At 46.2% G+C, this 70,398-nt stretch overlaps 4 protein-coding genes and 1 long non-coding RNA gene across 8 annotated transcripts; 4 read left to right on the top strand and 1 right to left on the bottom strand.

Annotated features, from left to right (window-relative positions):
* The first annotated feature begins 19,845 nt into the window (after positions 1-19,845).
* Positions 19,846-21,976, top strand: LOC120699517 (GTPase activating protein 1-like). Its single transcript, XM_039983524.1, has 3 exons — positions 19,846-20,171; positions 20,467-20,562; positions 21,430-21,976. Exons 1-3 carry the CDS (start codon positions 20,058-20,060, stop codon positions 21,715-21,717), a joined length of 498 nt encoding a protein of 165 aa, XP_039839458.1. The 5' UTR covers positions 19,846-20,057; the 3' UTR covers positions 21,718-21,976.
* A 4,850-nt stretch (positions 21,977-26,826) lies between these two features.
* Positions 26,827-35,818, bottom strand: LOC120699502 (dnaJ homolog subfamily B member 4-like). Of its 2 annotated transcripts, XM_039983517.1 has the most exons (4): positions 35,441-35,818; positions 34,420-34,865; positions 27,273-27,747; positions 26,827-27,146 (listed from the first exon to the last, which is right to left on the bottom strand). In XM_039983517.1, the coding sequence occupies exons 1-3, from the start codon at positions 35,603-35,605 to the stop codon at positions 27,309-27,311; spliced, it is 1,050 nt and encodes a 349-aa protein (XP_039839451.1). In that variant the 5' UTR covers positions 35,606-35,818; the 3' UTR covers positions 26,827-27,146; positions 27,273-27,308. The 2 variants fall into 2 exon arrangements, with proteins under 2 accessions (XP_039839451.1, XP_039839442.1); XM_039983508.1 differs by having other exon boundaries at positions 26,864-27,747; positions 35,441-35,817.
* A 3,424-nt stretch (positions 35,819-39,242) lies between these two features.
* LOC120651772 lies at positions 39,243-40,246 on the top strand. Its single transcript, XR_005666311.1, has 3 exons — positions 39,243-39,379; positions 39,460-40,065; positions 40,148-40,246. It is a non-coding gene; the product is annotated as an uncharacterized LOC120651772 (long non-coding RNA).
* Positions 40,247-46,404: 6,158 nt separating this feature from the next.
* LOC120699485 lies at positions 46,405-51,259 on the top strand. Of its 3 annotated transcripts, none has more exons than XM_039983493.1 (7): positions 46,405-46,764; positions 47,033-47,196; positions 47,681-47,740; positions 48,318-48,431; positions 49,628-49,741; positions 50,193-50,300; positions 50,942-51,259. In XM_039983493.1, the coding sequence occupies exons 1-7, from the start codon at positions 46,482-46,484 to the stop codon at positions 50,966-50,968; spliced, it is 870 nt and encodes a 289-aa protein (XP_039839427.1). In that variant the 5' UTR covers positions 46,405-46,481; the 3' UTR covers positions 50,969-51,259. The 3 variants fall into 3 exon arrangements, with proteins under 3 accessions (XP_039839427.1, XP_039839422.1, XP_039839434.1); XM_039983488.1 differs by having other exon boundaries at positions 50,930-51,259; XM_039983500.1 differs by lacking the exon at positions 50,193-50,300 and having other exon boundaries at positions 50,930-51,259.
* Positions 51,260-53,905: 2,646 nt separating this feature from the next.
* On the top strand, positions 53,906-57,613 carry LOC120699474 (nicotianamine aminotransferase 1-like). Its single transcript, XM_039983480.1, has 7 exons — positions 53,906-54,390; positions 55,290-55,629; positions 55,751-55,969; positions 56,065-56,124; positions 56,526-56,681; positions 56,945-57,038; positions 57,365-57,613. Exons 1-7 carry the CDS (start codon positions 54,032-54,034, stop codon positions 57,496-57,498), a joined length of 1,362 nt encoding a protein of 453 aa, XP_039839414.1. The 5' UTR covers positions 53,906-54,031; the 3' UTR covers positions 57,499-57,613.
* Positions 57,614-70,398: the final 12,785 nt, after the last annotated feature.

The raw sequence follows: 70,398 nt of genomic DNA, 5'->3' as shown, positions 1-70,398 counted from the left end.
CCAGAAGCCGCCGTCAAAAGGAGGATCGCAGAGAGATCAGAGAGAGGAAGCATCCAGAGACGAGTTTCAGAGATCCATTCAAGTTAGACACACGAGAAAGGTGACACCGGAGGCCTCATCGTCTCTCGGCGCCGCTGCAAGTTGGAGGACAGCAAGGGATCCATCCCTTGCCGGAGATTTCGTCACCATGATCAACTACGCTTCGCTTAGCTTCATGGGGTAAAGTCCTCGTTTGTTCATGGGGTTGTAAGGAGATCTTGAGTTGTAATTTCCGAATCCTTTATGAGATTGATCTATCACGATTCTTGTTGATGATGCTTTGATGCCTAATAGTTCGCGACTTGGCTTTGGGTTTGCTTTGCTCTTGCATGGTTTACTTAGATTACATCAACTATCGTGTTCTTGTTGATTCTTTACCGATTATCCTCGTGTAGTGACAGTATGCGGGAGGGAAAGGTTTTGATCTTGGAACACACCTTTGGTAGATTAGATCCGTTCTTCGTTGCTTGGCGATTACATCTCTAGTGATCCTAGACCCTATGGACAAATGCTCTTCATATCTTGTGCACACACTTATCATTGCTCACTAGTCTAGATTGGATTAGATTGGTTAGATTAGATCTATTTCACACTCAATCACTCAATATAGATCTTTTACCAACATCATTAGTGCTTAGTTAAGCATAGTAATACACTTGTTCCGTGGATTGATAAACCTTGGGAAATACTCTAAGGGAAAAGCTACACGATACGTGTGCTTGCGGTACGTAAATTGGTGCTCTAAGGAGCGTCAACAAGCTTTTCTGGTGCCGTTGACGGGGAACAAGCGATTTTGCTACGTTTAACTTTGTATTAATTTTGTTGGTTACTAACACCTAACTTTTTCCCTAGAAAATTTTTGTTTTCTTGTTTTTGTTTTGATTATCTAGATGGCCCATCTCATTCAACACATGGAGGGAGGAGAAAAATCAATAAGGGATTATGCAAGCCCGCGATCGTAGGACTTCTATATGCAAAAATCAGATTCGGTGTTGCGAGCCACCGAGTACGAGATCAAGCCTCAAATCATCAAGATGGCGGCGGCAAACCCCTTTAGAGGAGATGAGACGGACAACCCATATAGACATATCAAGTGGTTCACAATGCTATGCAACACGGTACAACAAAGACGGAGTTCCGCTAGCTTGGTTTAGATGGAATCTTTTCCCATACTCACTTGCGGAAGAAGCGAGAAGATGGTTTGCACTTGCATCCTTCGAGGTAAAAGGAAATTGGGATGACTTGATGAAGAAATTTTGCGAGCGGTTCTTTCCGTTAAGCAAGGTTCAACATATTCGGAAGCAAGTGATCAACTTCGCGCAAGGAGAAGAAGAAGGGATAGATCAAGCATGGGATAGATTCAATGGATTGATTGAACAAGGACCGAAGCTCGGATTTTCCGGTGAAGTACTCTTGCATACCTTTTACTTTTCCCTAACCCCCGAGTGCATGCAGTTTGTTCAAATGTGTGCAGGAGGAGATCTCATGGAGAAAACACTCACGGAAGCCGCCCAACTCCTACAAAAAATAAGCAAGGGTGCGGCCATGCGAAGAGATTGGGAGAAACGATGTTCGGCAAGCTCCGAGGAAGAGTCTCAAGTGCGGGTGCTTGCTGGAATTTTCAGAAAAGAGACATCGGAAGTGAGGGAAGAACAACCGAAGCATGGGAAAGTCATAGAGACAAACCATGATGAAGAAGCATCGATCCGGTGTGCAACGAAAGACGACCCGAAAAAGAAAAGGAAGAACCTTGGGCACCGCCAAATCGCTAAGGGAATTCGAGCAAATGGATTGGATACCAATTGACTTTGGAAGATTGTTCGATAAAGCAAGACCGCATCCAAATCAGTGAGGAATGGCGAAGGTGATAGCGGAAGACTTCCCGCCGGTTAATCACACGGGATATACATTTGGCAAGGAATCGGCCGGTGATATTATTCGGAAACTTTTTGAAGAAAAAGAAGAAGAGATTGACTTGGACGAAGTGCTGGAGGTCAAAAGGATCATGGGAGTAAAATCGGAATCATCACCCTACGCGCACATAGCCCAAGTATATGCGATTGGAAGCGATCAAGGCGAAGGTAATCCATCACCCACACCTCGTGTTGATTGCATGATAGATGGAACAAAATGTTGCAATGTTTTATGTGACGTTGGCGCCCATGTTAGTGTGATGAGTTCCAAGGTTTATGTTGAGCTTTTTAACGAAACACCGAACCTAGATGCTACAATCATTAAATTGATCATGGGAGATGGTAGATTAATCAAACCGCTAGGAGTGCTTAGAAATCTAAATGTTGCCATAGCGGGTAAAGATATTCCTACTGACTTTTTCGTGATTAATGCTAGTGATGATGAACATGAAAGCATAATCCTTGGAAAACCCTTTCTCAAATTAGTAAATGCTATTCTAGATGTTGGAAAAGGGACTTTCACTTTTGATCTAGATGGAGAGAAGCGCACTTTCGAATTTCATTCAAAACCGTCTCGTGCTTCAACTCTACCTCTTGATAACGAAGGGGTAGAGAGCATTCGTTTCATTGATTCTTTCAGGGATTCTCTCCAACGAGCTTTGGAGAATGGGTACGCTCAAGATGATCAAGACGGAGAACTAGTGGAAACAATGAAAGAGTTGAAGCCGTAACACGGGAATTTTAAGGAAGAAAAATTTGAAGACATTGGAGAGTTAGATCAAGAAGAGGATGGTGCGCCCGATGTTGAGATGAAGCCACTCCCCAAGGGATTGAAATATGAATTTTTGGGAGATGGCAAGACTTTTCCGTTGATTATTAGCGACGAATTGAGCCGGGAAGAGACGGAAAAGTTGCTGAATTTATTGAAGAAGCACAAAAAGGTGATCGACTACTCGATTAATGACTTGAAAGGTATTAGCCCCGCTTTTTGCACACATCGTATACAACTCGAGGAGCAATACAAGCCGGTCATAGAGCATCAAAGAAGGTTGAGCCATGCTATGCGTGATGTGGTGAAGAAGGAGGTTATCAAATTGTTGAATGCCGGAATAATATACCCCGTGCCACATAGTGAATGGGTAAGCCCCGTGCATTGCGTTCCGAAGAAAGGATGACTCACAGTTGTGAAAAAATAAGAAGGAGCAATTGATACCGCAAAGAACCATTACGGGATGGAGGATGCGCATCGATTATAGAAAATTGAATAAGGCGACGAGGAAGGATCATTTTCCACTACCATTCATTGACGAGATGCTAGAAAGGTTGGCAAAGCATTCACACTTTTGTTACCTTGATGGATACTCGGGATTCTTCCAAATACCTATTCATCCGGATGATCAACATAAGAGCACATTTACTTGCCCGCATGGAACTTTTGCATATCGGAGGATGCCTTTTGGGTTGTGCAATGCGCCTGCTTCTTTTCAAAGGTGCATGATGGCTATATTTTCAGATTTCATAGAAGAGATTATGGAGGTATTCATGGATGATTTCTCGGTGCATGGTACTAGCTTTGATAATTGCTTGGCAAATTTGGAAAAAGTTCTTAGAAGATGTGGAGAGGTTGATCTTGTGCTCAATTGGGAGAAGTGTCATTTCATGGTGAAAGAAGGAATTGTCCTCGGTCATGTTATCTCCGAGAGAGGGATAGAGGTGGACAAAGCAAAGATAGAAACCGTGGAAAAATTGCCACCACCTACGGATATCAAATCTTTGAGGAGCTTCCTCGGTCATGCCGGATTCTATAGAAGGTTCCTAAAGGATTTTTCAAAAATCACCAAGCCATTGACACAACTTCTCCAAAAAGATGTGGTATACACCTTCGATAGTGATTGTCTTCACGCCTTTCGAACACTCAAGCAATCTCTCATAAGTGCTCCTATCATGCAACCTCCAGATTGGAATCTACCTTTTGAAATCATGTGTGATGCAAAGCGACTACGCCGTAGGAGCCGTTCTTGGACAAAGGAAAGAGGGGAAGGTAAATGCTATCTACTACGCAAGCAAGACTCTCAATGAAGCCCAAGTTAATTATGCAACAACGGAGAAAGAATTGCTTGCCGTGGTATTCGCCTTCGAAAAATTCAGATCATACATAGTAAATTCAAAGGTGATATTTTATACCGATCATGCGGCAATCAAGTATCTCTTGTCCAAGAAAGATGCTAAGCCACGCTTGATTCGATGGATCCTATTGCTACAAGAATTCGATGTGGAGATAAGGGACAAGAAAGGGGCAGAAAATGTTGTGGCCGACCACCTATCAAGGATGAACCATGGAGATGATGGAAAAGAACCTATCGAGGATCAAATGAGAGATGATCACCTATATAGAATTCTCGACAAAGATAGTTGGATGAATGAAATAATAAGGGCAATAAAAGGGATGCCCTTGGATCACTTGGACAAGAATGCAAAGAAAAGAGTGATCGCGGAAAGAAGAAAATACTATTGGGATCAACCATACTTATATAGATATGGAGAAGATGGAGTCCTAAGAAGATGCATACCAAGGGAGGAACGTGAAGAAGTTCTAAGAAAGTGTCACTCGTCGGGATATGGAGGACATTATGGGTACTTTAGAACTCAAGCTAAGGTATGGGCTAGTGGATTCTATTGGCCCGAGATGCATGATGATGCGAAAAGATTTGTTTCGACTTGTCCGGAATGCCAAAGGACGGGGAATATCTCGCAAAGGAATGCCATGCCGTTGAACTACAACTTGCAAATAGATCTATTTGATGTCTGGGGAATCGATTTCATGGGACCATTCGTGAACTCACATGGATTTGAGCATATATTGGTGATGGTGGACTATGTTTCTAAGTGGGTTGAAGCTATGCCATGTCGGAAGGCATCAATGGAGGAGTCCATACACATGATTAAATCGGTTATCTTCCCTCGATATGGCATCCCGAGAATCTTGATAAGCGATGGAGGAACACACTTCACGGGCAAAGACTTTGGTAAATGCTTGAAGAAATTGGGAATTGAACATAGAGTGTCCACGGCTTATCACCCCCAAACAAACAGACAAGCAAAAACTTCGAACAATCAATTGAAGGACATTTTAAAGAAGACCGTGATAAAAGGAGAAAAAGATTGGTCGAAGAGACTAGATGATGCACTATGGGCATATCATACGGCACACAAAACTCCGATTGGTATGACTCCTTATCAATTTGTTTATGGAAGAACATGCCACTTGCCGGTTGAGCTAGAACATAAGGCGTATTGGGCGATGAAGGAGATGAACTTTGATGCAGAAGCTGCTGGAATTAAAAGGAGAATCCAAATAAGCGAATTGAAGGAGTTAAGATTGAAAGCGTACAATAGTGCATCAATTTACAAAGAAAGGATGAAGAGGTGGTACGAATTCAAAGAAGGAGACAAGGTCCTACTCTACAATTCAAGATTCAAACTTTTTGGCAAAGAAAAATTACAAAGCAAATGGGATGGACCATACGTCGTACACTCGATTTCACCCACGGGAGCGGTGACAATCATGGATGTGAAATGTGACCACTATGTGGTGAACGGACAGCGACTAAAGGTATTCTTGGAGCCTGACGTCGTGTGCCTTCATTACATCGACATATACACCATGGAGGAGGAACCGGAATGTCAAGCCTAACGACGTTAAGCAAGGTAAGTTTGTAAATATTCTCTTTTAGATTTTATTTTTGTAGTTTTATTTTTATTTTCGACGAACTTCGAGTAAAACATAGGCTCATAATTTGTTGGTGGGACCTCGGAAAAATTTGGAGCCCTGGGGGCCAAAAAATCCCCTGAGCCGGCCGGCCCAACACCCCTAGGCCGGCCGTCTGAGGCTCCTCGTGTGCGAATCGGTCTCGATTTTTGGTTGGCACGAGATAAGGAAATTCCAAACCTGTGCCTTATAGATTTCGCATGCCAAAACCGAAGAGATATTGGACTTCTCGTCCAAGTCTTTTCGGGACTTAAATAGAGGCGCGAGTTAGATCTATTATCTCATACTTCTCAATCTACACCACCACCTCGTGAGAGACGTCGACAATGGCCGGTCCAGCGAGCGCAAGAGCTATGATTGAAGCAATGGAGATCAAGGAGAGGGGCATGGCACCCGACACCCCCACGCCAAGGACGCCTAGCCCCATCTCGGCAACCGGTGCGCAGCCCCTCCTTGTCGAAGCAAAGCGATGTGAAGCGAAGGCCCCTCCGAAGAAATTAAATACTCAAGCAAGGATGAGCGTCGGAGGGAAGGGCCTTCCATGGTGCAATGAGAAGTTAGCTCAAGCCCAAAGGGTGGTCATCATCATCAGCAGCGACGAAGACGAAGGCGAGAAGCGACAAGACAAAAAGCCACCCGCACCTAGGCGTTCCTTGCGCCTTCTCGGAGTTAAAAGGAAAAACTACGTCGAGCACACCCCGGAGCCGAAGGATTATGCGGGGGACAGCGATTGGGAGAGCATCATGAGCCCTAGTTCATGGGGCGCCACCGGTCGTGACTACGACGATAATTGGCCGGGGTGGGCCGAAGAGGAGAGAAGGGAGGAAGACGACCCCTCCGAAGGTGACAGCGGCAAGAAGAAGAAGAAGGACGACGACGAGCCCGAGGACGACAGCCCCAACCGCAGCGGGCATCACTCCGGGTGAGTACAAAAGTACTCAACAAGTCTAACCCCATCCACGGAGGGGGGCAACACAGATATGCACAGGATAAATCAAGGATAAGGCTGAGGTCTGTTTGCAGTAAAGCTAGATATTACACATGCAGGGGTGTATTTTTGAAAAGAGTTTTCTTAAAGTAGTTTTTTACTTATTCGAATAAAGAGTGGGGTTGATCCTACACAAAGGATCCAGGTTTTAATGCTGCCGGACTTCTCATCTGCGGTACCTCACGGCACAACTGCCGGACACCTTCCAAAAACAACTCACACCACGGAAACATCCCTCCCAAAAATCTAGTTGTGTGACTGTTGGCGCTCCTTAAGTACCCATTTTATTATATGATTAGGAGTGGTTTTGGTAAATTCTTCGGGATGATTCATGTACTAACCCGCCACTTGGCACCCGAACTTGACCGTTTTCGATTTTGTCCTGGATTTTGGAGCATGTTGTGTTTTGGCAGGAAATTGGACATTTTTGGAGATGTTTTGACGCATGGTCACAACTGGGCTAAGATGAGGAATAAGGAGAAGAGGCCGCACGCGAAAGATGGGACCGAAAGGGGCAAGAAAGGGCCCAGGCCGGCTGGCCTGGGGCCCTCTGAGCCGGCCGGCCTAGCCCATTCCAGGGCCCAATCGGCCTTAATTTTCTTCAGCGCGAAGTATGCGTCAACCCTAATCTGTGTTTTACCAAAACTGCCGACCAGAACCGCCTATATATACCCAGAAGCCGCCGTCAAAAGGAGGATCGCAGAGAGATCAGAGAGAGGAAGCATCCAGAGACGAGTTTCAGAGATCCATTCAAGTTAGACACACGAGAAAGGTGACACCGGAGGCCTCATCGTCTCTCGGCGCCGCTGCAAGTTGGAGGACAGCAAGGGATCCATCCCTTGCCGGAGATTTCGTCACCATGATCAACTACGCTTCGCTTAGCTTCATGGGGTAAAGTCCTCGTTTGTTCATGGGGTTGTAAGGAGATCTTGAGTTGTAATTGCCGAATCCTTTATGAGATTGATCTATCACGATTCTTGTTGATGATGCTTTGATGCCTAATAGTTCGCGACTTGGCTTTGGGTTTACTATGCTCTTGCATGGTTTACTTAGATTACATCAACTATCGTGTTCTTGTTGATTCGTTACCGATTATCCTCGTGTAGTGACAGTATGCGGGAGGGAAAGGTTTTGATCTTGGAACACACCTTTGGTAGATTAGATCCGTTCTTCGTTGCTTGGCGATTACATCTCTAGTGATCGTAGACCCTATGGACAAATGCTCTTCATATCTTGTGCACACACTTATCATTGCTCACTAGTCTAGATTGGATTAGATTGGTTAGATTAGATCTATTTCACACTCAATCACTCAATATAGATCTTTTACCAACATCATTAGTGCTTAGTTAAGCATAGTAATACACTTATTCTGTGGATTGATAAACCATGGGGGAATACTCTAAGGGAAAAGCTACACGATCCGTGCGCTTGCGGTATGTAAATTGGAGCTCTAAGGAGCGTCAACAAGCTTTTCTGGCGTCGTTGCTGGGGAACAAGCGATTTTGCTATGTTTAACTTTGTATTAATTTTGTTGGTTACTAACACCTAACCTTTTCCCTAGAAAATTTTTGTTTTCTTGTTTTTGTTTTGATTGTCTAGATGGCCCATCTCATTCAACACATGGAGGGAGGAGAAAAATCACTAAGGGATTATGCAAGCCTGTGATCGGAGGACTTCGACATGCAAAAATAAGATTCGGTCTTGCGAGCCACCGAGTACGAGATCAAGCCTCAAATCATCAAGAAGGCGGCGGCAAACCCCTTTAGAGGAGATGAGACGGACAACCCATATAGACATATCAAGTGGTTCACAATGCTATGCAACACGGTACAACAAGACGGAGTTCCGCTAGCTTGGTTTAGATGGAATCTTTTCCCATACTCACTTGCGGAAGAAGCGAGAAGATGGTTTGCACTTGCATCCTTGGAGGTAAAAGGAAATTGGGATGACTTGATGAAGAAATTTTGCGAGCGGTTCTTTCCGTTAAGCAAGGTTCAACATATTCGGAAGCAAGTGATCAACTTCGCGCAAGGAGAAGAAGAAGGGATAGATCAAGCATGGGATAGATTCAATGGATTGATTGAACAAGGACCGAAGCTCGGATTTTCCGGTGAAGTACTCTTGCATACCTTTTACTTTTCCCTAACTCCCGAGTGCATGCAGTTTGTTCAAATGTGTGCAGGAGGAGATCTCATGGAGAAAATACTCACGGAAGCCGCTCAACTCCTACAAAAAAATAAGCAAGGGTGCGGCCATGCGAAGAGATTGGGAGAAACGATGTTCGGCAAGCTCTGAGGAAGAGTCTCAAGTGCGGGTGCTTGCTGGAATTTTCAGAAAAGAGACATCGGAAGTGAGGGAAGAATAACCGAAGCATGGGAAAGTCATAGAGACAAACCACGATGAAGAAGCATCGATCCGGAGTGCAACGAAAGACGACCCGGAAAAGAAAGGAAGAACCTTGGGCACCGCCAAATCGCTAAGGGAATTCCAGCAAATGGATTGGATACCAATTGACTTCGGAAGATTGTTCGATAAAGCAAGACCGCATCCAAATTAGCGAGGAATGGCGAAGGTGATAGCGGAAGACTTGATTATAATATTTGAAAATGTTCTGGCTATTCTAGAAAGGGCGGGGGCCTATGTGTAATTATTTTCGTATGGTGGAGGGGTCATTTCTTAATTAGGGAGAACAGGGGGGCTTATTTGGAAAAGGTCATAAAAGGGGGGCTCTTAAATAAAAAGGAAGGAAGGGAGGGGCCTAAAGGGCAAAACGCCCTCTCTTCTTCCTCCTCCCTCCTGTGAAGCAGAGGAGGGGGAGCAGGGCGCCGGTGGCCTTGGGGCACGGAGGCTGGCGGGAGCAGGGGAAAAGGGGGAGGGCGACAAGGGGATTCCATCCCCCTCCTCGATTTGGGCCGGAGCGCGGCGAGGCGGCGGCGCCACGGAGGCCGGCGGGCGGCGGTGTCATGGCGGCGGCGCTGTGGGGCACGGCGGCAGCTAGGAAATGGGGGGAAAGGGATAGGGAACCATGGGGATTCTATACCCCTCACTACCTCGGGTTGAGGCGGCTTGTGGAGGCGGCTCGACGGTGGTGGGCGGACGGCGGGCGGTGGTGGGCGGACGGCGGGCGGTGGTGTCGTGGCGGCGGCACAGCGAGCTAGGAGAGGCGGCTAGCGGTGGCAAGGTGAGTGGTGGTGGTGGTGGTGGGCGACGTCGAGGGCACTTTTATAGGCGGGGTAAGGCGGTGGGGAGGTCGGGGCGCGTCGGGCGGCCGGCGGGGCAGCTCGCGGCTATTAATGGCGTTCGGAGCGTCGCGGAGCGGCGGCGCGAGCGGCGAGGTGGCACAGGGTGACGGGACGGCTCGAGCAGGCGGCGCTGTGCTGGACGACGGGCGGCGCGGCGAGCACTGCAGGCGCGTGGGGCGCGTTGGTGCTGTGCGAGCACAGGAGCGGCCAGCGGTGAAGGCGGGGCACACACGTGATTCTGCTCGCTGGCGTACGCGGGAGCTCGGGCGTCGAGGCAGGCAAGCGGCATGGCGGTGCAGGGGATGGGATGCCGTGGTGGAGCCCTGGTGGGGAGTGGGGCGCCGTCGTCGAGCTCGGGCGCGCGGCGTGCTGCGGGTGGCCGTGAGGAGGCAGAGGAAGGAAGGGAGGAGAAGGAAAAAAGGAGGAAAAAGAAAGAAAGGAGAAAAAGAGAAAGAGAGGGAAAAGGAAAAGAGAAGAGAGAGATGTGTCAGCGCGATTCGCGGCGGCGGTCGGCCACGCGCGCGCTGCGGTGTCTGGCCGGTCAGCGACGGTCGCGAGCGGCTTCGGCGGGAGGCGACGCGCACTCATAACGATGAAAGGTGAAACAATGAGGGGACGGTGATTGATTCCGGTGTCAGAACGGTGGATCGCCGGGAACGATTTCGGGGAAAAAGGATCTCAGACAGAAAAGGACTCTGAAACGATTCGAGCTCAACGACGAAAAGTTTTGAAAGTTATTTTTAGCGGGTGATTTAATGGGGTAAATTTTCGGGATGTTACACTCAGCTTTCTTATTTTTGCTTCTCTCCACTCTTTAATTCCCCTGCCATATCAGATTTTTGCTGAGTTGACATTTTCATTAATTCTATGGGCATCAGCTAACTACTCCCTCTATTCCATTTTATAAGTCGTTCTGGCCATTTTCAGTCGAATTAGTAAAACTAGAAAAAAGTCCATCATACCCCTCATTTACACACAGCTGTACCCGCACATGGTCCACCCTCCCACCCAGCTGTATACGCACATGCTACACCCAGTTTTCCTCCCACACACGCCAAGCCATTCGAAATTTGAATTTTGAACCCGTCGCCCGCCGGCTCCCACCCGCTGTGATCCACGCACCCTCGCGGTGATTCTCCTACCGATCGCTCCTTCGGCTGGCGGCCGGCCGGGCACCTCGACCAGCACCTCCGGCAAGCACTCCAGCGCGTGCTACTTCCAGCAGGCAAGCAAGCTCTTGGACTTGCGATCTCTGGGAAGCAAGCAGGCTCCTGGACTTGCGATCTCTGGGAAGCAAGCAGCTCCTGGACGTGTGATCTTTGGTAAGCATGCAGTTCCACCACTTTGATCCCCAGCAAGCAGTACTCGCGGCCATATTTTACCCTCATTTTCAATGTATCTGCAGAAACAAGTGGAAAAAGTACATAGGCATACATGGCACCAAGTTTGCTGGACCTCAATTATGTTGTTCCAGATAAGTTGGATGGTGAAATCATGATACCTGTAGGTCAGGCCACACCGACGAGGACGCTGATCCTCCTGCTGAAGCTGCAGGTACTTCACACTTGAAAGGATCGGCACTAGGCCTAGAGGGGGGTGAATAGGCCTGGTAAAAAATTTCCTGAAAAACTTGGCAGTAAAAACGTCAGGCCCGGATGATCCGGCCTTATGTCGGATCTTCCGGACTTCCTAGGTCCGGATTATCCTACGTAGGGTCGGATGATCCGGCAGGAGAAAGGAATCTTGTACGAGATTTGAAATCTACTTAGCTTTTGATGATTCCCTTTGAATACAAAGTTGACAAATGAAGTAAACAAGCCTAGGAACAAGTTCTACACAAGAGATATGCTACTAAAAAGTAGATTGGGTCAAAATGAGCTCAAGAACAATATGAAGAACAAAAGTAAAGGAGACACAAGATTTATCCCGAAGTTAACTCCACGAAGGAGCTACGTCTCCGTTGAGGTGCTCACAAAGAGCAGGGTTGCCCTATAACCCTTTTTACTCGCCCAATCAACCACGTAGGAGGATTGAGTCACTTACTATTGTTCTCACGAAGAGAGGGGGAAATACAAACTTCCGGAGGCTCAACCACAAAGGAATGGGAGCTCACCGGCACCTCTAACCGTCTAGGAGCAAAGCTCCAAGAGTAAAGAACGCGAATCGACGAATCGAGGTTGCTTCAAGTGCTTCTTGAGATGAACAAGTGCTAGCTCGCAAAATGCTCACAAACCAACTCCCAAATCTCACTTCCTCTCAATCTCTAGATAAATCCTTGCAAGAATCAAGCTTTTGGATAGAGGAGAGTGGAGGAATGAATGCTTTTGGAGCTGGGTTGGTCGGGAGAGAAGAGAGGAGTAAATGAGGGAGGTGAAGGGGTATTTATAGCCCCACCCCCACAGGCGACCGTTATGTGTGTTTTCTGTGAGTTCCGGATCATCCGGGGTACCCTTGGATCATCCGGATGGGTAACAGAATAGACTAAAACACACTCGAAAACTCCCAGGCCCGGATCATCCGGAGTAGTGTCGGATCATCCGGAGTCACTCAAAATTCTTTTATTTTTTGGCAAAAGAAAAGTCCAGAAAGTTCTAGGTCCGGATCATCCGGACATAGACAGTGTGTTTCGGGCATAGGGGCCGGATCATCTGGCTGTGTCCAGTGAGATTTGGCTGTGCAGGCCGGTTCATCCGGCCAGTGTAGAAAACTTCTATGCACAAGTGTATTTGAGTGAAACATGTGTCTCTCAAGTGTAAAATCCATCTCAAATGAAGCACTTTAACGACCTAGATTAATCAAACGCATCCCCCTTGATAGTACGGTGGTCCTATACTCAATTTCAAACCGAAAATTAAAATTAAAACTCCGATAAGATCCACCATATATTGAATTTGAATTGGGGCCTTCCTTTCATCTTCTTCTTGATTATTTTCATTTATTCCTGCACACATCTTATTGAAAGCATTATATCCCAAATTGTGATTGTCAAGAATCACCAAGATCAATTTAGGGGCCTAGATGCACTTTCAACACTTCAAAACTAAAACAAACAAATTAAGTGTCATTTTAATCAAGGTTAATAAAACTTGTTAATTTGATTCAATCAAATTGTCTTATCCCATTATTATCCTTGTAGGTGTAGTAAGCTTTGTTCTGGACATTAACTCTACCCCTCCAGAAGAATTGGTAGGTGAAATCATGCACAGAGAAGGTGTGGTTGCAGCTAAAGAGGAAATTGATGCTATGGTTCAAGATCAACAAGGCATTGCTCCTGCTCAAGATGAAGGAACCAATGCACGCGCTGAAGCTACAGGTACAACATGCACATTGAGAATTGTACATACAACCACTAATAGTTCATACAGATTTAATCACGGTGGAACTGACTAGAACAAATACTTGTTGATTTGATTCAATCTTATTATCTTGTCTCATTACTGTCCTTTTAGGTGTTCATGTGGTAGCTACTCTACTCCTGGATATCAACTCTACTCCTCCAGCTGAATCAGATGGTGTAATCTTACCTAGAGGTGTGGTTGTAGATGACGAGAAAATCGATGCTTGTTGACGCTCCTTAGTGCCCCAATTTATATACCGCAAGCGCACGGGATCATGTAGCTTTTCCCTTAGAGTATTCCCCCAAGGTTTATCAATCCGTGGATCGACAAAGAACTACCCAAGGTTTTCCATCTAATCTAACGGATCTATCCTAACATGAAGCATGAATTGCACATATAGAGTTCCGCCATGAATCTCTAGCCACCACCATGACTAAAAGATCATGCTAAGCGATCTATCTCGATAATAAATCTAGGATGAAGCAAACCCAAAGAAAAGAACGAAATCGAAAGAGAGAACATGGTCGCTAAAAGATTCGGAAGACATGATTATCATTACTCACATAATAGATTCGTTTGGATCGTCACCACCGAGTACATACCATTGACGACTCCAACTAGCTCATGAACTCCACCATGGCACAACTACGCAGGGAGGCCATGGCGGCTAGGGGCGGCCTAAGCCATCTCCTAGACAATTTTGAAGACTTGCGGCGGCTGTCGTCTCCCACTGGTCTTGGTCCTAGGTTTTCGTCGAGTTCTGGGTGGATGGATGCCCCGAGTTGAATAAGGTGCGAGCTATTTATAAGCCGAGGAAGCCACCGGTCGAAGGGGAGGCCGAACCGCCTCGGAAACGGGCTAGGCCGGCCGGCTCATGGGCCTAGGCCGGCCGGCCTACCCTCTTTCGGGCCCGCCTCGGTCTCATCTTTCGCGTGTAGACTCCTCACATCTTCTAGAGTTTATGTCCTTCACGATTGCACCTCTTTGGACGTCATTATCTTGGAGATATCTTCGAGGAAAGGATAGGATAGAGAATCCTTCCTTAAATCTTCATTTGCTTTGCTTAATCCCGAAGTATCTTGATCTCATCTTCGTGGGCTTGGTCCTTTGGGCTCTCTTAGAGGATGGATGTGCATGATTGGGCTTCGAATCAACATGGGCTTTGGTCCTTCCTTTGGGCTTTGGCCTTCGTCTTTCTCCATGTTAGCGCTCGACACGGGCCTTGTCATTTCATGCTCCAAAATAGGCCAAAAACCTGTAAAAATGAAGTTCCTCAAAAATATATGTGCAAGTGTGAAAATGACCAATAATTAGGCCGGGGTTAGGACGGTTAGTGATTTTGGTATTAAATTCATGCCATTATCAAGGATAAACAAGGGATAAAGTGGGTACTTAAGGAGCGCCAACAATGCTATGGCTCAGGATGAAGAAGCCAATGGCCACACTGAGGCTGCAGGTACAACAAGAACTTATAAGATTCATGAGATTTTTGAATTACCTTATTGTTACTCATAAATGCAACATATACATTTGTTATATTTTTAGTTTGATGTGCATACAGAAACTTGCTGGTTTATAACTGTATTACTCCTCATTGTTTTCCTTTGAGGTGTAGAACAACCACAGAGGTTAAGGAACTGGCTAACAGATGCCAGAGATATGCTGCTTACAAATCATTGCATGCAAAGAGTAAAAGGGGAAAATTACCAAAGACTGCAACTAAGGAAGTTGCCGCATTCTTTCATACACACATTCGAGTTATTCAAAAGATTTGGAAGATTGCAAGAGAGAAGATTGCACTTGGGCTGGAAGTTGATGTGTCTAGCAAGAAAACTGGCCGATGTGGTCGCAAGCCAGCCGAAATTCATGTCTCCTAGATCACCGCAATTCCACTAAGGCTCCGTTTGGATTTAGATATTGAGAGGGTTGGAATTGAATTGGGTTCAATACCAAAGCAGCCGTGGTATTGAAATGGCTATAATGCCAATATCATTGTTTGGATGCTCATTGAATTGCCTTTTGGAATCATAGCAAGTAGCTCAAATCTGATTCATGTTTGGATGCAAAAGAAAGGAATTGAAATATGGTACGAGATTGACCAAAGGCAGAGCTTCGACCTTGGGTGGAAGTTCGACGGCGGCGTCCATGGCGGGCGAAGCTCGACCAAGGGGGAGCTCGACAGCGGCGTCCATGGAAAGGGCCGAGCCCCGTCCTCCTCCATGCCGAACTCCAGCCGGCGTCCATGGCGGGCGAGCTCCGTCCTCCTCTGTCCTGGACTCGCGCCGCCACCGCCGAGCCCCGTCTTCCTCCGCACCGAACTCTAGCTAGCGTCCATGGCGGGCGAGCTCCGTCCTCGGCGGCGGCCTCGCGCGCGCGGGGGAGGGGTGCTTCCAGACCCGGCAGAGGGATGGCGCGGACGGCGGACCCAGCCTCGTCCGGCGGCCTCGACGGCGGCCTCGCACGCAGGGGAAGGGGGCTGCTAGTCCCAGCAGAGTGACTCTCTCCACGCGCCGCGCTCCGGGCACCACCTCTTCGATGGCGATGGGATGCTGCAGGCGGTGCGGCTCCGCGGAGGCCCTGCAAGATGTGCGCGAGAGAGAGGAGAGGGGAGCGGGGAGAGGGAGAAGGGAGTGAGGAGAGGGAGAGAGGGATGCGGGGAGGAAGAGGGAGCAGAGGCGGAGCTCAGGGATAGGGGGAGGAAGAGAGGAGACGCGGGGAGGATGATTCCAGACAATACGGAGGTGGAGAGCTCGGTATTGCGGGAGGGGGTGCGGTGGTATGCCGAATTCTATTCGGTATTGGTGAGAGTTTCCAATGCCGATTTCTGGAACATCCAAACAGCTGGTATTGGATGCCCTCAATACCAATTCCGAATTCCAAGCTTCAATGTCTACATCCAAACGGGGCCTAAATAGAAGATCCACCTTAAGAGCACTGGCTAAGTCACTAGATGTCGGTATTTCGACATTGCACATAAAATTCAAGTTAGGTTTGTTAAGGCACCACTCCATTACATTGAAGCCACATTTGAAAGAGAGGAACAAGAGAGAAAGGCTCCAATTTTGCATTTCAATGTTAGATCAGACAAGTCTTGGGGATGCAGAACCTAGATTCATTGACATGCAAAATATAATTCACATGGATGAGAAATGGTATTACATGACCAAAAAGGCAAGGAAGTACTACTTGCTACAAGAAGAAGATGACCCTGAACAGACTATTCAGAACAAGAACAACATCGGCAAACTCATGCTTCTAACAGTTGTAGGGAGGCCCAAACGTAATGCACAAGGGATTGTGACGTTTTCTGGTAATATTGGTGTGTGGGCATTTGTAAAAGAGGTGCCTGCAGCCAGAAGGAGCAAGAAGAGAGAAAGAGGGACCCTAGAAACAAAATCTGTCATAGTCAACAGGGAGGTGATGAGGCAATTTCTGATTGAAAATGTCATTCCCGCTATCAAGTCTTTGTGGCCGCAAGATGCTTCTCATGAGACCATTTTCATCTAACAGGACAACGCTAGAACTCATGTTAGTCCAAATGACTCAGCCATTCTTCAAGCTGTGGCGGCTACAGGGCTAGACATCCGGCTGATGCAATAGCCTCCTAACTCCCCAGACATGAATGTTCTAGACCTTGGGGTTTTCAGATCCATCTAGTCCTTAACTGATTGCAGAAGCCCTACAACTATTGAATATTTAATACATGATGTGGAGGAGTTTGAAGCATATGATGAGGAAAAACTGAATAGAGTATTCTTGAGTCTCCATATGTGTATGAGAAAAGTAATAAAAATAGGAGGAGGAAATAGGTACACATGACAGCCGATGAGGTAGTCTCCCTTCTCTTTCTAGCCTATCTAGCCCAAAATGGTTAAGTTTGGTATTGTAAACAAGTCATGTTATACAAGTTAGATGCGTTGTAATGTTATTATTTTGTACTTGTTTCAATTACCAACATTTACCCTATTCAGGTAGGAAAAGGCACTGAGTTATTGGGTTGGACATGCTTTAAGGCATGCTGAAAATATAAGCATTCATTCAATACTTGTGTGCCATATTCTCATGCTGAAAATAAAAATGCATTCATAAAGAACAGGATGTCATATTCTCATGGAAACTTGTGTGCCATTGGAAATTTGTTGCTTTGTTCATGCTGTATCCACAACTCACTACTTGTGTGTATGCCACTGGAATATGTGTGTGTGAGTCAATTGCCTCTACTAGAACTTTTGTGCTTACAGTGATGAGAGTAACCACCGAAAAACAACAGTATGTCCAATGAAGAAAACCACATATCCTGTACTAGTAGAACCTTTGTGCAGACAGTGATGAGAGTAACCATATATAGAGCAGTTGCTGAGTTCCAGTAAGTCCTAAAGCAGCAGATAGAGCAGGACTACAGGAGAAGAGGGACAAGCATACCTGCATGGTCCTGGAAACCAGCATCATGTCAGTGTTGTGCATGCTGGACACTGATGAGGTATTGATGCCATACCATTTTTTGTTCGAGAACAGGTCCAAGCTGCAAACACACACATGCACCAAGAAACGGATCAACGCTAGCTGGAGGACACCAAAAGACCAACGATTTTGGATCTATAGAAAGAAAGATAAATTCTTTTCTTGCCAAGAACAGATCGAGATGCGATGGAGCACCTTGTAGAGCTCAGGGATGCCGCCGCCGTACATCGCCTCGCCATACGTGTTGTTGCTGCTACTGCTCTCCATCCCGACAGTCTTCCTCCTCGCGCCGCGCCTCATCCTGCCACAGACGCTCCCGGCCATCGCAGACACCGACGAGACTGTGGACCTCGCACTCTTCCGCCACGCTGTCCCCTCTTCGCCGCGCTCGCGTCCATGGCCTCAGCCACCCGCCTTGCCAAGAACAGATTGAGAGGAGGAAGAAAGCATCTTTGCTTGCCGCCATCCATGTGCTTCTCCTCACTATGCCTCCGCCCCCACTACCGTCGCGTCGGGCACTGCGCAGCTGCAAGAGGAGAGGGGAACCCAGAGGGGTGCTGTGCGGGCAGGCGGGCCGATGGACATCGCACCTGCGCAGCCCCTGCCGGCAGAGAGTGCTACGCGGTGACGGCGGCGATATGAGAGCGAAGATTGTCTGGGAGGGTATTTTACGGAAACATAAAAGCCAAATGAATCGGCTCTGCCCAAGACGATTTATAAATCGCCAATGTTACGGGTCTCAGGACGACTTATAAAACAGAACAGATGGAGTAGTAACCAGCAGTATTGGGACTCCCCTTACGTTGACATTTGACTAGCGGTGTCAGTACCTGAAGTTGGGGTGTGGGTACGTACGTACAACAATGATTTCCTCTCTCTCTCTCCTGTGCAAGCACGACCAACGGACGCCATCTAGAGAGTTCCAAGGGGTGTGGTCTTTTCCTTGGTGGCTCCGACATGTTTGGTGGGGGCCAGCGGCCGGCCCCTTGACGTGTGGGGCCCTTCCCATACCCACCCGAACGGCCAAGCAGCCTCGGGCCTCGGCACGCCGGCGCCGGCCGGGAGCCCATGTGCGTGCGAACGACGCTCTCACCCGGAAGCAAATCCTCTGCAGTACTGCAGAGGGACTCACCCTCACTGATGTGTGGGCCCCACATCACTCGAGCCCACATGTCAGGGGGTGAGTCCCTCTGCAGTACTGCAGAGGAGACTCATCCCTCTCACCCACATCCGTCCAAGCCAAGTAAAAGGCGCAGGGCGCGTTCATGATGGTCTGCCCGCGTTCATCTATCCCCTGCCCTCCGTCAACAGACGAGTACTACTGCTAGTGCGCTGACCACGGGCCGGGCGCGGGCACACGGGACGGGACTGGAGCGAAACTGAAGCAGGGGAACCGGGTCAGCGCCGGCCGGAGCCGCGCCTCACCCAACCCAAGCCGGCCGCCCGCGGCCGTCCCTCTCTCTACGATGATTTGTCTACGTGCGCGTTCGTAATCGTCCGTGCCCTGCCGCGCTTCTGCTGCGGGCGTGCCTGCCTGCATCTAGAGAGTTGTGGACTTTGGGTACACGCGGCCGGAGAGCGGGGTGCGACCGGATCAACGAACTCAGCCAGCAGTACAGCCGCCGGGCCGGTCGCCGGCCCTCCTGAGTCGAGTCCTGACGAGCCGACGACGACGACACCCAATCACCTGTTTTTGTTTTGTTGGTGAAAAATTATTAATTTTGATATTGTAGTACATTTCGTTATTACTTAATAAATAATATTTAATTATAAACTAATTAGATTTAAAAGATTTATCTCATACTAATTAGTTAGACTGTATAATTAATTATTTTTTAACTATATTTAATATTTTGTATATGGATTCGAATATTTGATGTGACAGATATTATAAAAAAAAAATTAGAAACTAAACAGGTCCCAGTCCACAGCCGCCGCTGGCCGGGTCGGTCAACACCCGGGACTTGCCAGGCAGCAGCCGCGGAGGAACGACGAAGGATGAGCCAAGGAACTGCGTCCACCACCAGGAGTTGCCATCCGGGGGCACCGCCGCCTGGGGGCGTCAGTATTAATAGAGGAGGGAGTCCACCGCTCCACCTCCACCTCCACCATCGTAGTAGCAAAGCTAGCCCACTTTTCCTTGACTTGACCCGCGCGCGCGGCGTCAGCTCCCGCCTCTCCGCCGAGAAGCCGGACGGAGCTCTTTTTTTAAAGGCAGCAGCCCAACCAAACCCTTCTCCTTCGAGAGGTCGCCGAGGAGAGCTGCGCCTGCGAGGGAGGAGGAGGAGCTTCGGAGGGGAAGCCATGCTGGACCATCTCGTCGGGCTTGTGAGGGTGCGCGTGCTCAGGGGGGTGAACCTCGCCATCCGCGACCTCCGATCTAGCGACCCCTACGTCGTCGTCCGCATCGGCAAGCAGGTCCGTCCCACCCTCCTCTACCCTTCTCTTCCTCCTGCCTGCTTTGCTTCCGTGTTCTTTTCCAAGACAAGTTTCCGGAATTCCCTCTGATTCCCCGGTCGATTTTGCCTGGCCAAGAGATCTGTCGAATTTCGCTCCAGTCAATCCCCAGCCCCCGCAGCGGAGGGGACGACTAAATTGCCAGTTACTCGAATTCATTTTCCCTGATTAGGAGTTACCCTGTTTTTAGTTGCCCCTCTCTTTTCACGGATGCGTGTGCGCCTGCTAACTGGGCCTATTCTTTCAAATTCCGCAGAGGCTGAGGACGAAGGTGGTCAAGAAGAACACCAACCCGGAATGGAACGAGGAACTCACCCTCTCGATTGAAGACCCTGCACATCCTGTCAGACTGGTATGCATGCATCCCCTTCCGTCTCATTTCCCCCTTTCTTTCCTGAATCCGTTATCTTGTTTTTTTTCTTTTTACCCCTACTCCTCCTTCGAACTCTTAAGAAAGAAATTCAGAACCATGCATGAGTAGCACAAGGAATTAGTTTACTGCTCCACCTTGCACACATGACATTTTTATTATAAGTTATACATTATTACCGGGCTTTCTCGATATTTTCAGTTTGTACTTGTAGTTGTACGAAGCATTCCATAGCCTTCTTTGCTATGTGGTAAACAAAAACATGTCTCTCCAGATATAGTGATTTCATATGCTAGCTCAGGACTAATCCTGCAGTCATTACTTCGAGAGGAGTAAATGTTTCCCCTTTTTATTTTCTTATTAATTTCTGAATCTTACTGAATAACTTCCATATTTATGGAATTCAATTAATTTTGTGTATTCTTACATGTGCCTGACCGATCGAATTTATGCACACACCTGTGATTTGCCCATTCCAGCCAAATAAATTTCAAATTACGCCATATGTAGGATCTTTTAAGCTTCTTAATTAGGTTGAATGTTTAGTTTCCTGAAGCTTGCTGTTTTTTTAATATTTCAATTGAAAGGAAAAAAATATAAATACTTGGTCGAGGCAAACTTGGTTAAGGGGCCTGACAAGTTGTAAACTTGAGCTAGAAAATAGCCATCCCTGAACTTTCATAGTTGAAACACAGATTTCATATCCTTTCAGAAGATGTGCGCACGCGCGCTCACACACACCCCGTGATTGTAATTGTATTAACCAGCTCTCTCTCTTAAAGAGAGAAATGGATGCTCATATTCTCGGTTATCATGCATTGACAGTGATGCTTCTTTCTCAATCTCCAGGAAGTGTTTGACAAGGACACATTCGTCGATGATTCGATGGGTACCGCAGAGCTGGACATCCGCCCGTTGGTTGAGGTCGTGAAGATGAAGCTCCAGGATGTTGCCGATGGAACTGTGGTAAAGAAACTGGTGCCCAACAGACAGAACTGCCTGGCCGAGGAGAGCTCCATTTACATCTCCGAGGGGAAGGTGAAGCAGGACCTGGTTATCAGGCTGAAGAACGTGGAGTGCGGGGAGATAGAGCTCCAGCTTCAGTGGGTCGACCTCCCTGGTTCCAAGGGTGTATGAGCTCCGCTCTGCCCTGCTGATCTCAGGGGTTCTCGAGTGAAAGTAAAGTTCATGTGACGAATGTAAATGTAATCTAAGGATGGTTATGGTACAGCAAGTGCTGAACTGCTGATTAGGATTTTTTATGTTCTTTTATGATTGTATATAAGGGGTTGTTTGGATCTGTGTTTTGTGAAAACCAGATTTCATAAAACCGTGTTTAGCCTAACAACCTTTAAAACAATGTTTGGATACTCCAAACTAACTTGGGCTGTGTTTAGTTCCATTTTCTAAATTTTTTGGAAATGGAATCTTGGCATTTAGAAGTACTAAATGAAGTCTATTTACAAAATTTTTTGCACGGATGGGTTCTAAATCGCGAGACGAATCTAATGAGTCTAATTAATCTATCATTAGAGATTATTTACTGTAGCACGATATTGTCTAATCATGGCTTAATTAGGCTTAAAAGATTCGTCTCAAAATTACACCCGGGGTTATGGAATGGGTTTTGTCGATTATCCACATTTAAGACTTTTAATTAGTGATTAAACATTCGAAATTATTGTAGTGCTGGAAATTTTTTGAAACTTTAAGGGGGAACTAAACAGCCTTGGGTTTGTCTATAAAACAAGCTACTCGGAAATCAAGAAAAGTGAATTCGGTGGCTTTTCATAGACCCAGAGCTGGTAATTTCGTGCCACAAGTTGCCTCCACCGCCACCACCACCAGCGCGAGCCACCACTGGAAGGTGCTCACGCGCCACCGCCGCACTGACGACGGCGAGGCCTACTTCTTCGAGAGGGTCTCCAGCAGCGACGACGCCAAGGGCGGCGCTCGTCAGTGCCGCAGCCGTTGGAAGTGGGTGGGGCAGGCAGAGGCGCTGGCCGGACGAGGCGCTCCCCCCGCGCGGCGGCGAGCAGGAGCAGGTCTCGTGGCGCAAGTGCGCGTTCAACCTGCACGAGGACCGCCGCAAGAGCGGCAGCACAAGCTGGGTCCAGCACGAGTACACCGTCGCCTCGCCGCAATGCCCGTTCCCGGTCAAGCTCTACCACGTCGCCTTCACCGGCCACTGCCAGAAGCGCCAGCACGTGCCCGACGACGGCGGCGGCGGCGGCGGCGAGGGCGAGGCCCAAGAGCTAGGCAGACCGCAAGCCAAGCCGCCTCCGCGCAAGCGCGCTGCTGCCGCCGCGTCTTCCGTGATAACAATAGCGAGGCCGGATCAAGAAGACCTCGGCGAGGCGCGCCGCCGCGCGCAGGATCAAGAACAGCAGTTCCTCGCCTACGGGACATCATCCGTTGGGGATTTCTGTGGCTCAGACGCCGGATTCAGCCAAGAATCACCCGTCCTGGATCCTTGGTGCCCTGACGCAGGACCAAGCCAGGAACAACCCTTGGCGCTGGATCAAGGGCTCGCTCAGAATCAGGAATGTTTCACATATCTTTTTTTTAGAAACAAGGAATGTTTCACATATCAGAAGCAAGACCAGTTCGGGAACCACGAGGAGTCATCCATTGAGGTTTATTGCGCGCTGCTACGGCATCAGATCTCGGATCAAGCCAAGAACCTCCTGCGGGGCCATTTTTAGGGCGTCCGCAATGACCGGCTATTTAGTTACCTAGATCTGATGTGACAATGAAAAAATAAAAGAGAGTAGTCAGCAAATAGCTAGTCTATTTCACGTAGCCCAAAAACATGTGAGATGAGCGTGTGGATCCAATAGTATAAAATATATTTTTTTATCTCTTACCTCCACATCAGCAAACTACGTAGGTAGTACTAGATATTACCATTGTAGACGCCCTTACCGAAGAGCAACTGCTGCGGCTGTAGCCTGTAGCTGGCTTAGCTTCTTGACGGCATCACCTCGCCTACCCACAGCGCCGGCCGGTGGCGAGGCCGGCTACCATGAGACTATATGTACTCGTCATACTCTAAATTCATCACCTAAAAAGAATATTTTGTCTTAGTTATCGAGATTCTCTCCTCTATCCACATTTCTCCCGCAATCGTCGTACCCTATATCTTATACTCTGGCCGTGTTTGGTTGCAGTCTGTAAAAAATTTGAAAAAACATCTTTCTATATTTGAAGTACTAAATATAGACTAATCACAAAAATAATTACAGAACTCGTTTGTAAATCACGAGACGAATCTAATGAATTTAATTAATCTGTCATTAGAGGTTATTTACTGTAGCATTACTGTAGCAATTTAGCATCTAATTACAGCCTAATTAGGTTCATTAGATTCGTCTCGCCATTTACAGACAGCAGTCGCAATGCTTTTTTTATTTCGTCTAGATTTAAGTCTCCATGCAGGTACCGGAAAATTTTTTTGGAATTTGGAATTTGGGAACCAAACACGGCCTCTATATCCTAGTCATCTACATTTTCTACTCAAATCTACCCTACCCACCCCTTTTACCGTCAGTGATGAGTGGGACCCACCCAACCTTATCTCTCACCCGACCCATTCCCCTCTCTCTCCTCCCCTGTTTCTCCTCCGCAGCGAGCGGCGGCGCCGGCCTTCCTCCTCCCCGCGTCTGTCCTTCCCCGGCGGCGCCGGTCTTCCTCCTCTCCCTCGCGGGCGGTAGCGCGCGCGGCCCGGCGGGGAGGCCCGGCGGCGCGGCTCCCATGGCGGCCTCGAGCTCCCTCCCACTCCCTCGCCGCGCCGACGCCCTCCCTCCTCGCTTGCCGCGCCGTCCCGGCGGCCCTCCTCCCTCGCTGCGCCTTCCCTCCCTCTCCGCAGTGCTGGTGGACGCCTCCGGGGGGCCATGGCGCCGGCGACTGGACCCGCCGCCCCCTCCCTCCCTCTCCCATGGTGGCGTCGGCGGCGGCGGCTGCGGCCTGTGGGGCGCGGCGGATGGGCCCTCCCTCTCTCTCTCTCTCCGGTCACCTCCGCTGCCTGCTCGCCCTCCTCCGCTCGCCCCAGATCCCGGCGTGCGGCGGCCGGAGGTTGCGGGCTCGCGACGGTGGCGGCCGTGGTCGTTGGGATGGCGCACATGCGGCCAGACGTTGCGAGCTCGCGGCGTGGCGGACGCGGCGCGTCGAGGAGGTGCGAGGCCGGGGCGCCGCGGCGGGGCAGACGCGGCGCGGCAGCGGGTGGACGCAGCACGGCGGCCACAGTCAGGTCGGGGTGCGGCGGCGGGGCGGGGTAACCGCGGTGCGGTGGCGAGACGGGCCGCCGCGCTCCCTGCCGCCCCTAGAGCCCGCGCCCTCCGCGGCCGGCACGAGCTCGCGGCGAGGCGAGACGGCGCGAGGCCCCATCCCCGCCGGGCTCCCCTCTCCTGGAGCGGCGCGACGCGAGGCGGCGGCGTGGCGGGACGACGACCCGGGGCGTGGCGTGGTGGCGCGGCGCGGCGGCGGCCCGGAGCGTGGCGTGGTGGGGCGGCTCGGAGAGGCGGCGGCGGGCGCGCGCGCAGGGGAGGCGTCGGAGCGGTAGCGGCGACCACGTGCTCGAACTCGGAGGTGCCGGCGGCGGCGGAGGCCCTGGCGCGGGGTGGAAGGTGCAGCAGCGCACGGAGGCCATGGGGCAGAGCAGCGGCGCCTGGCCTGGACGGGCGGGCCCCACGCTACGTCGCCGCCGTAGCGTTTTCCTGGACGTCCCCTGGGAATAGGTGATGGAGCGCCGTCCGGAACGATACCGAACACCACCCAGTACCCCGCTGCAGCAGATTCATACGCCAAATGCTACTGCAGGGGGGTGGGGTTCCGGATGGGATTGCATTCCCATTGCGGACAGCTTGAGGGGCACATTCAGGCGACGGGTGATCTCCCGCTACCGACGGATCAAGAATCCTGCACCACGGAGCAGCCGGATGGAAACATGGGCCAAGATGATTTCATCGAGGGGTGGGGCGATCTCGGCAGCTTCTGTGACCAGGGTTTTTTTTTTACCCACCGGTTCGACGAAACCGCCGCCCTCCGGTTACCGGAAAAAACCAGTCAAATTCAAATTTCAAACAAAAAACGGCAGTTCAACCGGTTTCCACTGGTTAGCCGGCCAGTTTACCGGTCCGGTTTGACCGGTTACCGGTCAGTTTGAGTGGTAACCGGCGAAATACATTTTTTTTTTGTTTAAATTCAAATGTCCGCAAAGTATACTAAATGAATGTGTTGTATAATATGTTTTAGCCTAAATGAACTCTCCAACCCTCTTTTGTACTATTTTTATATTAATACAATGCATAACATGTTTTACATTGTGTTTGTATACTTTTCTATGCATGTTTTTTTTTGTTTAACTTCAAATGCTCGCAAAGTATACTAAATGAACGAATATTTGAAAAAATTTGACACCATTAGATTCGTCGCAACTTGAAATATTTTTAGGAATTTTTTATTTTTTTAAATTTAAATTTAAAATTTGAATTTGGGCCGATTTGAAACCGGTCGGAACCGGAACCGGTCCGGACTGATTTGACCGGTAACCGCGGTAACCGGATCGATTCCGGTCGGGATTTAAAACCCTGTCTGTCACACGACAGGCGTGCAAACCGACAACGACGACGTGGCTGCTGTTAGCCCGGAACGCGTGCCGGCCATGGTCGAGGAGGCGCAGCCTGTTGCTGGTGCCACGAGGTGAAAATGTGATCTCGTGTTTGGATGGCCTCTGGAAAAGTTTTTGTGAAATTTTTTTGGTGTTTTGATCACTAATTAGATATATTAAATAAAGTCTAATTACAAAATCATCTCCACAACTATGGTACTGTATCAGTTACTATAGCTAATGAGGCTTTGACCGTACAATTAGAAGATGATTAGGCGCAATTACAGTAGCATCACTGTAGTCAATCACGATGGAGCCTGGCTCATTAGATTCATCTCGAAAAATTATACCCATCCGTGAAAAAAATTTACAAATAAATTTTATTTAGTACTCCATGTATACATTCGTCTTTTTAAAAAAAAATTATGGTGTCATCCAAACACGGCCGAGCCATCAGCATTTCTTGGATCAGCAAACAGATTTTCAGTTACGATTTGCGAGCTCCCCTACCAGTTCTGATTCTTTACACCGCACTTATTACTACTGTAGCGTAACAGGCTAACAGCAACCTTAGCATACTCTGTTTTCTATCTAACACTGCTCTGTTTGTAACCCCTGAATGGAAAAAGGCCTTTTGCAATGTAGACGTCATGCTACCTCTCCAACTTGATCAAGGACTAGAAACACTTAACAGTCCATTAAATTCAAAAGATTACAAAATTTAGGCAACAGAGGTTTATGTGAACAGTAATCTGAAGAAATGTTGTTGCTGTTGGTCATCCATGTAAGTTGTGAATTGTCTGATCCCACGATCCCTTTTAATCACATGGGACATTTTTTTTAGTATGGATGGGACCATTGATAGTGTCAGAACCAAGGCACTGATAGATACTCGCATAGACCCAGCCACATCACCCCAGCGTGATCACACTGAAACATCTATATCCATGCAATTATTCTGCCAAAAATTAACATTTTAGCATTCAGGCTCAAAACATCAAAATGCCAGAACCGGTACAGCTCAAGGAAACCGAAACTTCTGCATGGTATTCACAGCTAACATCTGAATGTACACTGGACTCACCAATGCAATGCCCAAAAACCAGGTGTACCCCACTCCTCAAGAACCTAGTAGCCTTTTGATTTCCGCTTTCTGCTCTGAGGTCAGCCTCGAGGGGAATTTGATGCTGAATTTGATCCTAAGATTTCCCTTCTTGGAAGGATCCTTCGGAATCGGCATGCCCTCTCGGGGAACAACCTCCTCATAGCCAGGGTAGATGACATTGTTTATTGGTACTGTCAGGTTCCGACCATCCAATGTTGTTACACTAACAGTACATTCAGTTAAGGCTTCGGCCAAGGAAATCTTCTGAGTCATGACCAGATCATTCCCATCTCTTGTGAATATATCATGTGGTTTCTCGTCAATTATGAATACAATATCTGCAGGAATTATGTGTGGAGCCTCATTACCCTTTTCAGGAAATGTTATTTTTGTCCCTTTCTTCCATCCAGGTTTTATGTCGATTGTTAGGATCTCCTCAACAACCATAGTTCTCCTGCCAAATGAATAAAGAGTCGCTAAGAATGGCCTAACCAAAATTAGCAAATGCTCATAGAAAACAACACAAATATACCAAGTCAGATAAGAAGACAATTCAAGGAAAACATGTGGCAAAAAAAAACAGAAAGGTCAAGCTTATTGCCGGAACAATCTTATGTCTAACATGCCTATCACCAAATCAAGATGGAAACTAGTGAAAGATAATCAAAAATACTAAATCAACTCCTAAGATGGGTCATGCTCAGGCAAGAGAAGGCTGCCAAGGCATCATTTTGTTCAACTTGTCAAAGAATATAATTGAAAGAAAGAAATGATGTGATACATTAGCTTCATAAGTTTGTCAAGCCATGACAGTTGATAAAAGGATTGACAGTCCCAGAAAACAGATAAGGCACAAGTGCAGGATAATGAGCTTATTCCTCAAGGCTAATGCATGACTGTCTCGGCGAAGATCACAGTATCAACACCCGAGGAGTCGTACGGTAAACTTAAGGACTTGATCAAAGAGTGAAATTATAGCTCGAGTTTCTGTCAAACAAATGCACCAAAGAATTTACAGTTTTCTGCTAAGGGAAAAAATGATTAATGTGGTGGGTTCAAAACCTGAAATGCAGACCAACTAAGCAGCATGTGAATTTTTTACTACGGCCCATTAACAAGCCCTTGAGTTTATGTAGCTCGAGATATTATACTATATATGTTTCTAATCGAATAAACTTTGGAAACTTCAACTTTCCAAATATTGTTCAATGTTATCAAAACAGGAAACAATTCAGCTTTCCTAATACTATTGAACGTTATCAAACTACAAAACAATATGAATGTGTCAAAGATAGTCATCTTAATAATGACTACATATCTAATTATCTATATAAAATTCTGAAAATATGGGCACATAATGTCATCCATAATCAGCACAATGGTGGGAGTATGTGTGCTAGATATTGTATATCCCAGACTGCCATATGTATCACAGGGGCATCCAATGACTCTGTATACTCTATATATACCACTGGGGAGGCTCATGCAAACAATTTCACGCAAATATATCCTTCCTACATGGTATCACGAGTTTAGGTTTAGATCCTGAACCCTAAGGTTTGCGCTACCCACAACCACGGCACCCCCAGGGAGATCGATCTCCGCCGGAGCTGGGCCTAGCAGTTAGGTTTCGTGTGTCATGTAGCACAGGAGAGCTCTGTCTGCCGAGGCTGTTGCTCACCAATTCGTCCACATGTGGGGGCTGTAGGACTGCACTGCGTGTGGTAGAAGCATATTGGTGTATACTGCAGGTAGTGGCGGACCCAGGCAGTTTTTGAATAGTCCTAGGACTACCTAGATTTTGTGCAATCTTTTGTTTACTAGTTAGATATCAACGGCTAATAGCCAGCTCCCGTACTACTGCTTTGCAATCCTGCTTCAAATCTCTCTGCCAGGCATACCTTAGGTTCAAGTTCTAGGTCTGCAGGAAACAATGATTTTGCAATTTTGCAATTAGTTTTCGTGTTTGTTATTTCCCTTTAACTCCGCCTATGCTGACTGGAAGACTCTCCTGAGTCGTCTCAACATAGCCGGTCCCAAGCCCGGGTAAAGGAGGAGGGTTGCGTTAGGTTTTGGCAAACCAGCATAAAAAATGCCACTCTAATGGATTTGAAACTCACAAGAAACTCGTTGGGGCGTAACCCTCTTAGCGACGCGCTACATCGGAACCCGGGTGTGGTGATAAATGGGCAAGGGCCGGGTCGCCATCCCCCCAAGGGCGCGTCGTATCATGACCTGGGTACGATGATAAGTGAGCAAGGGTCGGGTCGTCACCTGAATGGCGCGCTACATCTACGCCCGGGTGTAGTGAAAAATGAGCAAGGGTCTTCGCACTTCCCTCGACGGGTGCGAAGGGTAAGGAAGCTAGCCGAGCCAACTAGGATTCGTATAGGTAGCTGGAACGTAGGGTCCCTAACGGGTAAGTTGCGAGAGGTAGTTGATGTAGCAATTAGGAGGCGTGTAAATATTCTATTCGTTCAGGAGACTAAATGGAAGGGCCAGAAGGCGAAGGAGGTTGAGGATACTGGCTTCAAGCTTTGGTACACGGGAGCAACTCCGGGTAGGAATGGTGTAGGCATCTTGATTGATAGGAGCCTTAAGGATGGAGTCGTAGAGGTTAGAAGGCAAGGCGACCGGATTATCCTAATCCGGTTGGTAGTTGGAGATTCGATTTTGAATGTGATCAGTGCCTATGCCCCTCAGGTAGGCCTTAGTGAGAGCACCAAGATGTAGTTCTGGGAAGATCTAGATAGCATGGTTAGTACCGTGCCTACCAGCGAGAAACTCTTCATAGGAGGAGATCTCAACGGCCATGTGGGTGCGACTAATGTAGGGTTCGAGCGAGTGCACGGGGGTTTTGGGTATGGTAGCAGGAGTCAAGAGGGGGAGGATGTGTTGAACTTCGCGTTAGCCTACGACTTGTTGATAGCGAATACCGTGTTTAAGAAGAGGGAATCCCATCTTGTGACGTTTCGTAGTGGACAACACTCGAGCCAGATCGACTTTATCCTTACTAGGAGGGAGGATAGACGTGATTGCTTAGATTGTAAGGTGATACCTGGGGAGTGTGTTGTCCCTCAACACAAGCTTGTGGTGGCGGATTTTCGTCTTCGGGTACGTGTCCACCGGGACAAATGTGCCAAGATCGCGAGAACAAAGTGGTGGAAGCTTAGAGGGGAAGCGGCACAAGCGTTTAAGGAAAGGATGCTAGGTGAGGGGCATTGGGAAGAAGGAGAAGACGCAGATGACATGTGGCTAAAGATGGCAACATGTGTTCGGAAGGTGGCCTCAGAGGTGTTTGGCGTGAGTAGGGGAGGCAAACAGGAGGGGAAAGACACCTGGTGGTGGAACGACGAGGTGCAAAGGGCTATTAAGGAGAAGAAGGAGTGTTTCAAGCGCCTCCATCTTGACAAGAGTGCAACCAACATCGAGGGCTATAAATTAGCGAAGAGGGTTGCAAAGCGAGCTGTGAGTGTAGCAAAGGGTAAGGCGTATGATGACCTGTATCAGCGGCTAGGCACGAAAGAAGGGGAGAAGGATATTTATAGGATGGCTAGGATCCGCGAGCGAAAGACAAGGGACATCAACCAAATCAAATGCATTAAGGATGGGACAGATCGACTGCTAGTGAAGGATGAGGAGATCATGGATAGATGGAGAGAGTACTTCGACAAGTTGTTTAATGGAGAGAGTGAGAGCCCTACCCTTGAGTTAGATGACTCTTTTGACGATACCAACAGACGTTTTGTGAGGAGAATTCAGGAGGCAGAGATCGGGGAGGCTTTGAAGAGGATGAAGAGAGGTAAAGCGATGGGCCCTGATGGTATTCCCATTGAGGTGTGGAGATGCCTAGGAGATAGAGCAATAGTATGGTTAACTAAGCTTTTTAATCTCATTTTTCGGTCAAACAAGATGCCTGAAGAATGGAGGAGAAGTATATTAGTACCTATCTTCAAAAACAAGGGCGATGTTCAAAGTTGTACTAACTACCGTGGAATTAAGCTGATGAGCCATACGATGAAGCTTTGGGAGAGGGTTATCGAGCATCGCCTAAGAAGAGTGACAAGTGTGACCCAAAATCAATTTGGGTTCATGCCTGGAAGGTCAACCATGGAGGCGATTTTCTTAATACGACAATTGATGGAGAGATATAGGGAGCAGAAGAAAGACTTGCACATGGTCTTCATTGACCTTGAGAAGGCATATGACAAGGTACCGAGAAATGTCATGTGGTGGGCTTTGGAGAAGCACAAAGTCCCAACTAAGTACATTACCCTCATTAAGGATATGTACAAGGATGCGACGACGTTTGTCCAAACATGTGATGGCAACACCACTGACTTTCCTATTAACATAGGCCTACACCAGGGGTCAGCATTGAGCCCTTATTTATTTGCTTTAGTGATGGATGAGGTCACAAGGGATATACAAGGTGAGATCCCTTGGTGTATGCTCTTTGCTGATGATGTGGTGCTAGTTGACGAGAGTAGGGCAGGGGTTAATAGGAAGTTAGAGCTGTGGAGACGCACGTTAGAGTCGAAAGGATTCAGACTTAGTAGGACCAAGACCGAGTACATGATGTGCGATTTCAGCGCGACTAGGCATGAGGGGGGAGACGTTAGTCTAGATGGGCAATTGGTGGTCCAGAAGGATACTTTTCGGTATTTAGGATCGGTGCTACAAAAGGATGGCGACATTGATGAAGATGTTAGGCATAGAATTTCAGCTGGTTGGTTGAAATGGCGGCAAGCTTCTGGCATCCTTTGTGACAAGAGGGTGCCACAAAAGCTAAAAGGCAAATTCTATAGGACAGCAATTCGTCCGGCGATGTTATACGGTGCTGAATGTTGGCCTACAAAAAGGCGACATGTGCAGCAACTGAGTGTAGCAGAGATGCGGATGTTGCGGTGGTTTTGCGGGCACACAAGGAGAGATAGAGTCCGGAACGAAGTTATTCGGGATAGGGTCGGGGTGGCACCAATTGAGGAGAAACTTACTCAGTATCGGCTGAGATGGTTTGGACATGTCCAACGAAGGCCTCCTGAGGCGCCGGTGCGTAATGGGGTTCTTGAGCGGGTCGATAATGTTAAGAGGGGTAGAGGTAGACCTAAACTGACGTGGGATGAGTTGGTTAAAAGAGACCTTAAGGATTGGAATATCTCTAAAGAGATAGCTTTGGATAGAAGCGCTTGGAGACTAGCTATCAATGTGCCTGAACCTTGAACTTATTTCTTTCGGGTTTCATCTCTAGCCTACCCCAACTTGCTTGGGAAAAAAGGCTATGTTGTTGTTGTTGTTTGTTATTTCCCTTTAGTTATCCTTTTGTTTTGAATAGTAGCAAGACAAGTGAAACACCTTTGGTTTAATGCTGGATTTTTGAGTGCACGACTCCACCCACCGGGGCTCAAATATTAGTGCTCAATTTCATTGAGAAAAATGGTTGTGTGCATCCCTGGTTGGTGCTGAGGCTGGAGATTACCTGTGTTATCTAACAAAATACTCTACAATCTCTTCTCTCTCTTAAAATCTGCCCGCCTTAAACCCTCTTAATTATCTACAATAACTATGACGTAGGGGTTACAACTGCATAATAATCTATCCCTAAGAAAAAGAGTTTTTGGTGTGCTAGTAATCTCATTATGCCGCAGTGCAGAGTTTTGAAAGTAAGCAAAGTGTACATAAGACTTGATCAAGATTTATCTATTAAACTGACACCTAGGAACCACAATTGAGTACTATATTCACAATTGACAATATTTGTTTTTAACATACGGTGCTAATTCAGTTAATCCATAGACCATGCCTGAAATGGTAATATGTCTCTTCCACATAAATAAAAGTAGTCTGCATATTCACTTAATAAAAGCAGTCTGCATATTCACTTAATAAAAGCAGTTATGAGAATAATTGAATCCATGGTGACAACTAACAAACAAAATTCGACCATGGAAGGAAACTCCCCCAGGGCTTGGTTCTAAGAAGGTGCCTTGCATCAAACCCAGGTCGGGACGGGAAATTCAACGACTTTCAGAGTTCAACGCTCTAACCAGTCCATCGCCAGAGCTTGGCCACATGGTGTCAAATTATCTGATTAAAAAAACTTATAACATGGCCCTAAAGGTTGTTTGTCTGTCTCACTTGGTCCCTACTTTGTTCGTAAGCTTACGTTTGTCACTTAGATGCATTAGCTAGGCTATGGGAAAACAATGGTGTCGCAACTCGCAACACCTAGTGACACAATCAGAGAAGTTTCCAAATGCAACTGACTATTTACTGTTGACATCACTAGAGTAAGATGGATCCAAGACAGTAGGGGTCCCCCCACCCACCCACCCTTTCTTTTCTGTCCTAACAAAGGTGATTACAACTGGCAGTTGTACCAAACTCGAGTGTTGATTTCAGTTATCATTATTTCACTCTCTTTCAGAATGAATAATATTTCCATTTTCTCTCAAATAAAAGTAAATACTAAAATATGTAAGCTTACGTTTGTCACTTAGATGCATTAGCTAGGCTATGGGAAAACAATGGTGTCGCAACTCGCAACACCTAGTGACACAATCAGAGAAGTTTCCAAATGCAACTGACTATTTACTGTTGACATCACTAGAGTAAGATGGATCCAAGACAGTAGGGGTCCCCCCACCCACCCACCCTTTCTTTTCTGTCCTAACAAAGGTGATTACAACTGGCAGTTGTACCAAACTCGAGTGTTGATTTCAGTTATCATTATTTCACTCTCTTTCAGAATGAATAATATTTCCATTTTCTCTCAAATAAAAGTAAATACTAAAATATGTAAGCTCAGTGACCAGACAACAGAATTAACATTTGAGTTTTATTGGCCAAGGTTTGGAAATCATAAATTGTTAAAGAAACTCTGGTTCAATTTAAAAGCTTACATGGTGCAAAAGGGCAATGGGTTCCAATTTTGGCTGTTCTCAGTGATATCCTAAAAATATCTAATGTCACTACAGAGTAGTGTGAAAATTTCGGGTTCTGTACGTTTAGCTATGTAGAAATCACACACTGTCAATAAAATAAGTTCAAGTTCTGCTATCGATAGTTTAATGTGACAATGGAAGAACAATATATAATTTTAAAGCACATAATAATATTCACTCACCCGCCAGCATCTAAAATCTCTCGTGAGATCTTCATCTTCTTGGAGGTACCTTTGTACAAATCAGCAAGGTTGCATGGCAACCGGTTCTCAATTGGAGGAGCCTTCGAAGGCCGTTGTGGAACATGCATTGATGCCTCACCAGGGAACGGAGGATAGGACCCAAATATGTCATCGCCGAACATCCCAAACCTTGAGCCCCTCGTGCCCCTCTCAGCACTTCCACCCATGCCTCCCATGCCACCCATGCTTGAGAACGGGCTTGAGAACCCAAAGAACTCGGCAAAAATATCGTCTGCATTGCGAGGGTTGAACTGGAATGTAGACGGATTCCCACCATAGTAGGAAGACCCACTGGGACCACCTGCTCCAGGAGGTGGAACCTGACCCTTGAGCCCTTCTTCCCCGTACTGGTCATAGACTGCCCGCTTTTGTGAATCACTCAGCACCTTCAAGCAAAACACGCAAGATCAAGTGTAAAGACTTCACTGCTGAGTCATATGCAGCAATTAGCTCACTGGTGTCACAGTGATCAGCGCAGAAATTGATCCCAATCCATAGCATGACAAAATCAAAGCACATAAACTAAAAGCAGGGAAAACAAGTCACATGGGGAGGTTGAATAATAAGTGGCAACATTCTAGAGAAATGGCACTAACTTACAGGCTCTGGAAATGGCCTACGAATGTCAGCATCAAAATGATGTCATTGTATCCAAACTAGAGTGCTGTTGTCTGATTCCACAAACAACGCAAAACGCGAATCTTTGCATCAGATCGAAAGGCACGAGAGGCCAGAGCTCACTCGGGATGCGGAAATTAGATCCTTCTGGCACAAAAGAGCCTTGGTTGCCCCAATGGCGAGCACACCGTCATAAACTACAGCTATCCGATCCGTATTAAGAGGAAATGGGGAAGCGCATCCTCAACCCTCAATCGAACACCATTCTCTTCCGCGGCGAGCAGCTACGAGCACCGGCACAGATCATAGGCGCAATGGGGGCCAGGAGAGAGAGCGGGCGAACCTCGTAGGCCTCTGAGATCTGCTTGAACTTGGCCTCGGCTTCCTTCTTGTTGTTGGGGTTCTTGTCCGGGTGCCACTTCATGGCGAGCTTCCGGTACGCCTTCTTGAGCTCGTCATCGGAGGCGCCGCGCTCCACCTGCAGCACCTTGTAGTAGTCCACCCCCATCCTGCCGCCGCAGCAGCCGCCGTCCCGGTCTGGCGGGGGCCGCGGGCGGCGGCGTCTGGGCGCCTCGCGGAGCGGGGGCGAGGGTCGGGGCGGCGAGGTGGGATGGGCTGCGCGTGTGAGGGTCGGGGAATTTTCGTGCGGGGCAGATTCAGGAACAGGCAGGGGGATTCCCGATGTCGCGGCGTCACAGCGGACGGGGGTGGCCACGTCGGTGGACGGTGGCTGCCCAGCGCCGACTCGACAGACATGCCAGGCCCTGCTGAGGCTATGGTTTGGAAACAGACGCCATGTTTTGATGGGGTCAAAAAAAATTAACGAAAACTTTTTATAATTTTGACCACTAATTATAGATATTAAATGAAATCTTATTATAAAAGTGGTACAACAGTATTTAACGAGGTTTTTGACCACATAATTGGAGGATAATTAGATCATGATACTGTAACATTACTGTATCTAATTATGAATTAATTAGACTCATTAGATTTGGCTCACAAAGTTGCATCTATTTGTGAAAATATTTTGCAAATAGACTTCATTTAATATTTCATACATACAAGATTTTCTTTTCGCGAATTTTTTTCACCCCTAACCAAACACAACTAGAAATCTAGTGCACCTATAGTACTAAACTGCAGGTGCCGTATCTCACTAGGAATTTGAATTTCTCCTAAGAAATATTAGATTATCCGCACTCGTCGTACTCTAAAATTTATTATAAAAAAATATTTCGTTATGATCATCGAGATTCTCTTCTCTATCCTGGTTTCTTCCGCACTCGTCGTACTCTAAATTCATCCTCTATACCAACCACCATCTAGCGGGGTCCACATGCCATTTTTCTCTTTTTCATCCCTCCCTCCTCTCTCTCTCCTTGTGCAGGGTGATCGTCGGCCTCACCCGCCCGTCGAGGCGGACGCCGGGCGTAGGGTGCGGGGCACGCGGCCAGGCGGGGTGGGGGGGGTGCGCGCCCAGACTGGGAGGAGGCGCAGCGGTTCCCCTTCCTCTCCCACTGCGACGAGCATGTGGCGGTGGCGGCGAGCAGTGGCGGCTGGATCAACCCCCTCCCGCCCCTCCCTCTCGGGCCGGATCTGCGAGCGGCGGAGGCCCCCGGCCATCCTCCTGCAATGGGCGCAAGCAGGTGCTCCCGACGGCGAGGACGCGGCCCTGCTCCTCCTCGCTAGCGAGTCCCCGCGTTGCGCGCTGCCGGATGGTTGCCCTGCCGCCTCCGGCCTCCGATGCCGCCTCTTCCGGCCTCCGGCGCTGCCTCCGCCTCGCTTTGTGTAGGGTGCTCGTCGGCCTTGGGGTCCCCCGAGCAGGCGCCGCGGGCAGCCACCGCCTCCGCTGAAACGGGCGCCGCTTGCAGCCCCAGCAGCGGCAGGGACTCGGGCCGGTCGAGGCAGCGGGGGCGGTGCGAGCAGTCCGAGGCGGAGCTTGGAGGCGGCGGCTCGATGGCGTTCGAGGCCCATACTACGCACTGGTGGCGTTCGAGGCCGATGGCCCCCACGTCGTGCCACTCCCACGCCGCCTCCTGGGCGCCGGTGAGCCGCAAGATCCGCACGCCTGCGCCTCCTCTGGCGTGGATCCACCGTCGAGTCGAGCTCTACCGCAGCACATTCTCCCCTCCTCCCTCCATCGTGAGCTTGGCCTCCTCTTCCTCCTCTCTAGCGTAGGTGCTCACCGGTGGCCGCCGGTCGGGGGTGGTTGGGCTAGCGTGCGGATGCGCAGGCCTCGCGCCAATTTTTTTATTTTTAACCTTTTTTAATAATATTTTAATTTTAACCTGCTATGGATTTTATTTGCGCGGTATAGCCCGTTTGGTCGCGCCAGCTGTAGTGGCGCGACAAGTAGCCTCTGTTGCGCCACCCCGCCTGGCGCGACAAGGCTGCCACGCTGGCGGCGGTGGCGCACCCCGCGCCACACAGGCTGGTGACGTGTACTGTCGCGACAGGCGCTACGTCCTGGGCCCGCGCCGGCCCCCTCCTCCCCCGCCCTCCCTTTCTCCTTCCTCAAGATCGAGCCCGAGCGGCTTCTTCCTACCGCCGCCGGCAACCCCCCCCCCCCCGATCCCCCCCCCAAATCCGTCGTTTTAGGGGGGAGTGGGGGAAACGTTCCGGCCCATCCCCCGAAGGTATTGCCCTCATTCTCCCTTCGATTTTCCTTGTGCATTATTAGATTTTAGTGGTTTTTGTTGATTAGGGTTAGCTTTTTGATTTGAAGATATATGTTGTATATGGTAGTATGCTCATAAATGGATGTTTAGGTGATACTCAGATGCTTCTCTGCTCCCGAATTTAACGAGAGGAATGACTTGCATGTCTCAAATATTACATTTGTTAGGGTTAGGTAGTGGCAATGAGAGTATTAGTTGGAGTAATGCAAGGCAAAAAATAAGAGAACTAGTGAAAGAAATGGGGTGTGACATCCTTGGGCTCCATTGTAGTTATGACGGAGTTGCACTAATGATTTTTGTGTATGGAATGACTTTAAAATCATAATGTTTTTTTGGAGTAATGGATAATAGGCTCCATACTATTATGGAATGAATTTAGAATCACAATGCCATAAATAGTTGTGTAGTTGATAAGATTTAATTCCATTAGTTCGAGAATATGCTTGAGGACATGCAATTGTTGGTACTAATGAAGCTTCGTTTCGTCTATGCAGGATGGCTCATCCAATGTTCCCCCTACTGGAGACGTTCTACGACTCCAAACACCGCGCACACATAATAGCTGACGAAGGGGAAGTAAGTGTTCTTTTGTAAAATATATGTGCATGAAGTTAACATGGCTTACACCGATACTGACCCTATTGTATGTTCCCATTTCAGGTGTTGCAACCCCTCCGTGCACGTACTCACTCGCCTCTCCAATGGGATGAGTGGTACGTGCAGTACCTGCGCCGGGCTGGGTTGCTGCCTTTGGCTCGAGTTGTGTGCGCGGGTCTGCCAGTGATGGATGCACCCCTTCTTAACTGCTTTTGTTGACCGTTGGAGGCCGGAAACACATAGCTTCCACCTGCCTTGCGGTGAAGTGTCCATAACTCTACAAGATGTGGCAATGATTCTTGGACTACCTCTGGAGGGAAATGCAGTCACTGGCATGATACAGAGTGATGGATGGAGGGATATGGTTCAGACGCAGGTTGGGATTCGTCCACCAGAACCGCCAGAGGGAGTGAAGGATAGAAAGACCTCAGGGGTGAGCTCGGCTTGGCTAAAGGAAAATTTCAACCATTGCCCCCAAGGAGCACCTCAAGAACTTGTAGAGCGCCATGCACGTGTTTGGGTGTGGCACCTCTTTGGAGGCTTCTTGTTTCCGGATGGTCCGGGCAACACTATATCATGGATGGTACTACCTATTCTTGGTCAGCAGTGGGAAAACATTGCACTGTATAGCTGGGGGTCGGCAACACTTGCTTGGTTGTACCGACAACTTTGTGATGCATGTTGGCGGGTTGCAAGCGACTCAAACCTAGGAGGGTGTGCCTATTTATTGCAAATTTGGATTTGGGAAAGGTTTCCAGTAGGTCGGCCGTACCGTGGTGAATTAGAGGTACGTACGACGACGTTAAGCAAGGTTTGATTAATATTACTATAACTTGTGTTTGTAACCCATTTGTGGTTATTTTTTGTAGCCTTGGCCGCACCATGACCCAGAATCGAGGCTGACAGTTGCTTATTGCTGGAAGAATGTGGGAGTAGTTAGAGGGGACCCTGCGTGCCGCTACATGCACTACATGGATGACCTTGACTGCCTCACGCAAAATCAGGTACTCACTCCTGAGGTATCTCCTAACATGTAGCTGCATTGTTTTGTGCAAATTAGTTGTCATGATCACTATTGTTGTAGATCTTTTGGACACCCTACGATAGAGACGAGCTCGAGAACTTGGGCCTCAGCGACATGTGCACACGAGATGAGGAACTATGGATGAGTGTTGTTCCTTTGATTTACTTCTTCGCCGTCGAGCTCCACCTGCCCCATTGTGTGAAAAGACAATTCGGTCGTCTACAAGACTTCCCTCCAGAAGCTATTTCGACCTCCCAAGCTTTGCACAGGTGCAACAACAATTTTTGACAAATTCACTTTGAATTATTACTGATTCCTCACTCGCGGCAACTCCTTATATTTCAACTACATATTTGTTGCAGAATTGACAGGAAGAAAAGATACACTGAAAATGACTGGCATGTGAAACACGCGGTTCCTCTTGGACAGTGGGAGCAAAGGCATAGGATGAACCCTGATTCCGGTCCAGCACATAGGCACAACCATTACAAGGACTATCTTCGGTGGCTACATTCAGTGTCAAGAGTTTCAATCAAACCTCCACGCTCCACTGAGCCTATAGAGTATCGCGAGGACACCGACGATGATGATGACATCGTCGACGAGTACGATGATATCACTCGCTCAGGAGTTTAGCCGGAGAGGGCCCCTTTGCAAAACTACATGGTATGTCATGCACTAAGTTCTTGTAAGACTTCTTTTATACATTGTTGTTCCATTTCATGTTGTACTAAATTAGTCGTTTCAGGCACAACAACTCGGCCGGCTAGCTAACGAGGCCGGTGTCGCAATGGCACATGCTAGCCAAGGAGGAAACGGTGGGGGACACCTACGGGCATTTGCCGAGGTTAGTAAGCCATCCTTTGGTTAACTCTATAACATGTCTCTCAAAATACATTAGGAGTAACGTATCCGTCTATCTTGCAGAGAGTCCGCCGTAGTTGCAAGCGGATGGCCGCAAAGCTCAACTGCATTGCTAGGCCGGACGAGGCATTCGCCCCTGGCCCACAAGCTGCAGGAACTTCAAGTACACGTGCCGCTTCTTCGAGCAGGCGGACGCCTATTCACTACGGTCAAGAGACCGCCAGAACCCCTTCTCGTTCGACCACTAGAACGGGTTCCCGTACTGCTTCGAGGGGGGAAGGTATTCGATCACCCCAAGAATCTGAGGAGTCCGACGCACAACATGACTCAGGAGAGGAGGACCCACACTTTGAGGTCATTGGGATGTCACAGATGTTTGATGCTCCTCCAGGCACGCAGACACAGGGGGAATCTAGCCAGGTAACTAAACTTAGTCTCAATTTGTTTGGAAAAACAATACGATAATGATCCCTGCGGCATGCTAAGTTCAATAATCCCGTGCAGGCTGTGCAGACTCCAGCTCCTCCACGTCAGCAACGTCGTGGTCGTGACCAGACCAACGTTGGTAGCGCCAATGTTGTGCCCACGGAGCCTGGACGCGCACGACGCCGCAATGAACCGTTCAGCCCTCCAGAGCAACGCCGTCGCCGCCGCTAGAAGGCCGCCGTCAACCTATTCGTATTTGTAATGACCCTCGACATTAGAATTTGTGATGGACTATTTGTGCATGTGATGGTCTAGTAGTGCTTGTGAAGGACCATTTGTGCTTGTGAAGGACTATTTGTGCTTGTGTTAAACTTATTGTGCTTCTAGTTTTGTGACAAACTATGTGTGCTTGTGTAAAAGATATATCATCTTGCCAGCTATCTAAGCCAATCAAGGGTGGTGAGGCACATGAACTGGGTTTGGTTGATGCCTTAGCTTCTCCTAATGATTTGGTGAATACTGCTCGTCAATGGGCTTTGGATATATATGAACTTAGGAGGCCATGGATCAAAAGCCTTTCTGGGCTGCGAGAGAGGTTTAGGGATATTAAGTAGTTCTACACATATCTTAGCAGGATTGAAATAGTAAGTAGTTTTCAGACTTGTTATGTCTTAGAGGGAGTCAGTCTGTCAATACAACATCTGGCCTGTTAAAAGAACTCGTCAGTTAGCCTGGTTGCGGGTAGTCTTATGGGTGATAGTTGCTGTGGTAAGATGATTCTGCAATCGACTATAAAGCGGTTCGGAAGGACTATTGACTTTTGTTCAGGCAGTACATCGGTGCCTGATGCTGGTGGTTATGATGTGCTCTCTTTGTACCTAGATGGTTTAGAAGGCATCCTCAAAATCTGAGTTGATTTCAAGGAAATATTCCGTAGTACATTCATTGCTGCTGCTATGAAGCTACTCAATGAAGTCTTGAATTATCAATTGATGCCCCATTTTCTGCATATACTCACTGCAACGAACATGGATAGATGGATCATGTGAAGTTGAGTGAATCCGGATGGCTTTGGATGATTGATCCTATCTGGATTTCTACTTTTGCTGGTGAGGCACTTGTCGCGCCATCCTGAGTGGCGCGACAAACCTCTTCTCTCGCGCCACGATGGCTAAAATGCAGCCCAGAGAGGCTAGCGCGGCAGAGCATCCTTGTCGCGCCACCCGACCTAGCGCGACAATGAGTCGCGCTACTACCTGTGGCACGACAGGCTCGCCCACGTCAGCGCCCCGCTAGCGCAACGCCGGGTTGGTCCGCCAGCGTGGTAGCCCTGTCACGCCTCTACAGATGGCGCAACCAAACGGTCTATACCGCGCAAATAAAATCTAAAATTAAAATATTATTAAAAAAGATTAAAAATAAAAAAATTCCCTCGCGCCACATCCGCTCGTACCGGACGTTCACTACATCCCTTAGATTTGGCGTGGAGGAGGCCATCCACAAGCATACCAGATGCTTTAGCGTACCCCGCTGGGATTTTTATGGTATCTGCTTGCTACTGGAGTAAGTTTTACCTAACAGCCGTGCGGATAGCCTTATTGTTAGGAATGTCCAATTTCTACTTTCTACCCCAATTATGTTGTAGAACTACTTCGTTGATCACATGCTTAGCCAGTGATTTACAGTTGTTATTCGTTTTATCCAAATTTAAATTTACTAGGCAATTATGCCCGTGCGTTACTACAGACAAGGTTGGTATAAATATCGAATACGTATTGATGCTCGTATATTAATTTGTAGGGATCTATGTGATCGAGTCGTAGATGGAGATGGGTTGGTCCGACTCACATACGGAATGGACTAAGGCCCACCTGTCAATAACATAGGCGGACCAAATCAAACAACCAAATTAAAAAATTGGGTGGAAATCTTACTCGCTTTAGTAATATGTATAGAAATTGTTTCAGTATCTTTGTAAGACGAATTATGGACAGAAATTCAAACCGTGTTTTCTTAGGATGAATCTTGGAGGGAAATTCAAATCATGACTGGCCACGTCACTTTCAAACTCTCAACCTATAACGGTTGGATTGTTTCTAATTTTTTTAAGCGCCTAGGAGCACCGAGAAATAATATAAGAATTCATATGGGCATCCGCATTGACAGTACGCTCAAACGCGGATGGGTTGCCAAGAAGTCTGGGGACGCGCCTATAGAGCCTACACACGCATATACACAACTCCGTGCGCGCACACCCGAGCCCTGCTACCCCTACGGGGAAAATCCCCTGTGCGACACCCACGCTCGTTCTAGACGGGAATCGAGCGCGGGCTGGTAGCGCTCCAACGAGCGAAGCTATTGGCTCTTTCGAACCGTTGGATCTCTACCGGGTTAAATTGAACCATCGGTCAAGTCCTCCAGCCCAAGTACTCTCACGACGTTTCCCAAGCATGCAGCCCACGCCGGAGCGACCACGGCAGCAACGCGGGGCTAATGGAGGCCTCCTTGCAGAAAGACCTCCCTACAATGAGCTACTCTGTTGCGCTTACCATGGGGACCAGATAAACCCTTGCATGTGCAGCTGTGCCCCGACACCTTGCTTAACACCTTGGTTATTGGCTGCGTTGTCAGCCACTCGGCAACACCATACTATGGCGCCAAGGAGGAAGAGGAGCAAGGAGAAGACGGTTCCACAACCTGATGCAAGAGCACAAGAAGCTCGATCCCCTCTGTGAGCGCCACTGGCGATGGCGATGGGGACGTGATGCCGCATCGACAAGCTCAGAAGGGTACGTTGTTGGCTTCCCACGGCACTAGGATGTGCATCCATGGGAGGAAGAAGGGAACGAGAGGCAGCCAACCATGATGGCATTACGGAAATACATAACAGGGCTCCTCCCAACTACTATTTCCGTTTCAATTTGTAGTTCGTTTGACTTTTTTATCTTAAATTTGACCACTCGTCTTATTCAAAAAATTTATATCGAAATTTCAATAACATTCTAAACTTTCAAATAACAATTTTAATATTTTTTACCAAAATCTAAGAAAATTGAAATTATAGTTCGAAACTTTGTGTATCATATCTTTCAAATTGTTGGTTAGTGTACTTCGTTGCAACCTGTGTACTGATGAGCATTTTGTCAGATGATTTTAAGCAATTGTACATGCTGATTTCTATATATATGTATCATTGTTGTTTCCATGCAAATGGATGGCATCATCTAAAACACTATATGATTCCCCACGCGTTGCTGGGGATTTAAGAGAATCTTTCGATAAAATATTCTTTAAATAAAACGCTATGGAGAGTATACAGTAAGACAAATAAGCACTTAGATCGAGTTTGCTAAAAAACAAAAAAGATAGATTTTTCTAATAAAGAAAAACTCGTATAATTTTGGTTAAATTTGGAAATTTATAGTGTAAAATCACCTTGATTAGGGGGGCATGCCCCTGCCCGCCTCGTGTCTCCGCCCCGGCAGAGGGAGGGCATAGCTATGCCGAAGAAGAGCAAAACAATGGAGAAGGTGAAGAAGGCCGCAAAAGCCACCAACAACATCTCGTAGGTGAGTGCTGCCATGGCGAGGCGCAATGTAAGGAAATTGGAGGCGGAGTAGAATGGTTCGGGTGCGGATGATTTCCGATCCTCCTTCACCTATGCAGATGTTTTATAGAGAGCTGGAAAGGTGGATGGTTCTCGATCTCGACAGCCCATTTTCTTGCCTTTGTGATCATTTATTGTGAGTGGAGCACTTGATGTAGGGCAAAGAGAAAGAAAAACATGAAAATCAATTTATTTTGAGTGGAGCATTTGCTGTAGGGGAAGGAGATAAGAAAGACGTGAGAACTAAATCAAAATTATTATTTATTTTGAGTGTAGCACAGAAGATGTGTGTACTACGCACACAAACAAAATTAGTATAAGGATAGTGTGACATGATGTTCTTGTGTCAGCTAATTAAGGTTTTGTTTCAGATGCTTTGCTTCCTGGATGCATGCATGACGATACATGCGTGACTGTGAATAATCGACGTTCAACTTTCAAGCTTGATTATATATTTTGATTGATGTGAGCTGGTGGAAAAAGTACATGGATTTTGTGATCATTTATTTTGAGTGGAGCACTTGCTGTAGGGGAAGGAATAGACATAAGAATTAAAGCAAAGTGAACATTTATTTTGAGTGGAGAACAGAAGATGAAAAGACATGTTAGAATAATGAATCAACAGTCATGATTGAACTTGGGCTTAAGATCCAATGGACACAATTTTGAAGATGATGTGGTGCAATGTGAGTTGAGAGAAATAGAGATTAATAATTTTATAATGGAGACCAACTATATAGATTTTATAGATATGCGATGTGGTCTGATGTACCACTAATTTTGGTCTACACATAGTCTGTTTAGTTCCCAAAAAAATTTCTACAGTACCCGTCACATCGAATATTTGGACAAATGCATGGAGCATTAAATGCAGTTGAAAAAATAACTAATTACACAGTCTAACTGATTAGCACGAGATGAATCTTTTAAGTCTAATTAGTCTATAATTGAATATTATTTGTCAAATAACAACGAAAGTGCTACAGTGTCAAAACCCAAACATTTTCGCGAACTAAACAGGGCCTCTGATTTTGATATACATGCGTGCTGTAGCTCCGAGCTCCACAAAAGCCGTCAGATTTAGTAATTGTGTTAAAATTAAGTTTAAATATATGTTTCCTAACTTTTTTTGTAGTAACCTTACCTTCAGTTCCAACGCTACATGTTTGAGAATGTCATGATGTTTTTATTTCCATTAAAAAATATTTTTAGGAGCGCATGGGCAATGCTCGTTCCTAATAAACAAAAGAAAGATAAATTCAGGCGAGAGGGACTCATTCAATTTCAAAATTCAAATAAAGAACTTTCAAATATATAGATAATTGTTGAAAATATCAAATAATAAAGATCTTAATTATAAGCAAATTCAAAATTTTATACATGGATATGGATATAAAGAACTTTCAAACCATATATGAAACTCTATATATTTGTAACTCTCAATCACCTAAGCAAAAATTTGTATCGAAATTTCAATAACATTCTAAACTTTCAAATAGCAATTTTAATATTTTTACCAAAAATCTAAGAAAATATAATTATAGTTTGAAACTTTCTGCATCATATCTTTCAAATCACACCCACTATATATATCAGATGCCACATCACCATCCACTAGGGCCATCTATTTATGTCTTCACCGATTTTATGTGACTAATAGCATCTATGCAAAAAAAATGTTGCAATGCAATCACTTTACCGTTTTTACCTTTAAATTTCATCTTAAAATTGTTTAAGAAATCCCGCAGCAACACGTGGGATATCATCTAGTTTTTTTAGAGGCTGTCACCATATAAATACACCCGAGACCGACACTCTAGGAATGCTGGCCAAAATAATAATAATAATAATAATAATAATTTTCTAAATGGTCTAGTACAAGCCTGAATGTCTCATTCAACTTGGACCCACTTTTGTGGGCTCAATTCAAAGGGCAAACAATCCATACACTCTATTTGGCAGCTAATAATATTTTTTCTCACACCAAATTAGCACCAGTCATCATATGCAATTCGCATTCATCTTAAAAACCCTAGAAATCCACGGTGCTTTGTGAGTAGGTAAATTTTGGAAGTTTATAAAGAAGTACAACTCCCTTGGGGGAAAAATATTTGTGCCAGGATATACATGAGCTGCGGTGCGCCCTGAAAACGCATCTGCAGTTGTAACTTGCAGCAGGACGGCCATGACGGTCGACGCCGCGCTCCTAGCCGCCGTCGTGGCCTTCCTCCTCCCGCTCCGCCTCATCTCCCTCGCCCTCCGCCTGGCCTCCAAGGGCCGCGGCGCCAGCGGGCCACAACTCCGCCGGTCCTGCGCCGTCTTGGCCGTCGCGGGCGCGCTCCTCGCCGTCATCTTCGCACTCCCGCACGACCGGGCCGGCCAGTGCGCCGTCCCCGTCACCGCTGTAGTAGATGGCGAGGGGCTACGCTCGGAGGTTGAGCAGCTCAAGCTCCAGCTCGCCCGGCTTGGTATGTTTAGGGATTAACTTCTCTGTCCTGTTGGGGCTAATCCTTTTCCCACCAGGGCATGCGCTTGTTTACCGACCTCTAGTGTTGTTGTTTGCGTTCGAGGGTCTTGTGATTTTCGATTCATTGTATTGTGATCGCAATTTTTTAGTCTCGGTTTACTGTTTCCTTTTGTAATCTACCTTTTTCCTATTGTACTACGCTTGTGAAGTTAACTGAAGTTTAGTAGTATTTTTGTTTTATGTTTACAACACTCGAATTCTCCATGCAGAATCTCTGTGGGATAACAAATTGAAAGCCTTTGATGAGAAGGGTGATTCTTTGGAGAAGGCGATAGATAAGAAAGGTGATCCTTTAGAGGAGGAGGATGGCCGTGTTATGAGAGCTATGGGGCTTGACATCCAGTCTCTGATAAATGAGCAAGAAAACATCAAGGTATGCCCCATGTGTCTTTTCCCCTGGTTCCTTTATATTGAAGTTTTAATTCCAGCCTGGTTGGATTGCAGAATTTTAATGCAAACATGTACGTGTTTAGGTGAAATATACAGTAGCATGATCATCCTCCAAGTTTCAGTGTTCATATTTGGGCCAATTATGAATGCCTAAAATCTTATTTTTATTCATTAGTTTAACTTGTTCTTTGTTGTAGTCCTTGAACTATTTGTTCCATTAATGGACATAAAGTTGAATATGGTCCTTAACTTGTCGCTCAGTTCAGCGAATGGATCTGAAGTTAAACTTGGTTCTTAAACTTTTCGTTCAACTAATGGACCATGAAGTTGAATCTGATCGATCTAGTTTTCTGTTGTTCATCATATCTAGAATGTAACTATCCATCTTATTTACGTGCACAATTTGTGTTGTAAAAAAAGGTTTTTACACAGCATCTAATTATGCTGTCTACCTTTTTGTCATTCAGATGCAAGAATCATTGTGCAGCTCATGTTTTGGTGACAATATCAAGGCAATGGAAGATGAGGTATCTCTATCACTCAGAAAGACTTTGACTAGCTTTACATATTTTTGGATTTTCCTGCTAATATGACTAGCTAATTTGGACTAAGAGATAGAAAATTGGTTTATTCATTTTGTCACTGTTTCTTAAATGGCACTGATTGCATTCCAATAGGCACCTAATATATTCACATATTATCTGTGAAAACTTTGTCAGTCTGTTCATCTTGTCTATAGAATTGTAACTCTTCAGTCTTTACTGCCTTATAATCTTTGCAGAATATAATGAATGGTGTTTTGATTTTTCATTTATTCATTGATGCAACTATACAAAAATCATAATGTGACAATTAGGAGGGATAATTTTCTTATGTGTTATTTACAAAACCAGCAAATGACTTTACTTGTCTATAGTTTGTCTTCTGTCAGGCAGCTTTTGTATCAATAATTTGCTTGGTTTTAGATTGCGCATAAGATGGCAAAGCAAATACTATTTCAGTTGAACGGCCTTCTCCTATGTTTAGCTTGTGTGCCATATTAGGATTCTTTTCTGAAAACATTTTATTAGCTCATCTCATGAAATTTATGACCTTTTGAAATAGGTTCGTCTCATAAAGGATGAATCAAGGAAGATGAACTCTGATATAAACAGTGTATGGTCATTAGCAAAAGATGCAACGGAAAAGGTTGAAGCTCTACATTCTGATGTCAAGAAGGTATATTTCTCTAGGTTATCTTGATCATGTAAGCAATAAAGAACCTAACCATGCCCTTAAGCTTCCTATGAGTACCATCTGAGATCCAATTAACCCTCAGTATACACACCGCACCTGACATATACTGGGTTGAGGACCATGCCATGGCTACGATGTGATCATGCTTTGCTTCTTCTCTTTTACATTTGACATTGGCCTTGGTATCGCTTAGGTGTACTGCCTTGCACACCAATTAACCTTGGTACCCATGCGACTGCTTCACACAGCGCCATATAATAATCTTGTTTCTTTGTGCTCTGGGTATACTCTCCATGCCATGTTGGCCATGGCACCATGCCACATCTCAGCCCCATTACTGACATGTGACACATCCTCATAGCAGCACAGCTTGCTGGTGGAGGCAGCAATTGCTAGCCTCAACAACCAACAGGCCAGCAAGCAGGGCCCAAAAGCAAGATTAGTAAAATGATGAGTGGAAAAATATTGATAAATAGAAGGAACAAGATATTGATAAATTGAAGGAACAAAGAGGTTAGGGTATTTTAGGCACTACTAAAAGTTGTTGTCAGCAGTGATGTATATATTGTCTTCTCCATTGGAATGCAAGCAATTAGGTAGATTGGAGGCAGACTACCCATTGCACACATTTGCATTGATGCACATCTATGCTTCTTTTCCTATCCCGGATCAATACAATAAGTTTTTCATGAAAGTTCTCTTAAGGGGAAAGCCAGAGTGGGAAAAGTAGCAGCTTGCATTCCACCTTAATGAAAGGAACTTGCATTCCAAGAGAGAGTGGAAATGTTTATGCATGTTGTACCTCAAGGCCTAGTATTTAGAGCAATCTTCATATAGTAGCCATAAAAACTTGTTAAGCATAAACTGAGACAAATAAAGCAAGTCTGACATTATAATTGTTATGCCCGTATAGTGAGAATGTTGAACTTATTTCCTTTATGTTCATACAGACCATTTTAGAAGCTTCATTTCTTTTTACTTAAAAGCAATTTAAGGTTCATGTGAACATAAATGTGTATGCTTGTACTAGTCTGTAGTTATAGTCATGGTTTCCTTGGTACTTTGAGCTTTGCTTCGCTACTTTGTTGGGCAATTTTTAATTGTCATGTGCAGTAAATATGGTTGTAGTTGTAGGTTCTTGTACTTTTAGTTGCTCATCTATGTTCATACAACTGCAGAGTCAAGTTATAACTGATGACTGGGGGAGGATGAACTCTAGTATCAACAGATTATGGTCATTCGTAAGGAATACAGATAAAAAGGTTGAAGGCCTATGTTCAGATATAAAAAAGGTATGGTTATATGAATTTTCATTTATTTCTTTATCTGAAATGTTTTGCAAGGCTCACTAGCTGTAGAAGTCACTAGAACCTGATGAAAATTATTATCTTCATAACACAATCCTTCAAAATTCAATATGCAAGAACTGAAACTTAACGCGAAGCTTGCATTTTTAACGAACTGTGTATAGTGTTGAAAACGTTAATCTTATTTGCAGCATGTTCATCCACATCACTTTAGAAAAGTGATCATTGCATAGGGTTTTCGAGGTTTCATTTATTCTCTATACATGGAACAATGGAAAGTTCAAGTGGTTGCCTCATAGGTTTCTAGGCAATTTGAACATTGTTTGGCCACTTTCATGGGCTGTTTGGTTATTTCAGTAAATAAACTAAATATGGTTGTAGCTAGCTATAGGTTCTTTTGTTTCCAGATGGTCATCTCAGGGTCGTACAACTGTAGGTTCAAATTATAACTGGTGAGTGGGCGAAGACAAAATTCAACAGAATGTGGTCATTTGCAAAGGATACAGAGAAAAAGGTTGAAGATCTATATTCAGATATAAAAAAGGTATGTTTTTTTGGAATACGATTTGTTTTCTATCCTTAATATTTGGCAAGCCATATGTTTTATTACTTTTTTCACATTATGTTTATTGGAAAATTTGAAATCTGATTGTGTATTGTAAGGCTTGGTTCTAAAGGATGATGTTATTAAACTATAGTATAGTACTTCAATCAGCTTTCTTTGTTAATAAATAAGTAGCGATGCAATTTTAAGATTTGTGTTGACTGTCTTACATTTTTCAGTTTGCATCTTTTTTTTTCCTGTTTGCAAAAAGAAAAAAAAACGTAGAATCCCATCCTCAGATGTTAGGAACATTGGAACCATATTATTTTGATAGTGATGCCATATTATACAAGCATATGCTGCAGTTGCATGTTGTTAATGTTGACAAGTAGCAAACAAACTGTTGGATGGGGTGTTTGGGTTAGGTAGATACCCACCATTGTGTGTACCAGATGCGAATATAATTCTTGGGGATACTGCCGGAGCATGAATTTTCTGTTTGAAAGATGGCGACTGGAGAATAAAACTTAAAATCATTCCTGGGCATGATCCCCTAGACCTAAGTAGTCTCAAAGAAGTTTGGGAATCTTTAGCACCGTGGCAGTTCGGGACTAACAACTCATTTGCAGGGCTTCAAGCAGACGAAGAAGAAAGTGCCGTTCATGTGATCATTTTCATCACTAAGGCAGAAGGTGTTACGCCACTGGATTGTTTTTTCTACGCACCTTTTGTGTGTGTGTGTATATATATATATACATATATATATATATAAATACATTTTATAGGTCAACTTGATAGTACAAGATGGTTGTCCTTGTGGACGTCATCATGTGTTGCTTTCTGCCTCCTTGCCGGCATGAGAGGCGGCGGCAATATATTAGCGATTTAGCATAGCGCCATAGCACTGTAATAATACAGTTAACAATACATTAAACATTCGGGTGGCTTTCAGAGCTCCATTTCCATGGGCGCAGACATCTGCGTCGCCTGGAGCAGCTGTGCGCAGTTGCCGTCGGTCTGACTCGGTGCACGGCTCCTCCCCCAGTTGTGGCTTGGCCGTTTGGGAACCCCCAATTTTTTTTCAGCCCCTTTTTTTTTAGCGACCACGCCTGGGCGTGTTTTTCATTAAAAGGAGAATAGAGAAAGTAGCATTACAACACCGCGTGATCACGATAGAGATCACTGCTGGAGCTAAGGGGGCGTCAAGATCGCACGCATCGACGACTCTGGCAAGCGAGGAAGACTGCAAGTAGGGGCGGATCTAGCACCAGGTCAGCCGGGGCTAGAGCCCCTTCTATCGGTGCTAGATGTATGGAGTCTCTCTTAAGCTCTTTCTATGAGAATTTGTAGTCATTGAAGTTTGAAAGAAATAGCTATAGGTAAAAGATGAAGCGAATATGTCTCTCCTAATATTTTTCGTAGATGTGCCACTGACTGCAAGAGTCGAGTCTCCCTGCTCGCGGGCGTCACGGGCGGGCGACATGTCGCGCGCACCGCAAGTCCGAAGCAATGAGCACATGGTGTCGCCACCCTTGGACTCGGCCGCTCTGCCCGTGGACCGGAGCGTCGAGACGCGTGACTGTCGCCACGTGTCAGCAGAGCACCGGCAAACTCTCGTTCTCTCGACGGCAAGGCGGCCAGAGGGCGTGACGGCGGCTCTAGCTGTGTCACCGCTAGCCAACCACTTCTTAGGCCTCCTCCAACAGCTTTAGCTATTTCGCTAGCTGATCTGGCACAGTGAGCTGGTATAGACTGAGAGAGAGAAAAATGGGACCCACGTAAGAGCAGTAATTAGGCCACTCACAATGAGAATTTCATAGAAGTTTCATACACATTAATTAGCATGCTATGTAGAATTATATAATGACATGATAGAATTTAAGAAGAAAAAGAAGAAATCAGTTTCATCTAAATCAAAATATCTCTATACCTATGAAACCACCATAAGAAGCTATACAATCGCCTCCGCGTGAAGCCATTCATGTTCTCGTATCCCGTGCGTGGGTCCACTCATTGCTCGGGTCGCGTGCTATGCGCTAGCGGCCGGTTGTTCGCTAGCGAGGAGGATTTTTGCCTTTCTCTCTGCTCCACCTCACGCAAAATCTGACGCGGCCGGCGATTTCGAAGAAGGCCTTAAGATGATACTATAGCTCTGTCACTAGCGGCCACGGTACGCGTAGGGTTCATAACGCCAGTGTCTCGTGGCCCTTGTGTTTTGATGATCACTAGTACACCTGATCGATGTGTCAGCATCATCATGGAGTGGTTCACGAAACCACACCGTATGGTGCACACTTCTCTAAAAGGTAGTGACAAATAAAGTGGGTATTCAAAGGATCATACGCAAAGAAATCGAGGAATCTCTTTTAATCTGGCATGCACAATGAGTCGACCTGATGTACACGGGTTAACAAGCTCTGCATTTTCCAGCGCGGATTCTGGTGTGCTAACTTTTTTATCTGACACATCACTCGAGCATATCTGAAAACACGCGAGGAAATGTTATTAACTATCAGTCGGCTTCTTAAAAAGTTGCTGCTGATGACTACTATGCAAATTTTTTTAAGAAGTAGGATATATCTTGCAAATTTTTACTCGTAAAATATCACTTACTTTAAGAAACATAGATACTACTCCCTCCATTCCAAGTTATAATTTGTTTGACTTTTTTATTCAAATTTGACCGGTCGTCTTATTAAAAATTTATAAAATATTACTTCTTTTGTTGTTACTTGTTTTATTAATAAAAGTTCTTCAAAGATGACTTAAATTTGACTATATTTGTACAATTTTTTTTGAATAAAATGAGTTGTCAAACTTGTAGAGTAAAAAAGTTAAATGGATTATAATTTCGAACGGTGGAAGTAGATAATAAATATTTGAGACCCACTTCAAGTCAATCTGCTTTTGAGTTGGCATAACATGAACTGCATGTGGAACAGCCATATATTTAAATTTGGTACCGTAAATATTTTCTATGTTCTTTCATGATAAACTTGGTTAAATTTAGAATAGTTGGGACAAATGCAGAAGTAGTGCTCACATTTGGATTTAAGGAACAGGCAGAGTACAATATTGACTCGATTGGCACACCTACGACCACGACTGGACTCCTACTAAGTACACTACAAATTAGTAGTGAATTATTACATGGAATGATTATTCTATACACTCTCATGGTAATGTTCGCTCTGATAGCGAACCCGCGCCCTCCCAGCTGAAATTTTTTTTTAACAAAAAGCTGCGCAGCATCGGATGATCACTCTCTTAGTTTTTTTTAGAAAAAAGTGTAGCCCAGCAACTAGATTAATCAGCAGGGATAATACAAACGCCCAGCAACTAGATTAATCGGCGGGGCAGGATGATACAAATCAAACCAGGACTGCATGGATCATGCATGCGGCGTGCGCCGGACAAGAGTACCCCACGGCACCGGTGTGCCTGTGTACCAGTAGGTAGGCACGCAACTCGTGCCACGGACTCGATGCCAAAAGGAGTGGTGCCGCCAGTTTTAAAGCGCGCGGCCGGGTAGGACAGCGCGCGAGCGCGCGCGATTCGTGCCGCTCTCCCGTGGCCGTCAAGGGAACCCCGGCCAGCCGGCGGCCGCCTATTTAAGGGCACGCTGGCCGGGGACCAAGTCGCCAAGCACCCAATCCACCCTCCAAGTCCAGAGCGGCAAGCTAGCGGTAAACAAGCCACCACCTCGGTCGTCTCGTCTCCGCGCTCTGCCCATGGCGATGACCCACCACCAGAACGGCGGCGCCACCGCCGCCCGTGCTGCGGAGGACGGCAACATCAACGGCAACGGCCACGCGGCGGCGGCGGCGGAGTGGCGGTTCGCGCGGGCGGCGAAGGAGGGCGCGCTGGCGGCGGCGGGGGACAAGATGAGCATCCGCGCGGTGCGGTTCAAGATCAGCGCGAGCGTGGACGCGCGCGACCCGCGGCCCGTGCTGCCGCTGGCGCACGGGGACCCCTCCGTGCTCCCGGCCTTCCGCACCGCCGCCGAGGCCGAGGAAGCCGTCGCCGCCGCGCTCCGGACGGGCAGGCTCAACTGCTACCCCGCCGGCGTCGGCCTGCCCGACGCCCGCCGGTACGTACATACGTGCATTGTCCGCCCGGCCGGCTCGACACGTAGGCGCACGCGCGTTGTTCCCCGTGTGCCGCCGACCGATGATGTTTTGTTACCACGGCGCAGCAGCGGCGGCGCGTGTCACGATTGTCCAGACCCCAACTGTGTGCCGGCCTGCGTATGCTTCAGCTACCTTTTCAGTGCACCACCGGTCTGCGTCAGGCTAATTTTAGTGGAAGTGTCATAAAAGTGTCATGAACATTAAATTTACTAACATGTACTAATAGTATGAGGAGAGAGAAGAGGGGAGTGTCATGAAATATGAAAGAAGTGTCATCACTATGACACCCCATTAGCATAGTTCTTAAGATTTCAGTCTAAATAACTATATCAATGACATTTTCACTGAGACTTCCCTCATACAAATAATATTTGGAAACCTCAGACCTCCAAAGAAATTAAACGTAGGACGACCCATCATCTATAAACAAAGAAATTATTTAACTTATTTATCAGCCAGCCTCCAAACACCAGCCTTTTTATCAGTTAGGTAGCACTAGGAAACAAGCACTTCAGTCATGTGACGTGCATGCTGGAAATTTGTACCAGCACTGAACCCGTGCCGACGGTGGGGTTCCGTCCGCCCGCCGCGTGACAGGTGCTGGCATCGCCAATCATGGCATGCCACGCATGCATCTGACATGGCATGCCACGTCTGCGTGTGACGGTCGGCGGGGTGCTTCTAGGCAAGGGCTAGGTTTTCTCGGTATACAATTGTTAGAGTTTTCTTTTGAATGGGTTTTGATTTGGTTATACTTTGCACGAGTACTTACTAATAATATAACGATTGCCATGATGATTTGTTTAAGTCTCATCTAATTGTATGCCTACTGATTTTGCTGCTTCTGGAAATCTACTAGTGCTTTGGCGAAGCACCTGTCGCGTGATCTTCCATACGACCTATCCTCCGACGACATCTTCCTCACCGCTGGAGGCACTCAAGCCATCGAGGTGGTGATCTCAGTTCTAGCCCAACCGGGCACCAACATATTGCTGCCAAGACCCGGGTATCCAAACTACGAGGCGCGCGCCGCGCTGAACAACTTAGAGGTTCGCCACTTCGATCTGATTCCTGAGAAAGGGTGGGAGATCGACATAGACTCTCTGGAGTCTATTGCTGACAAGAACACCGCCGCAATGGTCATCATCAACCCCAACAACCCTTGTGGGAGTGTGTACACCCGTGAACATTTGGCCAAGGTATGGCTGCTTTGTTGCATTGGCCATTTAAATGGATTCGAGTTATTTGATGTGATTTTTATTTTATGGGCTACTACCAAATTATGTTGTAAGCATGTTTTAATACCATTGTTTTCATTAGGTTGCCGAGGCAGCAAGGAAGCTTGGGATCTTAGTCATTGCTGACGAAGTGTATGGCAATTTGGTTTTCGGGGACTCCCAGTTCATCCCAATGGGCGTCTTTGGGCACATCGCCCCAGTGTTGAGCATAGGATCACTCTCAAAGAGATGGATAGTGCCTGGATGGAGACTTGGCTGGGTTGCTGCATGCGATCCCAAGAAGATCCTGCAAGAAACTAAGGTGAGTCATCAGTTTGTACTTATTTTTCAAAGTGCCCAGGCCACGCGTGCTGTTGCTGTTTCATGTACTAACCGTACAAAACCTTAATTTTGCAGATTCTTACGTCAATCACAAACTTCCTTAATGTTTCAACTGATCCAGCAACTTTCATTCAGGTAACCTTGGCTTGTACATTTTTCTCATCCAGTTTGCCATAGCAGCTCTCCGGCCAGTTCAAGTATTTAGAAATTATTCTGTGTAAAATATGGTAGATTCCGGCCCCAATAAGTTTCACTTGTCAAGTAGAGTATTTTTTTTGTTTTTAAAATGTAGCAACGTAATATTGATGAATTCTGAGTTGATAGTGCATCACTTTGAAGTGGATGCCAGGAAAAAAATCAATGTCATTTTGTAGAAAATATTCTAATAAGCTCCATAAGCACGAGAGCAGGAAAATGGGGCATTGTTTCAATTTGTACTACACATGCTTTTGAACTGGTTCTTTTTTCCTCTACTTGTCAGCACTTTCTTTTGTATTTTAACTCAGACAAATAAGAGTTACTGTTGTATTTACTAGGGAGCACTTCCACAAATTCTTGAGAACACAAAGGAAGATTTCTTCAAGAGGATCATTGGTTTGCTAGAGGAAACATCAGATATATGTTATAGAGAAATAAAGGACATCAAATACATTACTTGTCCGCACAAGCCAGAAGGTTCCATGTTTGTGATGGTAAGCACTTTTTAAACAGTGTTAGTAGTGGTTCAATTTTTTTTTTAAAAAAAAATCAGTAACATGAAGAAAAAAGTGATTCAGAAACTAAGGATTGTTAGAGCATCCGGTACTCGATAGTGATCATATTACACTAGCTATTGGTCATCAAAAACAGTCATATTAACATTATCAAACTCGCAACCTACGTGGAAATGAAACATAGAGATTCTCTAAATGTCTGTTTGTCATTTTACTTAATTACATTGAGATATCGTATACAGGTGAAGCTGAATTTGTATCTTCTGGAGGGGATCCATGATGACATTGATTTTTGCTGCAAGCTGGCAAAAGAAGAATCGGTGATTTTGTGCCCAGGTAGCTAGAGATGCATATATTATTTTTAAAAGTTAGTATTTCTGAAAGGCTCATTTAGTTTCTACTAGTGTTTAGCTCCAGTATTTACGAGTATTGCAAGCCTTCACCGATTAAGCGAAGAACTGCTACGAAACGATGCAATGCACTATACATATTTCTTCTGTTATTAAATTCTATTTCAATAACTTACCAAAGAAGAGATTGAGAAATGAGTAGGAAATTTTAATGTCCCCTTTCTAAGACACTAGCTAGTTGATATTAATGTTCTCATTGTACAGTCGATATGTGTACATTACTCTGACTTTGCATGGGTTCCTCCAATGCAGGGAGTGTTCTGGGAATGAAAAACTGGGTTCGGATAACGTTTGCCATTGATTCATCTTCTCTTCTGGATGGCCTTGAGAGGATCAAATCTTTCTGCCAAAGGCACAAGAAGAAGAATCTGCTTAATGGCATCTAAAGTTTTAAGTGTATCTGGGATCAAAGTTGTTGCTCAGTTCCAGTGTTTTCCGTTGCCCCGTCGATGAATGTGGAACTTTGAGTTTCGTAATAAAGTGTTAATCTTTTCAGACCACTTTTTTTATCACAGTCACAAAAGTTCCCAATAGGTAACAATTTTTTACCAATGAAATCTTGCCACGTAGTAGTATTCCACGAAAGAAATTTGGGTGATGAGAGAAAACAATTTCGTCAATTTTGAGAACTAGAAGCAGCGCAAAAAACCGACTGAAGTAAACTGCCGTCACTCATCTCTGCTCTGCTGCAAAATCAACGGCACCTGCGCCGTCATCCCAACTTTGCTCTGCAACACGCCGGTGCCGGGCATGTTGAGATCAAATAGGAAACTCGCTCCAAACCACGACGGCGTGTCTCGTGTGGATTGAGCGCCTTTCTTAGCGCTACTATTTTTTTTGAGGGTTACTGTTACTAACGAGCAAACCACGTTCGCAGTACAAAACAAATATAATAGCGGGCCAACTTGACAAAAACAAAGACAAAACAGCCCATGAATACAATCATCAATAGAACCAGGGCTGTACTGGCAAATTCAGAGGCCTTGCGCGAAACTATGAATTAGGCTCTAGTGACCCAGTAATAACTACTATAAAAATGATATATACTCCCTCCGTTCCAAATTATAAGACATCCCAAGAATCTTGGAGAGTCAAAACAATTTCAAATTTGACCAAGATTATAGAGAGAAGTATAAAGATTTATGATATCAAATTGATATACTATGAAAATATAACTAATAAATAATCTAATGGTACTTAGTTTATATAATAAATATCATTATTCTATTATATAAATTTGGTCAAACATAAAAAAAAATTTGACTCTCCAAAATTGTTGAAATGTCTTATAATTTGGAACGAAGGGAGTATGTTACAACATAGTACATGTAGACGAGATATTTCAAGAATTATCATACCTATTCGTTATTCAACACTTCTTTGCATATTTTCTAGAAGACATGACTAAGAAGCAATAATTAATAGATGCATTTGGAACTAGTAATCATCGATATAATTATTCCATGAAATTTAAAAAATAACATTGTGTCAGAGATGGCGATTACCTCTAATGGCTTCAATCCAACGGACAGCCCTTGCCCCTTGGTCCTTGCTTGCGCCTTGCGGCTTGCCTTCTCAATCCAACTGACGCTGGTCAGACACAGCTACCGCGCCAGCCAGGGCGCTAGCCCACGCGGCCCTGTGTCGCTCGATCGCCGTTGGGTTGCTGCGGTGAGCAAGTGCCCAGCAAGGCAGCAAAGTCCGGAAGGTGTAAGTGTCGACGTCGCGACTCGTGTGTGCGTGGCGAGCGGTGACGGCGGAAGCGAAAATATTTGCGTTGCGGCGGATTGGATTGAAAGACAACGACCGAGCAGCACATTTCCTCTTCTATGACATATTTGGACCACTGTTTGCTTCATATTGAGCCGAAAGACAACTAAAACAAAACCTACTATATGGCTATACCTAGTATACTCATTATATTTTGGAGACCCTAAAATTTGAGGGGCCTTTGCGGTTGCACGAGCCACACGGACCTAAAAACGGACTTGAATAGAATAGAAAAATCGACTGACGAGGCTAAGGTCAATTTCAGTAGGAGTGTCATAAGAGTGTCATGAACATTAAATTTGTTAACATGTACCAATAATATGATGAAAGAAAAAAGAAGAGTGTCATGAAATATGAGAGGAGTGTCATAACACTCTATCAACACAGTTTTTAAGATTCCAATCTAGAAAACTGTGTTAATGACATTTCCGCTGAGACTGTCCTAAATGAAAACTACTCGAGCAATGATTAGAAATTCCGTTTTAAGTTCCCGGTTCTGGGTATACATCTTCGGGAGTCGGGACGTTGATCCCTAGATGATTGGGACGGTGTAGCCAGACCATACCTAAGAAAGGAATGTTAATTGTGATTAGGTAATAACTTAATAGAAATATTTTGCATGCAATTGCTATGTAATGTCCATTATAAAAATCAGAATATTTTTTTGGAGGCACACATGTCGACCAACGTGAGTGCCAAGAGCTCCCCTCGCTAGTCTGTGAGCATCTTTAACAATCGAAGGCTGGGTTATTCCCCGAGCTCACATTGGGCCACGACATCAAATTTCTCAGTTTCCATCAGATGCACATCGGACGTCCCATTCAACAGCCCTGGATAAACAACCGTCGCCCTTCCCGACGAGTCTGGAATCCTCCTTCCACGTCCGCCTTCTCCTCCTTGTGGCCGCGTCCTCACCTCACCGCATTATCCTCGACGGCCTCCTCCCCGCCTGCTACCTCTCCAAGCATCCGGCCACCTCACATACCCAGGCGCCGCCCCCGCCTCGAGCGAAGGGACATGCCGCCTCGAGCGCGAGCGCGGCTGCGGGACCGGGTCAGAGTCTGCCCGGTGACCAAGCGAAGCGCGAGCCGCGGCCCAAATGCGGCAGCCGCCGGCGCCTCAAGACCAAGGCCCCGTCTAGGCTAGACGGAGGCGCGATGCCGGGCGCGTCGCCTACAGAGAACCGGTGACTCAATGTGCTTGCCCGGTGGTAGGCGCCGCGCTGCGGCGACCCGACGAACAGCTCGTCCATTGAGGCTCCTCCTCATCCGTTTCCTTCCATCGGTCGACCATGGGACGAGAGGGTCTCAGATTGCCGGTAGGAAAAGATTGGAGATTATAGCTAAGAGGGAGGCGATTGGGCAATCTGGTGGAAGCTAGTCCTTCATTCCTTCCTCTGCAGGCTCTGCTATGCTCTGCTCGCCCTCTATCAGCTGGTGCACACCAAGTGCTCGATCAAATTGTCTGTGAGACGGATCTTGCATCTTGAGCTGCTCTTTTTCATAGGCACTGTCGTATGCTGCTCTGGGAAACATAGCCTAAGCAACTACCCAATCTAGATTCTGTAAATCCAGGGGATTCCAAACTGGACAACTCTATTCATACATGGTATTTCTAAATACCTGTAAAAAAAATTGTTTTACCAAATGAAGATCGGACTCATGTAGCTTTTGAAGAAAAGAATCAGTTACAGCTGAATGACATAGATATTTTCACTCAAAAGGTACATATTGAGAACTTCATTACCATGTACTATTTCCATCTTATATATCGTATCCAAGCCTATGATCTTAAAGTACTTTATCTTACTGGATAAACGATATGAGTGCACTGTAACAATCAAAGGAATACCAGAGAAACAACATTGGTGCTATCGTGCTTGTCGCATATGCTCATAAAAAATGATATCAACATCTGATGGGTTCTAGTGTACAAAGGATGGAGGCTGCCCTTCAAAACAATTTGAATGGATGTAAGAACTACTAAGCCTAGATAAAACAGTACTTATTTCACCACTCTACTAAATTAAAATAATCAAATAAATACTTGCAATGTTTCATGTACAGGTACAAAATACCATTTATAATAATGCAAATGGCACATATACTCTTGAGTTCATCATGTTCGAAAGAAGAGCTACTGAACTTATTGGTAAAAGTGCTGAAACATTAAGGAAACACAATGACCCGGATATAATTTCAAGTGACATTTCACAATGGATTGGCCACGAGTTCACATTTGTGGCAGTACCGCCCTAATTAATCCGGCTCAAGTGCGCTAACCATCATCTTAAAGATAATCCCGGCTAACACGCACTTCAAACGGAGTAATTCGGCAGTGCTGTCGGGTAAAGTCCCGAAGAATCCACCTGAGCGTCGATCGAACCCAAAGCTTACATGCAACCCACACGAAGATGAGTCCAGAGAGTACAACAATTCACAGATACATTACATTACAGAGTCTTAACTTAATAATTACAAACCGAGTTTGAAATCTCCGAAAGGTACTTGAAGTTCGAAATGAAAGTAGTTCAGAGTTCACTGCAGCGGAGATAAAGCGAGTACTAAACGACGATACATGATGTCATGATGAAGCCCGTACGATACTAATACTCAGCAAGGCTTACCCGACTAGGATATGATTAGCCCTCTAACTAGACATGCAAGGCTTTTGGCTTGAGGGGTTTGTCTTTGCCGAAAAGCAATAAAGAGTAAGTCCTTATTTTCCGATTTTAGCTTTCAAGTTCTAGTTTGATTAACCATTCTATATTAGCATCTACCCTAAAGCATGCATGGTGAAAAACAATTATTTTTCAACATTCAATCATATTTCTCATCATCATTGTTCCACTTCTTACTCTATGTGGCAAAAGGGTTAAGCAGTCTCAATATCCGTGAGAGACGGACGATTCGAATCGAATTTGTTAACCTGACCAGACAGACCTAAACACACGCATTGGGAATGCAATCACCCACGCGACTTTTCCCCTTTTCCCCGGGCATGAAACAGGCCCACCGCCCTAGGGTGCCCTGCACCCGTGCGTGACCATAGACCAGACAGTGGGGAGTATGTTCCACGGCCGGTTCCATCAGGTACTTAAGCTTACCGATTACCATATTCTCGGCATGTGGTTAGTACGTTCAAACGCTTAACCACCACTACCACACACCGCGGCCTTATCCAGGTTCACTAAACAGACGGGGTATCATGAGTACAACAACCCCGCCCGTAAACTTTATATTGCAGTGTGTAGTAGTCACTCAACTCCTATGAGCTCGCGAGTGACAGGAAATCACTCGATTTCTACCAAACCATTAGCATAGCCAACTAGCGACCTACACATACTAGTGTTCAAGCATAGGTACCTAGGATCATGCAACTAAGGTTCCAAACAATTCCTACAACTTAAATGCACAAATAAATAGGAATATAAATAGTTGCATAAATTAAAATAGGTAGGACATGCTCCGGGGCTTGCCTTCCTGAGCGGAGCTAGCCTTGGGCTCTTCTGAACTCTGGTTCAGGTCTTCAGTGATTTCAGTTAGATTAACTTGAGCTTCACGCTGCTCACTCTCGGACTCCGGCACCAACTCGTACGTACCGTCTGGGAGAGTAGTCGAATCTATATGAAATGCATATGCGTGAGTTACTTTAGTGATACGATTTAATCAATTCTTCACTATAGAGTTGTAATCCAACGCAACTCAAGATGATTTGCAAAATATTCTGTTACATTATTTTGGGCAATCATTTGTAGGGTAATAATCATTATATCTGTCTTCACAAAGTAACTAGGGTGGATTTTACCCTTTCTCCCTATGCATCAAAAGAAATGATTCTTCTCATTTATTACTAGGTTAAGCATGTCCTTATCATAATTAAAGTTTCACAGAGATTCTAGGTTTGAAATTTTTATGTAAGGTACATATCTGAGTAACTTGCCTACTGTGAAATTTTAGCCCATTTCATGCAGCCTATTAACCATGAAAAATAAAACAAACAGCTACTGCTAGAAACAAAAATGAATTTTACAGGTCAAACTATGCAATTACTGGTAATGAGATTTTAACTGAGTGTTGTCTTCCTAAAGATGAGCCTGCCATAAATTTTTCACAATTAAACAAGCATTGTACCGGGCATGAAAAATAGAGCAAAGTACAACTGCCGTAAAGAAATTTAATTTCCACAGGTAGCTCTAATGAGTTTCAGAGGTCAAAATTTTTTCAACAAGATATAGCACTAAAATATCAGCTCTTGTAAAAACATCAGATTTTTCTAGGCAGAGGAACTATTTTTCTTAGTTTAGTGTATTTATTCATAGCATAAAACACTTGAGCATGTTCTGCCTGGGTAAAAAGTCCCTACATTTTTCTAGAGCATCCAGGTAACAACTCAGAGGCACTGAAAAAGTTTTAGCTTGTGGTTCAAGGTGGAACAACTTGGAAAAACAAAACTATTTATACTAGGCATACAACAAGATTTAAATAAACTGATAGCTAGGTATGTAAACTGTCCACGAAACTTTTACACAAGCTTATAAATCTAACATGTAATCCACTGACCAAAAATGGCTAACAGCTCATTCTTGTAACTTGAGATCTAATAAAAGGTGCATTTTCTTTGTATTTTAAATGAAGTAAAAACTATTGAACAAATGAAAAAGTGCATGTAGCAAAAGTTGTTGATCTCTTTGCAAAGATTACAGAACAGTTGAGTTTGCATTTTTATGATGTCTCTACGATTTTTAAATGAATTTACAAGTTTGCTGTTTTTCAAAACAAAAAGAAAAAGGAAATGTAAACTTGCATCTAGGCCCCTGGAACAAATTGGGGACTCGCACATAAGCCCCTGGCCGGAGCCAGGAACAGGGGAGGCGGTAGCGGAGGTTTTCCGGCGAGGAGGAGGCGCGCCGGCGGCGGGGATGCTGTCCAGGGGTGAGAGCTCACCGAGCTCTACCTAGGGGTGGGTGATGTGGTCGACGGGGATGGCCGGAGCAGGGATGGCGGCGTAGCAGCACGGCCGGCGGCGGTGGCGAGCTGCGACGGTGGCGCTCCGGCGCGAGAGGAGGGGCAAGGGCAGGCCGGGGAGCTTCACGGAGCTATGAGGAAGCTAGCTCGGGGGTTGATTGGAGTCGGGGAGGGGCGGAGCAGGGGGTTCCGCGGCGAGCGGGTGGCCGGCGGGGTTCACGACGGCGGCGGCGATGTTCCGCGGCACTGGGAGGCTTCGGGTGGAAATGGGCGGGCCTGGGAGTTGCCTGGGGGTAAAATGAAGCTCGCTAGGTGCTCGGTGAGGGTGGAGGAGTGCTGAGCTGGGCCCTCCACGAGAGCCGTGGCTCGGCGGGCGGAAATGGGGGCGCGGCGGCGCTGCGCAGTGGCGCGGCGGCGCTGGCCGTTCGGGGCGAAGGGGTGGGGCGCAGGCGTGAGGAATGGGGTGCGGGCGTGCGTGCACAAGTGCGGCACGAGCTAAAGGGCGGAGCGAGAGCGTGAGGAGGGGACTGGGCGCCCGCACAGAGGAAGTAGGGCGTCGGCGGTGAGGGTGGCCGTGGCGCTCTGCGCGCGCGTTTATGGCGCGTTGGCGTGACCGAGTGGCGAGGCGGCAGCGGGGCAGCGACGCAGTGATGGCGAGGCGATGCTGGCGGGGTGGCGTGCGGGCGGGCGGACGGCAGGTGCACGGCCGGCTCGTTTGGGCTCCACGGCGGCGTCGCGGCGCGTCGCCGAGTGTTCGTCGCTTGCGGAGCGCTCGTCGACGGAGCAGAGGGCCGCAGGCTTCGATGGGACGGGGGAGGGAAGGTCAGCGGCGCGTCGTGCAGGCGAGCATTCAAGGCCGGGCATCGAGCACGGGGGCAGCGGCGCAGCGAGGCACGCGCGGCGCGCTCGAGTGCCTGAGCGCTCAGGGCAGGGGAGGATCAGCGAGGGAGAGAGAGAGGGGAGAGAGAAAAAGGGAGTGGGGAGTGAAAATAAAAGTCAGCGGTTTGACTCAGTCCAAACTCAAGATTTACAATTGAAACTCGAAAAATTTTGAACACGAAAGTTGTTCAAAATTAAATTTCCTACAAATTTCCTTTCAGGCAAAACTTCATTTGAGCGATGATTTGGAAGTTTAAAATTTGAATTCAAGTTTAATGATCCCGCTTGTTTTTCGGGGTTAACTCCAAATTTCATGTTGTAACTTGAAAAACTTTGAACACGAAAGTTGTTTATCTTGTCAAACTCTACAACTTTTGTTTTGGGCAAAAATTCATTTGAGCAAAGGTGCGAGAGTTGACTTTTTGGTGTCTTTAAACGGAATTTCGGCTTTTAAGTAATCCCCAAAATAGGGTTTACTGTGTCATTTGATGTTAATGGCATGTTTAAACAGTGCTAAACACCGGAGGTGTCACAGCCTACCCCCCTTAAAAGAATCTCGTCCCGAGATTCAGATAAGCAAGCTAAGTGCAGGAAAGAGGTGTACCTCCAGTTGAATTCAGAAAGCCGGGGAAATTTTGATTTAGGTAGCTTTCAGTTTCCCAGGTAGCTTCCTCTTCGGTATGGTGACTCCATTGAATCTTGTACATTTTAACTGCTTTTCTCTGAGTGACCCTTTCCTTTTGATCAAGAACCTTGATAGGGTATTCGACATAAGAGAGATCTGGTTCTACCAATATTTCTGTTTGTTCAATGATCTCGGTGGGAACTCGAACACATTTCTTGAGTTGAGAAACATGGAAAACATCATGTACTGCTGCCAGTCGAGGAGGAAGTCATAGTCTATAGGCCACGGGTCCACAAATCTCAGTGATTTCATAAGGGCCAACATATCGGGGAGCTAATTTTCCCTTTACTCCGAATCTCTGTACACCCTTGGTTGGCGAGACTCGAAGATAGACATGATTACCCACTTCAAATTGCAAAGGGTCCCTCCTTTTATCAAAATAACTCTTCTGCCTAGACTGGGTGGCCTTTAAATTCTCTTGTATTACCCTCATCTTCTCTTCTGCCTCTGTTACGAGATCGGGTCCGAATACCACTCGTTCTCCGACTTGCGACCAGCTCAAAGGGGTACGACACCGTCGACCATATAAGGCCTCAAATGGTGCCATTTTCAAACTCTCTTGATAACTATTGTTGTATGAGAACTCCACTAGAGCTAGACATTTGTCCCAACTCTTGTCATAATGAATGACGCAAGCTCTCAACATGTCTTCCAGGATTTGGTTCACCCTCTCAGTTTGTCCATCAGTTTGGGGGTGATAAGCTGAGCTTCGAATTAATTTTGTCCCAAGAGATGCTTGCAACTGTTCCCAAAAGCGTGCAACGAACTGTGTCCCACGATCAGAAATGACTGTCTTGGGTACTCCATGCAAGCAAACAATGCGATCGAGATAGATCTCAGCATACTTCTTGGCAGTGTAAGTAGTATGTACTGGAATGAAATGTGCCGTCTTGGTTAGTCTATCCACGATAACCCAAATGGAATCGTGCTTTTGGGATGTGTTGGGTAATCCAACAATGAAGTCCATACTTATGTCTTCCCATTTCCACGATGGGATAGGCAAAGGTTGAAGCAAACCGGCTACTCTCAAGTGGCTGGCTTTGACTCTCTGGCAGGTGTCACATTCCGAGACATATTTAGCAATTTCCCTTTTCATCCTAGTCCACCAGAAATTTTGCCGAAGATCTTGATACATCTTGGTACTCCCCGGGTGAATAGAGAATTTGGAAAGATGTGCCTCGTCGAGAATTTGCTTCCGAAGATCCTGATTTTTCGGAACAACTAAACGACTTTCAAACCATAGGACTCCGTTATGGTCCTGACGAAAACACTTATACTTCCTTTCTCCTTGAGAGAGTTTTTGTTTAATGATCCCCACACCTTTATCATGTAACTGGGCCATAATGATTTGATCATGAAGAGTTGGTTCAACTGAGATGTGATTTAAAGTACCTTGGGGAATCATTTCCAACTGGAGCTTCCTCATCTCATGACAGAGGGTTTCAGAATAGGATTCCACGGATAGGCAATGGCAATGAGCTTTGCGACTTAGTGCATCTGCTACAACATTAGCCTTGCCTGGGTGATAGTGCACCTCAAGATCATAATCCTTGATTAATTCTAGCCACCGTCCTTGTCTCATATTTAGGTCAGCTTGAGTGAAGATATATTTGAGACTTTTGTGATCGGTGTAGATATTGCAATGAGCACCCATAAGATAATGCCTCCATATCTTTAGAGCATGAATGACAGCTGCTAATTCAAGGTCATGAGTAGGATAATTCTGCTCATGGGGTCGAAGAGCTCGTGACGCATAAGCAATAACTCTATTGTCTTGCATGAGCACACAACCAAGACCAGTACCCGATGCGTCACAATACACGTCAAAGGACTTGGTATTATCAGGTTGAGCTAAGACAGGTGCTGTAGTCAACTGCTCCCTTAGGGTGTGGAAAACCTTTTCACATTTTTCATCCCACACAAACTTTACTCCTTTCTTCAATAGTTCTGTCATTGGCTTAGCAATTCTGGAGAAATCCGGAATGAATCGGCGATAATATCCGGCTAAACCAAGAAAACTGCGAATTTGATGAACGGAGGTAGGAGGTTTCCAGTCCAGCACTTCTTGCACTTTGCTAGGATCCACAGCTATGCCTTCGCTGGAAATAGTGTGGCCCAAAAATTTCACACTATCTAACCAGAATTCACACTTGGAAAATTTAGCATAGAGCTGATGGTCCCGCAGATGTTGGAGAACAATGCGCAGGTGCTTAGCATAGTCTTCCTTATTCTTGGAATAAATAAGGATGTCATCAATGAAAACCATGACGAACTTGTCAAGCTCAGGCATGAATACCGAGTTCATGAGATACATGAAGTAGGCAGGTGCATTTGTGAGACCAAAAGACATGACTAAATATTCATAGAGTCCATATCGGGTGGAGAAGGCGGTTTTAGGAATATCACATGGACGAATCTTGATCTAATGATAGCCGGAGCGAAGATCAATCTTTGAGAAAATCCTAGCTCCAGCCAGTTGATCGAAGAGAACATCAATGCGGGGAAGGGGATATTTGTTTTTAATGGTCACCGCGTTGAGAGGGCGGTAGTCCACACACAACCTCAAACTATCATCCTTTTTCTTTACAAAGAGGGCTGGACAACCCCAAGGTGATGCACTGGGACGAATGAAGCCTTTGTCCAGAAGCTCTTGAAGTTGAATTTTTAACTCGGCCAACTCCTTAGGTGGCATTCTATATGGTCTCTTTGAGATAGGGGCGGTGCCTGGCTGTAGTTCAATAATAAACTCAATCTCTCTATCTGGTGGCATTCCTAGCAAGTCATCCGGGAAAACATCGGTGTACTCACATACCACAGGAATTTCTTCTAGTTTGGATGCACTCACGGCAAATGCACAAGAATTAACACACTCTCGGAATGGTAAATAGAGAGTGGTGGCTCCATATTTTGGTGAATTTAATTCAACAGCTCTGGCGGGAATATCTATTATAACCCCATGCAGAGTCATCCAGTTCATCCCTAAGATGATATCTATACCCTCAAGTGGTAGGAGTATAAGGTCGGTGTTGATGATTAGGCTACCCAACTTGATTGGCACAAGTCGTATTATTTGGTTTGAAGCAATTTTACCCCCTGGGGTTGATATCATGTATGACCCTTTCGTGTGAAGAAAATCCAAACCCACTTTTGCACCAATGAAGCTATGCGATGCACCAGAATCAAATAATATAACTGCAGGCTTGTTGTGGATAGAAAATGTACCCGTCATCACTGGTGCGCCCTCAGGAAGTTCTGCAAGAGTGGTGAAATTGATACGCCCTTGCTTGACCTGAATAGTCTGCCTTCTACCCTTGTTCTTGTTGTTCTGATTAAAGCATTGGCCCTGGTTTTGTCGCTTGGGTTGCGGGCACTCCCGGGCGAAATGAGTTGAGCTCCCACAATTGAAGCAACGATTTCCCTCACTTGGACGGGCTGGCGGTGGAGCAGTTAGCCTTGGGCCAGTTAACTGAGGAACAAGGAAACGTGCAACGTTCTGCTGCAGTGGAGGCCTGATAACCCAACGCCCTGGCTGATGGGCTTTCTGAGGAATCTGGGGTGCAACATTTTGCACTACACGATACCTCTGTGGCTGCGCACTAGAGGGTCCAGCTGGTGCTTTCCTCTTTTTCTCAGCACGGTGAGCCATGATACAGTCTTCTTGAGTGAGTGCGAGATTAACCAGCTCGTTGTATGTGTCTACCCTAATGGGGTTTAGTCGTTCCTTGAGCTTGGTGTTTAAGCCTCTACGAAAACGATCACGCTTCTTAACATCTGTGTCAGCATGATAGCCCGTGTACTGACAGAGATTGTTGAAAGCTTGGGCATATTGGAGAACTGTACGGGACCTTGAGTAAGAGCCAGGAACTCATTCAGCTTCCTATCCATGAGTCCTTCTGGAATATGGTGACCCTTGAATGCAGCCTTGAATTCATCCCAAGTGACAACGTGATCAGCTGGGAGCATGCCAAGGTAGTTATCCCACCAAAGACGTGCCGAACCGCGAAGCTGTTGCGCGGCAAAGCGAGCCTTGTTTTGCTCTGAGCATGGTGCCAGAAGTAGTGAAAACTTAGACTCAATTGTGCGAATCCAAGCATCCGCATCCAGTGGCTCTTCTATTTTGTTGAACAGAGGGGGCTGAGTTGCCAAGAATTCCGGGTAACCAGCAGCTTGAGGTTGATGAACATTGGGTCCACCCCGCTGCTGTTGCTGTTGTTGCTGTCCCTGGACGAGTTGACGGAGTAACTCGGTTTGGGCGGCCAGATATTCCGCAAAGTTGGGTGGCGGTGGTGGCGGTCGCTGCGAACTACTACCATTCGCGTCCCCGAAACCCTCAGGGTTGCCATGTGTCGCTCCCACCATCTGGAATGGCAAATTCTCTCATTAGTAGGGTGACATATGACTTCCCCAAGCACAGAAGGGTAAGCGCGGAAAAGTACAATTGGAACGAGTATGATAACAACAGGGACATCAACGCTGCTCGTTACAAGAAAATCCATAACTTGCACTCTATTCATCGAATTGTGCCCAAATTTTGACAGCAGATAGATAATTTATCATACTACAACTTTGGTATTCAACTCCAAAGCTAAATCGACAGTTAAGGTGGGCGAAAAATGCAATTTCTGCCGCTCTGTCCAGTCTGCTTTTCAGCAGGCTGAGGTACACTGTTCTGGCCATAACTTTTGGCACACAAGTCTAATGATGCTGAAATTTTGTGATCAGCTAGATCATAAAATTAAGAACAACTTTGGTATTCAACGCATAGCCCAGAAATGCAAGGAAACATGGATAAAAATTTAAACAAGTTTCTGCAGCGATAAACTCAACTGCAATTAAACCATTACAACCATCCATCAAGTTCTTAGCCAAGGCCTAAGCGATTAAGGTACTTTTACATATAAGTGGCACTCTTTTACAAAGCGAGGTACTCAACTCTTAGTTAGCCTATTACATCACCATCCAAAGTTAGGCTACCCTATAGAGCA

Source organism: Panicum virgatum, chromosome 1K (genome assembly GCF_016808335.1).
Source record: "Panicum virgatum strain AP13 chromosome 1K, P.virgatum_v5, whole genome shotgun sequence".
NCBI lineage: Eukaryota > Viridiplantae > Streptophyta > Magnoliopsida > Poales > Poaceae > Panicum > Panicum virgatum.
This window is presented reverse-complemented; position numbering and strand designations above follow the sequence as displayed.

Excerpts from the sequence above, each read along its gene's own strand:
- LOC120699474 (XM_039983480.1), top strand. The coding sequence starts at position 54,032 with ATGGCGATGACCCACCACCAGAACGGCGGCGCCACCGCCGCCCGTGCT. Across the intron at positions 56,125-56,525 it reads ATCCAGCAACTTTCATTCAG|GGAGCACTTCCACAAATTCT; the intron begins GTAACCTTGGCT and ends TGTATTTACTAG. Across the intron at positions 57,039-57,364 it reads ATCGGTGATTTTGTGCCCAG|GGAGTGTTCTGGGAATGAAA; the intron begins GTAGCTAGAGAT and ends CCTCCAATGCAG.
- LOC120699502 (XM_039983517.1), bottom strand. The coding sequence starts at position 35,605 with ATGGGGGTGGACTACTACAAGGTGCTGCAGGTGGAGCGCGGCGCCTCC. Across the intron at positions 34,866-35,440 it reads AGATCTCAGAGGCCTACGAG|GTGCTGAGTGATTCACAAAA; the intron begins GTTCGCCCGCTC and ends TTTTGCTTGAAG. Across the intron at positions 27,748-34,419 it reads GAGATTTTAGATGCTGGCGG|GAGAACTATGGTTGTTGAGG; the intron begins GTGAGTGAATAT and ends TTCATTTGGCAG.
- LOC120699485 (XM_039983488.1), top strand. The coding sequence starts at position 46,482 with ATGACGGTCGACGCCGCGCTCCTAGCCGCCGTCGTGGCCTTCCTCCTC. Across the intron at positions 47,197-47,680 it reads ATGAGCAAGAAAACATCAAG|ATGCAAGAATCATTGTGCAG; the intron begins GTATGCCCCATG and ends TTTGTCATTCAG. Across the intron at positions 49,742-50,192 it reads TATGTTCAGATATAAAAAAG|GTTCAAATTATAACTGGTGA; the intron begins GTATGGTTATAT and ends GTACAACTGTAG.
- LOC120699517 (XM_039983524.1), top strand. The coding sequence starts at position 20,058 with ATGCTGGACCATCTCGTCGGGCTTGTGAGGGTGCGCGTGCTCAGGGGG. Across the intron at positions 20,172-20,466 it reads TCGTCCGCATCGGCAAGCAG|AGGCTGAGGACGAAGGTGGT; the intron begins GTCCGTCCCACC and ends CAAATTCCGCAG. Across the intron at positions 20,563-21,429 it reads CTGCACATCCTGTCAGACTG|GAAGTGTTTGACAAGGACAC; the intron begins GTATGCATGCAT and ends CTCAATCTCCAG.